This window comes from Eriocheir sinensis, unplaced genomic scaffold, assembly GCF_024679095.1.
Source record: "Eriocheir sinensis breed Jianghai 21 unplaced genomic scaffold, ASM2467909v1 Scaffold427, whole genome shotgun sequence".
Classification (NCBI taxonomy): domain Eukaryota; kingdom Metazoa; phylum Arthropoda; class Malacostraca; order Decapoda; family Varunidae; genus Eriocheir; species Eriocheir sinensis.
Genome location: NW_026111751.1, coordinates 248,967 through 320,000, shown reverse-complemented (window position 1 = coordinate 320,000; position 71,034 = coordinate 248,967). Strand labels below are relative to the sequence as shown.

General features: G+C 42.7%; 1 protein-coding gene and 1 long non-coding RNA gene across 3 annotated transcripts; one reads left to right on the top strand and one right to left on the bottom strand.

Moving 5' to 3' along the window:
* Positions 1–25,000: 25,000 nt before the first annotated feature.
* On the top strand, positions 25,001–52,573 carry LOC126992247 (polyamine deacetylase HDAC10-like). 2 transcript variants are annotated; one of them, XM_050850915.1, is made up of 9 exons: positions 25,001–25,106; positions 25,530–25,879; positions 26,671–26,758; positions 30,135–30,301; positions 30,771–30,904; positions 32,690–32,884; positions 36,152–36,271; positions 49,947–50,206; positions 51,289–52,573. In XM_050850915.1, the coding sequence occupies exons 4-8, from the start codon at positions 30,182–30,184 to the stop codon at positions 49,963–49,965; spliced, it is 588 nt and encodes a 195-aa protein (XP_050706872.1). In that variant the 5' UTR covers positions 25,001–25,106; positions 25,530–25,879; positions 26,671–26,758; positions 30,135–30,181; the 3' UTR covers positions 49,966–50,206; positions 51,289–52,573. The 2 variants fall into 2 exon arrangements, with proteins under 2 accessions (XP_050706872.1, XP_050706871.1); XM_050850914.1 differs by having other exon boundaries at positions 25,530–26,758.
* On the bottom strand, positions 51,373–59,363 carry LOC126992248 (uncharacterized). The gene is made up of 5 exons (XR_007746385.1): positions 59,144–59,363; positions 57,709–57,807; positions 55,995–56,126; positions 55,292–55,347; positions 51,373–51,508 (listed from the first exon to the last, which is right to left on the bottom strand). It is a non-coding gene; the product is annotated as an uncharacterized LOC126992248 (long non-coding RNA).
* Between the last annotated feature and the right edge of the window lie 11,671 nt (positions 59,364–71,034).

The following is a 71,034-nucleotide window of genomic DNA, read 5'->3' as shown; positions in this document are numbered from 1 at the left end:
ACGCGCTGGGTTAAAAGGAAAACGAAGCTCAATGGACAATGCGATTGCTATAAATTCTCATGCATGATTTTACAGATAAACTATATCTCATCAAAGGGGCCGAGGGGAGGCGGCGGCAGGTTCTCCTACATCAGGAGGACATATTGGGCATCCTTGCCCAGTATCATGATAATGCAGGCCACTGTGGTCAACATACCACAGAGGAAAACATTGCCTCTTATTATTACTGGCCAAGGATGAGGGATTATGTCAAAGACTATGTAAGTAATTAGACAGTACATCGTGTGTTCAATTTCACCATGTCAGTGATGCATACACATGTGAAATGTCCTATTGTAAAGAAGAGAAATATTGTCTCTGTGAAGTTAACAAGTTGCCTGTATCAGATTGCAGGGTGTGACTACTGCCAAAAATTTAGCAACCTAAAGACTCAGGCCCCTGCCCTGGTACCAATCAAAGTCAAGCAGCCACTGGAGTTGGTAGGAGTTGATTTAGTTGGTAAGAGACCTTGAACTTATTGTTTGGGGGGAATGCTTTTTCCCATGTAATGAATTGATTTGGAAGGTAATTTCATTTAACATGTGTTTTTATATTTCAAAAATTATTCATTTAATGCTATTCCTGCACAGGTCCTTTAAATATGACACAAAGGGGCCACAGATACATATGTGTTTTTGTGGACCACTATACCAAATATGTGGATTTTTTTCCCCTTGAGGATAAAACGGCTGCTGGGGTCCACCGTTGCATTAAGGAGTTCATCTCACGGTAATCATTTAACACCTGATCTTGTTGTCTTCATTCCATTACATATATGACATAACCTCCTTCTTGCGCATGCTATTCAATCAAGTAATGTTTGCATGGATGTACAATTACTAACCAGCATGCATGTGGAACATTAATATGGTTTATGACGAATGGAAAACTCCAACTGTCATGCAAAAATGGGTCAATATGGTATTTCTTCCTTATTTTTAGGTTTGGGCCACCTCAAAGACTCCTCACTGATCAGGGGAAGGAGTTCAATGCCAAGGTACAGTTTCTCCCCTTTCTCTGAAGCTGAACACTTTCCTCAAACCTTTGCTAACAACTCTTCTGTGGATGGTTCTGTGCATGTTCCTTCCTCCTTACTTCCCTCTGCGTATTTCATCCCTCAGATTGAATTTTTTCACAATGATGTTCTTCATACCATATCTGGGCTTAACCCTCAGAAGGCTTATGGTCCTGATGGAATACATCCTATCTTTCTAAAAAACTGTGCTTCCGTGCATGCACCTTGCCTGGTGAAACTTTTCCACCTCTTTCTTTCAATTTCCACCTCTCTTTCTTGCTGTAAGTATGCCTGCATTCAACTGGTTCCAAAGAAGAGTGACCACTCCAGTCCCTCAAACTACCATCCTATTGCTTGCGAGGTCAGCCATATAAAGGATGGAGAGATAGTATGAAGGAGGTCTTAAAGGGAAGAAGACTGACACTGGAGCATAGTAGAATGATTGTGCATGACAGAAGCAAATGGAAAGCAGTTGTGAGGGAGACACTACACAACAGTGGTCTCACACAATCAGGTGTGGTAGGAGGAGGTACTTGCTAATGAAGGGACCTTGTTCTGGAAAGAAACTGTCCAAGCTGTGGGACTGGTCCCCATAAAGTGAGGGTAGGAGTCCTGTCTCTTCTCTGTCAGTGGTGTGAATGGGTGTGAATGTAAAGTTGTGTCTTCCCTTGGCTACTCCCATTTTGGGGGAGACAGCCTTGGTAGATTGACAGATAGATGTATATAGATAGATAAATAGATATAGATCCATACATACATACATACATATTGTATTTAGATATTTATTATCTCTGTTTGTTTTCAGCTTATCGATGAACTCTGCCAAACTTACAGCATAAAACACTCTGTCACAAGTTCATATCACCCTCAAACAAATGGCCTGACTGAGAGGACAAACCAAACATTGAAATCAAGAATCAAGAAGATGGCTAATGATGCTCAAGATAACTGGGATGAGTTTTTGTCTGATATTGCCTTCACAATGCGCATATCAAAGCAAGCCTCCACAAAATTTTCACCATTATATCTCATGTTTGGGAGGCACCCCAACTGTGTGCAAAACGTGAGTGAGCCCACACTATTCTACATGACCTTAGAAACACACACACACACACACACACACACAGACACACTCTCTCTCTCTCTCTCTCTCTCTCTCTCTCTCTCTCTCAAATTATTTCAATCAAATTTTAAATATTTTAAATATGGGTAAGGTTAGCTGTATTCTTTGCAGGTATTATGAAGGCTGCAAAAACACACACACACAAACTACATACTGATATATCACTTTTTCCTTATATATGACCTCCATATACTGTTCCTATATCATCATCATGATTAATTTGTCCAATTACTCTACACAGATGCATGTGGGTCTCCCTCCATCTGATATACAAGAAGTGTCTGACAGTGAGAGGGAGGAATTCGTAAAACACCGCATGGCAGAAATGACCGTCATACATGAGAAGGTAAATAGGAACTTTTAAGTGTTAGATATTAGAATATGTTATATGATTAGAATATTAAAATTAGTTTATCGATATTAGATATTAGAGAAATCTATATTTTTTATTTTATACAAACAAAGTTGAAAATGTAAACCTAACATAACTCTCAATACATAGGTGCTGAAGAATGTGACAGTGGCCCAAAACAAGCAAAAGCAAACATATAAGAAGAGGCAAGAAAAAGGTATCAGAACCTTTGACTTCCATGCAGGGGATGTAGTCCTCAAGCGGAACATGCGAAATGTTGGACGCAGAGGTGGAAAACAAGATAAACTCTGGACAGGACCATATAGGTAAAGAAATAACACATTTTTAATAGAACATAATAATGTAAGGAGTCTGCAAGAGACCGGTTGGCCTATACAAGACAGCTCCTGTACACTCCACCCCACCTTACCTCACCATCTATGGCTTTATCTAACCTCTTCTTGAATGTATCTACGGTATTGGCATCCACAACATGGCCCCCAAGCCTGTTCCATTCGTCCACCACTCTATTGGTGAACCAATTCTTGCCTGTCTTTGTTAAATCTGAATTTGTCTAACTTGAAACCATTGCTAGGCATCCTACCTGGCTCTTTTAGTATCAAAATCTTATTGACATCCCCTTTATTAAATCCCTTCATCCATTTATAGACTTCGATCAAGTCTCCTCGCAACCTTCGCCTTTCTAGCGAGTGTAGATTTAAATGCTTCAGCCTGTCTTCATAAGGCAAGTTTCTCACCCCCTGAATCATCTTTGTCATCTTCCTCTGTACAGATTCTAACATCTTGATATCCATTCTATAGTAGGGGGACCAGAACTGAACTGCATAATCGAGATGAGGTCTAACTAGTGCTAAGTAAAGTTTGAGGATGACTTCAGCGCTCCTATTGCTTACGCTCCTTGAGATGAAACCAAGTACTCTGTTTGCCCGAATTTTAGCCTGAGTGCATTGAGCCCTAGGACGGAGGTCAGCGCTCACTAGGACTCCTAAGTCTCTCTCACGCCCAGACCTATTTAGAGAAGTGCCATTTAAGGAGTAATTGTGTGAGGGGTTATTCCTACCTACACTCAGAATGCTACACTTCCCGACATTGAATTCCATCTGCCACTTCCCCGCCCAATCATATAGTCTGTCAAGCTCATCCTGGAGAATGCTAGCGTCCCTGTCTGATAGGATTACTCTGCCGATCTTGGTATCATCTGCAAACTTGCTGACATCACTACTAATTCCTGCGTCCAAGTCATTGATGTAAATACGTAATAAAAAGCAGAGGACCCAGCACCGACCCCTGAGGGATGCCACTCGTAACACTGCCCCATTCAGATTTTTTACCATTGATTTGCACTCTCTGCTTCCTACCACTAAGCCACGCCCTGATCCAGTTCAAAACTTTCCCATCTATGCCGTGAGCCTGTAATTTTAGTAATAGCCGGTGATGGGGAACTTTGTCGAATGCTTTACTGAAATCTAGATACAATATGTCATAGTTTTCATGTCGGTCAACCGCCTCGATTACTTTAGTGTAGAAGGACAACAGGTTAGTAAGGCAAGACCTACCCTTTGTGAATCCATGCTGTGAATCATGAATTAAACTATGCTTTTCTAGATGATCCCGAATGCTCCCGGCTATAATTGATTCCAACATCTTTCCTACAACTGATGTTAAGCTAATTGGGCGATAATTTGAAGTGGGTGACTTGTCTCCGTTTTTGAAACTCGGCGTCACATTAGCTACTTTCCATTGATTGGGCACATACCCAGAATTTACCGACATCTTAAAGATATCAGTAAGTGGGGCACTGAGGACCTCCTTGCACTCTTTCAGCACCCTTAGGAATACTTCGTCCAGGCCCGGCGATTTGTTTTTCTTCAACCTACTAATCTCATCCTGGACTACTTGCCTAGTGATGATCACATCCCTCAACTTGTCGTTCCTTCGCCCTCATATACCTGAAATCTCTCCGGAATGGTTGTTAGATTTTCCTGCGTGAAAACTGAGAGGAAATAGTCATTCATCATTTGGCTCATATCCTCCATTCTCAACGAGCTCACCTGTGTTAGTTTTCAACGGTCCAATTATGTCCCTTGTTTTTGTTCTGTACAATTTGAAGAAGCCCTTGGGATCGCTCTGGGCCTCGTTGGTGACCCTAATCTCATAATTTCTTTTTGCTAGGCAGGTGTTCTTCTTCACCGACCTGGTTAGCTCAACATACCTACCCCTGTGGTGGGTTTCTCCGTTCTTTATTTTTCTATAAATACCTCTCTTCAAGCCAATCTCATGCTTGAGTCTGCGGGTCATCCATTTGGAGTCGTTATTTTCCTTCCTACGTGCTTGATAGGGAATATGTTGTCTCTGACCCTCTGCAATTACTCTAACTAAATTATTGTAGGTCATTTTTACATAATTCCCCTGTCTTTCCGGTTCCAGCCCTGAGATCTGGCCCTCATCCAGCCCTAAGGTTTCCCAATTTACCTCCTCAAGGTGTCTTCTAAGCCCCTCATAATCAGCTCTTCTAAAGTCGGGAACCATCACAGGGTTGAGTTCATGGGTCACCGCCCAGTCCAATTTAAACCTAATTTCCTTGTGATCACTGCCACCTAATTCTCCCCCAACATCTAGCTCGCTGATCATATTCTCGTTGTTTGTTAAGACCAAGTCTAGAGTGTTGTTACCCTTGGTGGGCTCAGTCACTGCCTGCTTGAGAAAATTATCATGTATTACTTTCAGAAAATCCTCAAATTCTAGATCACCCACCACGCCTCCCCAGTCTACATTCCTATAGTTAAAATCCCCTGCTCGCCCTACCTACCTCTTGCAGTAATATATCACTGTCCTGCCTGCTAAGGTTGGGTGACCTGTAAAGAACCCCTAGAATTAGTTTGTCTTTCCCTTTGTGGACGTCCACCCAAACTTATTCTGAGTCGCCATTTGTTTGAACAGAGTTGTTAGCGGAATATTTAAGTGTGTCTTGAACATAAAGTGCCACCCCCCTCCCCTTCTTCCCTTTCTATCTTTGTGAAACATCTGATAACCATCTATTTCATACTCCGACATAAAGTTTTTGTTGGCAGTATCCACCCATGTTTCCGTGATAGCTATAATGTCGAATTTCTCGACACATGCTTTCCCCCTCAGTAGATCTATCTTGTTCCTGAGACTCCTACTGTTAGTGTAATAAGCCGTTAGCCCATCCTTTCTTACATCCTTTCGATTACTCCTGCGCCCCCTAGTCCCAGTCTGTGATACATAGCTACTGATGACAGGTCTTAAGAAACATATCAAGAAGACCTTATACACACACACACAAAAAAAAAAACTATCATTTTGCAGTAAGTAATGTATTTTTTCTTCTTTCAGAATAACTGCTATTGATGACTACCAGCGTGTTACCTTGGAAGATGTGGATAAACCTGGCATTTCTCTGAAAAGTCGAGTTCCTTATGAACAACTTAGGCCCTTTACAGAAAGTCGTTTGTGCAAGAGGCCACTTTCATCTTTGTGTGTGCAGTCCATCCAGTCTGTGACACCAGCAGATGGAACAGACGTAGTAGCCACAGCTGAATCCTCTACCTCAGAGGTACTTGTCTCTATTGAAGCAAGTGAAGATGCCCTGACACCCAGAAAAGTCGCAAAATTAATACAACACGGTCTCCAAGGCACCGTAACCCAAACATGTTGAGGGAGCAGATTCTCAGACCCTCTTTGCAATTGTCTGATGAGCACATAGATCATGCTCAGGCTTTGTTGGCTGATGACTTCCCTAACATTGGTGGCCTGCAATCTACATGTATATATGCAGTAGAGTCATGCACCAATGCAATAAACAGGTCAGAATCTTTCATTCAAATTTTAAATGTTGGAGGGTGTCATTGGGTGACAGTCAGTAATATAAGATGTCCAATCGATACATTGAATGTATACGATTCCATGGATTTCAAATTGAATAGGCCTGATAGGGAAAAGTTCCTTGATCAACTTTCAGCCATGATAAAGACTCCAAATTCTTCTTTTACAGTAGTAAGACCACAAATACAGAAACAAGTTGGAGGAAGTGACTGTGGGCTATTTGCTGTAGCCATTGCGACCAGCCTCTGCTTTGGAGAGGAACCACAGGGTCACTTCTACTACCAGTACAAGATGAGAGACCATCTAGCTTCTTGCTATCTTACTGGAAAGATGGGACAGTTTCCTAGTTCCATAGTGGAGAGAGAGGGGACAATCTACAGCAAGGAATCCTTTCAAGTTTATTGTCACTGCAGGAAACCGCATAAAGAAGGAACCTTTATGGCTCGGTGCAATAGCTGCCATGAATGGTATCACCGCAGGTGTGAAAAGGTCCTCAAAATAGTCTCTCCTGAGACCATTTTCTTTTGTTCCAGCTGTGGTGAACAATCTTGAGCAGACAGCAGCTTAATGAGGCTAGGAACCCTCAGTGACACTTAAGAAGAAGAAGCTATGATGGTTCTTCATGCTTTCCTGTGTCATCTGTTTTTTTTTCTGCAGATGTTCATTCAGCTGAGGAACTGGTCAGATAAAGCCTGAGAGGAGGTGTCTTGTACAGTGATTTTCTTGTATGTCCTATCAGTTCAATGATTGACTTTTTTTTTCAGAGAAGTATTACCAGGTTTACCCATGGCTTCAAAGGTACATCACTGGTCAGATTTATCAGTTATTGTATGTAACATTTCCAGTGTATGGAAATGTGTCCTCATCTTTATTCCCTGTTATTCCACTCTGTGTCCAGTGTTTCAATGTTTTTTGGATGTGTGGAGAGTTAAGATTTTTTTCTCTAATTCTTGTCTCTTCATGGATTTTGCAGTTTGGGACATTGAACATTTTCCTTCACTAAGTCTGTATGATTTTTACACACACACACATACTCTACAATGTTGATAAAATGGTGAATTTTGTGGGTTGCTGCATTGATATTCGCATACAAAGGCAATATCATTCATAAATGTTTTTATTATTTTTTTATTTAGGGCATGATTATCATTGTATGGATTTTGTTTGTTCACTTGTTCCTCACTATTGCTAATTTTGAGGGTGATATGAATTAGTTTTGCAGACTTTTATGACTGTTCTTACATGATTCTGGTCTGATTTTTGTTTCACCTACAACAATTATTCATCTGTAGCATCCACAGGAATTGTATTGAATACTGTATACATATATAATGACAGGATTGAATCAAGCTCGTATTGTTCCGTTTTCAAAACAAAATATTCATATTTTTCTTTGAAATTATGTATATTATGGCACATACTACTTTCTCTGGTGATGCATGCCATTAATCTCTTGTTCTAATTGGGAAACTGTATTTTTGCACAACTTTATCTCCTTTTTTCTTTTTAAGTTTCTTCCATGTCACCATGGTTGTTCAATATTTATATGGATGGCGTTATTAGAGAAATGAAGGGCAATCTTGGGGAAGTTGGAGTAAGAATGTTTGCTGAGGGAAGGAAGTGGGTACTGAATTCGATAATGTTTGCTGATGACACAGTGCTCATTGCAGAAAATGAAAGTGACCTACAAAATTTGGTCAGTGTTTTTGATAGTGTATGTAAAAGGAGAAAGCTGAAAATAAATGTCACCAAAGTAAAGTGATGGTTTGTGAGCAAAGTAGAAGTGAGGTTGTAGATTTTGTATGCCCATATAGAGTGGGAATTGAATGTGAAAAAGAATGCAAAATAAATTTGAATGGTGAAGAAATGGAGGAGGTCAATGAGTTTAAGTACCTTGGATCAGTTATGTGTAGGCATGGTGGTATGGAGGGAGAGATAAGAGAAAGGGCATTGCAAGGAAGAAGGGTTGTAGGGTCTTTGGGATGAGTCATGAATGGCAGAAGTGTGAGCATGGATATGCATGGCATATGGAAGTGAAACGTGGGCCTGGAATGAAAGTCAGAGGTCTAGAGTGCAGGCAGTGGAAATGAGTTATTTGAGGAGTGCTTGTGGTGTGAGTAGAATGGATGGAATGAGTAATGAAAGTGTGTACGAGCATTTTGGAATGTGTCACGGGGGTGAAAGGAGGAAGTGTGGAGTGGTGGAAGAAGTGAAGCGACAAACTTTAAAGTGGTTTGGCCACATGGAGCGAATGGAGGAGAGTAAGATGACCAGAAGGGTGTATGTGAGTGAGATAGAGGGAGGTAATGCTAAAGGACGACCTCCAGTGAAATAGAGAGATAGGGTGCAAGAGTACGTTAGGGAGAGGGGGGAAAGATCCTTGAGAAGCTTTGAGAAGGCAAGGAGGGAGTGTCTGGATAGATAAAGTTGGAAGCTCTTCTGCCGTGGCCATCCCCTGGTGGGAGCTCCTAGGAGCAGGCGTCCACGTGCCCATATAGCCGGAGTTGCCGTTGACAGACTGTGCACAAAGTCATTCCAGTGATATCCCATGATCCTGCGTAGACACCCATTACCAAAGGCATCAATCCGCCTCTCCCATTCGCTATTCAATGTCCATGTCTGACAGCCATAGAGTAAGACTGGGAGCACTAGCGACTTGAAGATCCGGATCTTTGTCCTTCCGTACAGATATCGACAACGCCATATAATCTGGCTGAGTGAGTCCATAACGCTGTGGGCCTCGCCAATCCGTCATAAGACTTCCTACTGAGATACACCGTCATTATAAACTACACTACCAAGGGATGTGAAGTTTTCCAATATTCATATAAAAGTTCCTGTTATTTGTTATTCTTGCTACTAGATATTTAATTTTTCTTTTCTTTATTTTCATATCATTTGTTGATTCCAATTCTCAAACATCTTGATTATAGAGATACATTTTAGTCTTATCACTTGTATATTTTTGCAATAAAATCAATGAATTTCAGGTGTATTTTACTTTTCATCATTATTCTTATTAGCGCTTCTATGTTAAGACTCAAAAGCCATTTGGAATTCAATTCTTACAACTATTAATGTTTTTCTGGTCTCAAAACTCGTATGAACACAATAGTTTCATTTCAATGAATTATTTGCTGCTTTCCTATTTTCAGTGCAGGCTTTCTCTCTGGACCCTGGTCCTATGCTTGCTATTTTCTTTGGAAGATGATTTTATATTTCATTTCTTTCTGTTCCCAGTTATAGCTTATATGTTGTATCTGTTAGTGCTATTGGTCTTAAAAGTCCCTTATGCATGGTTGGCTTTGCTTCTATTTATTAAATGTTATTTGATACGTTCCAAGTGTCTTGAAATACAGGAATAATACCATTATTCCTTTATTCCTGTATTAAAACATTACTTAATGCATTCAATATATCTGTCTTAATTCCTTAGGAGGGTAGGCTCAGACTAGACATCACACCCTCACACCCTCTGGCTGTTTGTAAGGTATATACAAAAGAGTAAATGCAAGTCTACACATTTGTTTCCATAATACTGTTTGGTGATGCAGATATGGATATAATTTGGTGATGCAAGTATACATTTCATATCTAGAATACTGTGGTAGCTGTAAATTTGCACATTATGTTTATCTCACATTGTGCAGCACGTAGATGAAAGACTAGAAAAGTTTCATTGTCTTTGCAACATCAGAAATGGATTTCAAATACTTTTTTTTTCATCTACTGCATAAAATAACCCCCTCCTCATACACTACATATCATATTTTAAGGTTGCATCTTCTTGAATTAGTTGTTCACAGCACCACCCACAATATCGAGTCCTGAAACAATATGTTGTTGAATTGTTTCTACTCTCCTCATTAATTAGAGAGAGAGAGAGAGAGAGAGAGAGAGAGAGAGAGAGAGAGAGAGAGAGAGAGAGAGAGAGAGAGAGAGAGAGAGAGAGAGAGAGAGAGAGAGAGAGAGAGAGAGAATCATCTTTTTCAAGCTTAACTTCCCAACTTATGTAGGGCAGCCTGTTTTAGCTCTTTGATAAGTAATATTTGGTAAATTTCTTGGTTTCTCTATCATGATTTTCTCATGTATTGACTCGATCAGGCTGGTCATATTTCCTAGGCACAGCTAATGTAAGTACTTTATCATGATTTAATGTTTTGAAAAGCATTGGTGAGTATTTATTAACAGATTTGTGGTTTATCTATGTTAGGTTAGTTGCCCTGTCAAGTGTTGCCTAACATAACATCGCTCCTTAAAACCTTGTCACATAAATATGAAGAACGATACTTACGTATGATATTGTGTAGAGCCATTATATATCAATTCTGATAGCATGTTAACACCTATCCTCACCTTAATTAACATCAGCACTGTAAAAACACTCATATTTATGATTTAAACTACGTAATGTATACTGTATTCTGCAAAAAAAAAAAAAAAAAAAATTCAATATCAGATCGGAGGTACAATTACGGCATGTAATATTGCAATGATCATCTCAGCTGTCTTTGACATTTAAATTTTCTGTTATCGCCAGACGCCGGTCCTTGGCACCATCTCAGGCCATGTACGGTTTCATGGACGTCGGTAAATTAGAGACAAGGAAGGCCCCACATTTTTCCTTCCCTTGTCATTATTAATGAATCTCAGGTGTCGCAACTTGGTGTGAACATGCCCTAAGTATTCACCTGTGGAAATATGTCGATGCAAATGTGATTGGTATCCTATTTTTTGTGAAAAATGAATGTGCGGTCATGGGTGTCGGAGCGCTGCTGGAGGATGTCTTGGCGACGAGGAAAAGCTGCCGAACTTTATGTAAGTTTTGATTTACTAGGGCGAATTTTGCGTTTTCCTTCTATATGTAGATACAGAAAGCATCAATCTACCCATACATGTCAACAGAACGATCTTACAACATATAATAGCGAAGAAATCTGAGCATATAGATGCCCCGGCTCAATTCTGCCCGAGGCTCAATTTTGTCGATGACAGGGGCCTATATTTTTCCTTCCCCTGTCATTATTAATGAATCTCAGGCGTCGCAACTTGGTGTGAACATGCCCTAAGTATTCACCTGTGGAAATATATTGATGTATATGTGATTGGTATCCTATTTTCTGAGAAAAATGAATGTGCGATCATGGGTGTCGGAGCGCTGCTGGAGGATGTCTTGGCGACGAGGAAAAGCTGCCGAACTTTATGTAATTTCTTATTTAATGAGGCAAATTTTGACATGGTCTTTGTCATCATAATAAAGAATGATGATCATGCTAGCTCTAGACGCCATATCAGTCGAAAAGAAGCCCACATACACGAGCTTGAGCTAAGATAACAGAGGCATGTGGATGCCCGGGCTCAATTTTGCCCGAGGATCAATTTTGCCCGTGACACCGGTAAATAACCATGGCCATGTACAAGGGATTATTCCCAATTTTCCCAATTGGCTTTTAACTGGCTTCTGCGGTGTTGGTATGCCGGCAGGTACGTTACATTATGAATATAAATATAATTTTCTTCCTCCTTTGATGACCCTTAATTCACGTTTAAGATAAATATTTCAGTTTTTTTTTATTATTCCATGTGTGTGTGTGTGTGTGTGTGTGTGTGTGTTTGTGTGTGTGTGTGTGTGTGTGTGTGTGTAGGGAGGGCAAGGTAAGGTTTGGGGCGTATATAATTGTTCTGCGCGTTGCCTCGGTGCTCACCTCCGTCACGTTGGTCCCTGAGCCGGTGGTTGGTGAGAATCCAGTACCCACAAAAAGTGACGACACAAATCAGCAACAAATAAATAATAGGAGCAAAACAGTTTCATCCTCACACTACTCAGAAAAGAATATGAGCAGGTGTGGCACGATAAGCGTCCCGTTGAAAAAACACAAACATTGGCAGCAGCGACTCTGCAGGAACGACGAGTGTTGGGGACGCCAGCACCGCCGCGCGAGTACCCGGGGCAAGACTACTGTCCACTGTGTGCCGCGTGTGGCCTGGCGGGGGGACACGACAGGCAGTGTGTGTGTGTGTGTGTGTGTCATCTTCATGCAGGGTCGGGCGGCAGACTCACCGCCACACGCCCACAGCCTCCTGCCAGACACTCACCACCATGACAGCCTGAACAATGCCTAGCGGGGCATGCCTAAGCCTAGGTGAAGCTGATCCTACGAGGGGAAGGTAATGATGGAGTGTGTGACCGGCATGGCCAAGACGCCCCCCGGCCCTTGGTGTTCCTCCAGTATCACACCCGCCGCCCCGCGGGGCTGCTGGGCACCTTACTGAGGTGCCTTGTACTGCTGCTCAGCTTTTTACATGACCATTCCCTGCAGAAACAGTTAAATGGGTGCCTGCTGTTCCTGTTGAGTGGGTGGTGCATGACACACGCCAGGGGTCAAGGGGGAACAAAGGTAATGCTCGGGTCACTTAGGGAGTGCATGACCCAGATGTTTAACACTATCGCTAGTCTCAGCAACACAATGAGATCTATTGATCTAAGATTCAATAATATGGTAAATGATGGTGTCTTTTCAAGAGATAGTGGCAGGGTTGCGGGCCCTGATATTCGGACCATTATTAAAGAAGAAGTTTGTGAGTTGAGCGAGAGGGAAAAGAGGAAGGACAGTATCATCATCAAAGGGCTTGCATTTGGGGAAAATTTTCAGGACAAATTTAATCCACTTGTTTCCTATTTATGGCCGGAGCAAACTGAACCAATCACACTTGTAGATATTGTGCCTATCTCTGCTTCCTTGGTGAGAGCCAAGATATCAAATGTCAGGGTGAGGCAAGAGTTACTGTCTAGGTGCAGTAAACTTTCTGGGAGTCAGTTTTCCAACATTTTCATCTCTAGGGACCTCACCTACAATCAGCGGGAAGAGCTGCGGAAAAAACGGGCTTCTGCTCAGGCCATGAGGAACTCCCAGCCTGTTAGTTCTTCATACATTTCTAACAAAAGCTTAGCCTCTGTTGTTTTGCCCAGTCATGAGTCCCCACATACTCCTCCCACGTCTCACTTAGTTGCGTCCTCTGCCTCTAACCTTGAAGTATGTTCAAAAGATGGGAACCCTCAAAAAAACATCACATAGAACTTTCTTCTCGGCAAAATCTGGGTAACTCTTCTGTAGATAACCTCTTCATTACTTTTGTTCTTTTGAATCTCAACTGTTTGATCAATAAAATTAACTTTTTGGCAGAGTTAATTTCTAGTCACAGTATTGGGGTATGTTGTGTTTGTGAAACTTGGCTAACTTGCAATGTTTCTGATCCAGTTATCAGTATATCGGATTATAAATTTTTCCGAAATGACTCTCCCTTAAATCTAAGAATTCACGGTGCTGGGATTTACATTCGAGATGATATTAAAGTGGGGAAAACTTATTCAGATCATCCGAATACTGTTGGGGTATTTTTGCCTGATTTTGGCGTTACTATATTAGTAGTTTACAGGCCCCAAGTAATTCTTTGGAAGATAATATTGCTCTTGTTTCATACCTGGAATCTTTCTGTGTTGGAAAAGAATTAATACTGGTTGGTGACTTTAATCTCCCTACTGTTGTCTGGTCCACTGAGGTTCCTTATTGCACTTCCTCTATTGATATTAGATTTCTAGATTTGTTTTCATCTTTGGGTCTCATACAGTGGATTACGCAAAGTACTTATGTCTGGTCTAATAATATACTTGACTTGGTCTTTACATCTGAAGATGATAGAATTTCCCATGTAGATCTAATAGACCCCTTTCGAGGTTGTGACCATTTTCCGGTTTTGTTTGAGTATTTATTTAGTTCTAATCCAAACATTGATAATGTACATAACAACTTTGACTTTTATAATGGCAACTACACCTTGTTAAATCATCACATTTTGAATTTTGATTGGGATAAAGAATTCCTTGGCTTAGATATTGAACAATCATATTTAAGATTAAACAGTTTAATGCTTAATGCCATTCAGCTATTTATTCCAATTAAGAAGGCAACAGGAATCAGGAAACCTCCTTGGGCAAAATCTATACCTCCTCCTTTAAAACGGCATAAACGACAAGTATGGTTGGAGTATAAGGATGCTCGGACAGAGTTTGGCAGATCTTCCCCAATAGCCTTGAGGTTGTGGCATTTTTTTAAGACAATATCTGTTCAATACAAAGATGCTGTCCATCAATCTGTAATTAAATATGAAAGATCTTTAGTTTCTTCCGGAAATCCTGATGTTAAACGTTTTCACTCCTATCTTCATAGCAAGAAGGTTCAGCGTCCTACTATTGGACCGCTGTATGGAGATAATGGCTGGTGCGCTGACACAACTGACATGTCAGATCTTTTTGTTGATGCATTCTCTGGTGTATTTTCTTCTGCTGACTTATTGAATCCTTATCCTGTTCAGCATTGTGACAATTCATTTATACTATTTAATATATTTAGTTTTGATATTTTTAAAATTGAGATTATCCTTTCTAAGCTGAAATCTTCTGCTTGTTGTGGCCCTGATGGTATACCTTCAGTATTTTTAAAGAGATGTGCCCCCTCCATTAGTTATCCTTTGCTCTTGTTGTTCAGAAAATCTCTTTTATCAATGCAAGTCCCATCTGACTGGAAAGATGCTAATGTTATGCCACTGTTCAAAGGTGGAATCCATTCTGATCCCCTCAACTATAGACCAATCAGTTTGACATCAGTGTGCTGTAAATCTTTTGAAAGAATAATTGTGTCTCAACTTACTTCTTATTTGGAAGATAATAACTTACTTTCACAGCATCAGTATGGTTTTAGATCGGGTAGATCAGTTTTCGAGCAATTGTTGTTTACTTATGACTATGTGACTCATTTCTATGATAGTGGTATGTCAGTGGATGTGATATTTTTTGATTTCAAGAAAGCTTTTGATGTTGTTAATCATAGATTATTACTCACAATGCTGTCTAGTATTGGCTTTGGGGGGTGTTTGCTGGGATGGCTGAAAGACTATTTGAGTGGGAGAAAGATGCAAGTAGTTGTCCATGGAAGTAAGAGTTATAGAGTGGGTGTAAGCAGTGGTGTTCCCCAAGGGTCTGTAATTGGTCCCTTGCTTTTTCTCATTTACATTAATCATGTTGTTTCAGAACTAAATTGTAAGTTTTGTTTATTTGCTGATGATCTTAAATTATACCTAGCTACTGAAATTTATAAGTCTAACCAGTTAATTTCTCACAGTATTTTGCAGAGAGACATCAATACTCTTTACAACACAAGCAGCTCTTGGGGTTTATCTTTCTCAGTTGGCAAATGTGCCAGAATGAAGTTATGTAGGAATTTCCTTTATGCTCCTGCTCCTTTACCATATTTTATTGGAAACCAACCCATACAAGATGTAAATAACTATAAGGATCTTGGGGTCAGGGTGGATTCCTCCCTAAAGTTTCATTTGCATGTGAGAGAAATCACTGGCAAGGCTGGAGGCATTGGTTACAGTATGCTAAAGGGTACCCTTTGCAGATCTCCTGATCTCATGAAGGCAGTTTTTATCTCGCATATTTGCCCTGTCTTGGACTTTGCCTCTGTGGTTTGGTTCACTGGTTATACAGGAGACATAAGGCTTTTAGAAAATGTTCAGAGGAGGTGGACCAAGAAAATTACCGGTCTCCATGATCTGCCATACAGTGAACATCTCGCTAGATTGAGTCTTTATTCCATTAAAGGAAGATTGATCAGAGCTGATCTCATTATGGTGTTCAACATTCTGAAAGGGTTTTGTCCGAATCTAGGTCACCTCTTTGTTAGAAATTTCAAGAGACACAAGAGGCCACTCCTTTAAGCTTTTTGTTCCTTGTTACAACACTGATATTCAAGCTCGTTTCTTCTCAGTGCGGGTCATTAGCATTTGGAATAATTTACCAGAATCAGTTGTTGTGGTGAATTCTGTTAATGCTTTCAAAACACATCTCCACACTTCTCTCGGTCAAATTTTGTATGATTTTGATTGACTTTGGGTTGTTGAGTATCTCTTTAACTTGTAAACTTGTGTCCTGTGCTGTGCTGTGTCTCCACTCGGGATTGCCAACCTGACTATATTGTCTTGGCACTTACTCAAGAGTATTATGGCAGTGTTTGTGTGGTCTTGGTGATGCCACATTAGCCAACCATCAGAACATCTAAAGGACAATCTACTTGCTGTCTTGGTTGGAGGCGTCACCTGATTCTAGATGGGGTTCTCCCCATCTAGGTAAGAAATAAGGAGGTGGTGTGTCAGATTTGGATATTTCAAACTAACTCACCTGGTTTACTCACCTGGTGAGCTTCCCGACCCCACAGTCCACATGATGACGAGGGGAAGCCAGCACTCTGCTGATGCGCCAGCTCTCAATATATAATTACATAAACAAAAACAAATACTAATGAAAGAGCTGGATAGTCCATCATATGCAGTCAATTTATAATGTAATTTATATGATTAGATGTAGAGCTACAGTCCATTTAATGATATTCCAAAAGTTTGTCCCAAAGATGATGAGCTAGTGCTGATTTAAATAGAGGTAGAGACTGGAGGGTGACCAGGGATTCAGGAAGGGAATTCCACAAAGGAATGCCTCTGACACTGAAGGACCTCTTCCTTAGTTCATGCTGGGTCCTAACATGTATTATTTAGTGCTGGTGGCCTCTAGTGGGTAGATCAGGAGTTAGAACAAAAAGGTCTGAAGGGGAGATTGCACATTTGTTATGAAGGTCTGCCAGTAGGGTTGACGGGGACAAAGCCCCACCCAGCAGGTGATGTTAAATTTGAATAGATCTGTTAAGTTTAGTGGTGGGGCGCTGTGCAATAACCTGCACAGTGTTGTTGTTCGGTAAATAACAGCAGTGCAGTGCTCAGTCTTGTGTAATACTGCACTCATGCCGGTGCACAAGTGCAAAATTACTAGTTACACCTGCACAGCTAAATTACCTTGATCTTGATTTATAATATGCAGGGCACCCATTCAGGTGCATAACATGCATATTTGTGTTGGCTGTTGGGGGACGGGGGAGCCGGGTGTGTGGGGGAGGGAAGTGAATCAAGTGTAATTGTTAGTGTTGGTGTGTTGTGGTGACAAGTGAGTGTGTAGTTGTTTTCTGAATGAGTCTATTGTACCGCAGTCTAAAATCTGTTGAGGGAGGCTGTTCCAGTCATGTATGGTGCATGGAAAGTATGAGTGCTTGTATGCATCAGTGTTAGTGTGATATGTTTGGTATTTATGGGTGTGTGTGTTACGAGTACGTTGACTGTTTGCATTGTGTAAGTATGTGTGTGGGTCAGTGTCAATGTGAGTGTTTGTGATCTTGTATATCGGTGTAAGTCTGTGTGCTTGTCTGCGTAAGTGAAGAGGGTCCATGCTTATCTGTTGTTTGATCTGTGTTGTGATGCCAGGCGTTTGAGTGTAATTGTTTGTAATGAACCTTGCCGCCTTGGTGTTGATTTGTTCTAGCCTATCAATGTTTCTGTGTGTGTAAGGATCCCACTCCGTGGAGCAGTATTCCAGTGTTGGTCTCACAAGTGTGTCATAAGCTACCTAGTGCTTGTGCAAGGTCCTTTCTTGGTTGCAATGCCTACCACTGATTATTGTATAATATTTTTGATAAATTTTTGATATGCTTTACAAGGGTATAGCTATTGGTTATCATGTCAGGCTTTGATGGGTTTGTACTCACCCTAGAAAACATGGAGTGGCAGCACACGGGGTAATTTTTGATAAATCCCTGTGATCCACTTTGCAATGGTTATAGATATTGGTTATTACCTATCTGTTAGGCATTTATCCCCACAATAATGTGTCCTCAAGGCTCTGTGTTGTGACAGTTGAATTTCTACATTTAAAATTATTGAAAATCACCCCATATCAAAAACCTTGGGCAAATATTGCCACTGAAATAAATCTTAACCAGTTGATGAAGGTGAACTTTTGTGTTGCAGGAGGATGGAAGACACGCCCCAGAGGAAGACGTCAGCCAGGAATCCCCGCGCGGTCAGCCTCTTGCTGGGGGTGCGGCAGCGGCAGCAACCGATGGCAAGTCTGGAGAAGCAGGTGAGGCAGAGGTTGAGGCTGGGCAGCTCTGGTCTTTGTTAGTAGGTCAGGAAAAGGCAGAGGCCAAGGGAGTGAGAAGCTCTTTTTCTTTTTTTCCTTTGTCCAGTAAATGAAGCAGCTCAAGGGGAAAAAAGCCCATTATGCATTGCTCCTGTAAAAGTAGATAGAAGTGAGTGGTCTGGAGAGAGCCAGTTACAGGTGGAGAGGTGTCTTGATATTCCCCTCATGAAAGAGTTCAAGTCATGGGCAGGAGGAAACACAGACAAAGGAAGCTTGTTTGTTCCAGAGTGTACCAGCGAAAGGGATAAAGGAATGCAGACGGTGGTTTACTCCTGCATAAGGGATTTGTATAGCACAGGAATGAGACAGTAGAAAGTTGTGTGCAGCTTAGTGTGAATTTTTTCCCCTTCATTACTAGGTGGCATTAGATGTCCAGGCTTGAGGGACAGGAGAAGCAAGATCCCTACAATGCAGTGCAGTTTGTGTGGCATACCGTATTGAAATTGCTACATTTGACACATTTTGTCAGTAAGATACAATCTGATTGACCGATTAGGACCCCAACACACACACACACACACACACACACACACACACACACACACACACACACACACACACACACTAATAACATCGATGATACGTCCAAGACTAGAATATGCAGCATTAGTGTGGTCACCTAGATTGAAGAAAGAAATTAGAAAGTTGGAAAGAATACAAAGAGTAGCGACTAAATTACCGGAAACTCTGAGAGAACATACTTATGAAGAAAGACTGGAGAAATTGGGATTAACAACACTGGAGAGAAGAAGAGAGAGAGGGGACCTAATAGCATTGTACAGGATACAAGAGGGATTGGAGAAATTGGACAGGGAAGACCTAGTGGTACGTGACAGAAGTGTGACAAGAGGCAATGGTAAGAAATTGAAGAAGAGCGACTGTAGGAGAGACATCAAGAAATACAGTTTTCCATACAGAAGCACAACAACATGGAACGGACTGACAAGGAGACTGTGTGTGCAAAAACGATTCATGAATTTAAAGCCAAACTGGATAATAAGCGTTATGGAGACGGGACAGCACGAGCCTAGTACAGCTCTTTTCCTGTATTTCACAACTAGGTAAATACACACACACACACGCAGGCAAAGGATAATCATTTTGCATATCTGACGTGTGAGACAGAGAGAGAGAGAGAGAGAGAGAGAGAGAGAGAGAGAGAGAGAGAGAGAGAGAGAGAGAGAGAGAGAGAGAGATTATAGGCTGGGGAGAGGGATGATGCGATTATGATGGATAAGAGAGAGAGAGAGAGAGAGAGAGAGAGAGAGAGAGAGAGAGAGAGAGAGAGAGAGAGAGAGAGAGAGAGAGTGTTTGTTTCTCTCCATAGGTCATATTGGTGATTGAATGGAGAGTTGTATATGTAGGTTAGGTAGATTTCAGGAAGAATGGCAGGAAGGGAGCAGCACACTGGACCTGGTGGATGCTGTGGCTGCCAGGAGACTTCAGAACAGCTTTGCTATTGTCAGGTGTGTGTGTTAGTCCTTCACCTCCACCTGGGAACGCAGGTAAAAGTCTGCTGTCATTAATGTTAGCACCATTGTGGGTAGACTTTACATGTCTCTTGTCGGCAGTCAGTGATATACTTCCACCTATTTCTGTCCCTTGCCTCAGCCTCTTCAGTGGCCAGTGTTGCCAAGTCCTTTTCAACACACTGCCTCCATGCTCTCCTTGGCCTGCCTGGTGGGTGGCAGCCTGGAATTTCCACCCCAACAGCTCTCCCCAATGCCTCACCCTCCTCCCTCCTCTTCACATGTTTAAACCACCTCAGTCTCCTTACTTTCATCCCTGTACTCAGCTCCTTCACACCCAACAAGAGCTGCCAGCAAGTTCTCTCTTTGTGCCTCAGACCCCCCAGACAGCTCTCCTTAATGCCTCACCCTCCTCCCTCCTCTTCATGTGCCCAAACCACCTCAGTCTCCTCACTCTCACTCAGCCTTGTACTTGGCCTCCATGCATCTAACAAGGGAAGAGAAGGGAAGGGAAAGGAAGAGAAGAGAAGGGAAGGAGAGGAGAGGAGAGGAAGACACATTATCATCATCTTCATTTACTGTTTAACATCAAGACTAACACACACCTCTGTAACTCCATCCTGCAGACCGCCCGGCCACCACGGCATGGAGAGTGAGTTCTGCGGCTACTGCCTCGTCAACAACGTGGCGCTGGCTGCCCGACACGCCCTCAACACACACCGCCTCAGCCGCACCGTCGTAGTGGACTGGGATGTGCACCACGTTCAGGCCACACAGCAGCCCTGAGGTGAGGTAGGAGGGGATGGGGGGAGGGGGGAGGGAAGAGGAAGGGATGGAAAGGGGAGAAGGGAAGGGAAGGGAGGGATGGAAAACAAAGGAAAGGGATAGGAAAAGAAAAGGAAGGGAAGGGAAAGGAAGGGAAGGGAGGGAAGGGAAGGAAAGAGGAGAAGCAGAGAGAGAAAGAAGAAAGAAACAGAGAGAGAAGCATTACTGGCCACTGGTACATACACAAAAAATGATGAGATAATGACATTACTTCCCCGTATTCCACGTTAATCACTTGTAGGAGTCACCCTTACTCCCTCCTCCTTCGTGTCATACTTAACACGCAACCAAAATTCTTTTTTTTTTTTTCTCTCCATTAACACAGACACGAGGAGAGAGTAGGGTTGTCAGAGTAATTTAACGTTTTCTTGATTGTCTTAGACTCCATTCCACACCGCGAATTGGTTTCGTGGTTATTTTTTTTATTATGGTTTTTAGTTTTGTTTTCTTGTGAACCCCCACACACTCAGTGGTGCCTTAAATGAAGAGCAGGAGAGCCGAGGGCACCACAACAGTGTGACAGGTTTGTACATCTGAGAGTGATGATGCATAATTTCTTTCAATACGTCAAGTCATTAGTGTAAGTAATGTTGGTATCTCGCCGGTCTTTGCCCTCTACAGTTCAGTCCTGAGTTGGTGATTGTGTAATATTTTTGTCCTCAACTGTACATATGATGGTGTAATATTTTTTTTCAATACCTGGTCATTAGTATTATATTATCAGTGTTATTCTCTCACCAAACTTTGTGCCAAAAACTGAAAATGGCTTGATTTACCAGCCATAAACCGTCCAGCCGCTCATGAAGAGTGAAAACGGACACTAAACAAAATGATGATGATGATGAAACTTTGCCCTCCACAGTTCAGTCCTGAGTTGGTGATCATATAACATTTTTGTCCTCAACCATACATCTTTTAGTGATAATATATTTTTTTCAATACCTGAAGTCATTAGTGTAATAGTTATTATCTCAGCAAGCTTTGCTCTCTACAGTAAAGCCTTGAGTTGGTGATAGTGTGGGCTGGCTATAAGGCTGCCCTGGGATGTCCTGAGGTCAGAGCCAGTTGTGTGTGTTGATGTGTAGCCTCTGAGGTCAGGTGCTGAGTTGCATGCTGCTGCCAGGCTGTCTGATGCTACCATACACCATGTCCAACCAATGCAGCTTCCTCAGTCCCTTCACCACATGGCTTCGTGCTATCCAAATCTCTTATGCAAGAGTTCCTGGCATCTCCATTCTTTCATCTCCTCCTCTGGAACAGCCTCAAGACCTTTGTGTGTATTTCCTCCTGCCTATGACTTGAACACTTTCAGGAGGGAAGTATCACGACACTCTCTCTCTGAAAGTGACACTCTCTTCTTGCCACTCAGCTCTGCACACTTTTACAGGAGCAACTCTTAGCATGTCTGATGATTTTTTAATATATTTATTTACTCTTTTTCTATTTACTCATAATGTTTATAACCTGAGTCTCAGGGCCGTAGTACTAGACATTTCGCCGCCCAAGTTCACATATTTGACAAGGCTTTCATAGGAGTTGTGGGGATTTCCTGGAGTAGTTTTATGACCCTGGTGGTAGTTTGGCCCTTCTTCTGTTCCTTGTGTAGTGCGGCGACTAGGCCTGATGAGGGAGCCTCCCATAACCCACTTGGCCAGTGAGGTACCTCTTTGGCCGACTCAGTAAGGAGTGGCTCTCCCGTCACGCTGGTCGCGGGTTCAATCCCAGGCAGCCAGCGAATACCCTCTCCTTGTCTTGATTAATTTCCCTTGTGTTTCAATACACACAGAGGACGTTTGGGATCATTGAGGCGTAGGAAAGATAAAATCAAAATCTTGGGGCATGACACTTGAACCTAAAGAAACACTCCTTAGAACCCGACTGGTCCCCTCTTTGACCTTTAGAAATACCTAGTTGATGTGAGAGGTGAAAATGTCTCATATTACTGACCTCAGAGTTGAATGGTTGTGAATTGGTCTGAGAAAATGCATTGGATGGTCTTTTCTTGTCCTGCCAACCTTTCATAGCTGCAAGCACTACTGTCCCTCAGAGCACACACACACACACACACACACCTATGCACAAACCTCAGCATGTGATTGGAGGAGGCTAGACTGAAGCTGGTGTGCCATTGAATCCTAAGCACGACTATTTTCTCTTCTAGTTTGGTCCTGAGTTAGTTATAGTGTTGTGTCTGCTGGTTATGACTTGGCAGTGGGGGGTGAAAAGGCAAGTCCTGCTCTCTCAGTCTCTCTCTCTCTTGGCCTAAAGCCCTACTAAAGTCTGTTCTCTTAAGTCCGACCCAAGCTGATAACATAAACCTGAGCGTGTTTGCAAGCTGAGTGCTGACTGGCTGCTGCTGTGGCTTCCAAGTTTTCTTTAACCTGTTTGTGTTTATCTCACGCAGCACTTTCTGCTAATCTGCACTGTGCTTATGACCACACTTAGGTTTATGTTGTCAGCTTGGGTCAGAATTAAGTGAACAGACTTTAGTTGTGATATATAGGAATTGAGCTACACTTGTGGGCTCTTGTGTATGTGTTAGGGTGGAGGTTGTATGTGTATGTGTGTGTGTATTTACCTAGTGATATACAGGATGCTTTACACTGGTCCTGTCTCCAAATTTCAGTTTATAAAGTTTAACTTTAAATTCATGAATATTTTTAGCTTGAACTCAATTTTCTCTATTTCCAAGGTCATTTTAGGTCACAATGTATCTGTGGGGATCTGTGTGTGTGTGTGTGTGTGTGTGTGTCTGCCTGCTTGTCTGTTTGTCTGTTATTTGTGTGCATTTACTTAGTCATAGTATAGAGGATTTTACCTAAGCTTGTGTTGACCTGCCTCCATATCTGCTTTCATACAACTGTACTTACTTTTATAAATTCATGGATGTTCTCAGCTCTGTCTCCTCATCCAGACACTAGCCAGTGTGAATCACTCCAGCAGGGAAGTCAAACCTCATAATAATGATGATAATAATAATAATAGTAATAATAATAATAATAATAATAATAATAATAATAATAATAATAATAATAATAATAATAGACGGTATATGTATATTTTATTTTACTCAACTATATCACAAACCTCCCATTATGGACCACTCTTAACCCGTAAGCTGCGGGACTGAGATTCTGAGTGCGTTGCCTAGTGCGGCTATATCAGCGAGAGATTGACCTTCAATAAATGATATCTAAGTTACATAAACGTGTCATAAATATTACAATACACATATCTGTAGCTCGAAATGTGTTGTATCCTGCATATTTCTTAGATTTTTCTATCACAAAAATGTTTTTCTGGCAGTATCTGAAACTTTTGGCGCCTGTTTGAAAAGCCCGCTTCCAGAAGGCTTACAGCAGCTTACCGCTCAGCCGCCCAGAAGGCGTACAGCAGTTTGCGGGTTAACAGGGAAGCCAAACACAATAATAATAATAATAATAATAATAATAATAATAATAATAATAATAATAATAATAATACAGTATATTTATTATACTTTATTTTACCATCTGGTGTTTCAGGGTGAGATGGAGGTGTGGCCAGACCTGTACACACACCTCACCTCCCAGCTGATGGCCCTGGTGCAGGGCAAGGTGGTGCTGGTGCTGGAGGTGTGGCCAGGCCTGTACACACACCTCACCTCCCAGCTGATGGCCCTGGCACGGGGCAAGGTGGTGCTGGTGCTGGAGGTGTGGCCAGGCCTGTACACACACCTCACCTCCCAGCTGATGGCCCTGGTGCTGGGCAAGGTGGCGCTGGTGCTGGAGGTGTGGCCAGGCCTGTACACACACCTCACCTCCCAGCTGATGGCCCTGGCGCAGGGCAAGGTGGTGCTGGTGCTGGAGGTGTGGCCAGGCCTGTACACACACCTCACCTCCCAGCTGATGGCCCTGGCGCAGGGCAAGGTGGTGCTGGTGCTGGAGGTGACCAGTCTGACCTCACCCAAACATTGTGGCAGGAACTGAGCACCACACATCCACACACTGGTATGCATTCTACCTCCCTATAGAATTCAATTGGGAAAAAAAAAATTGACACATCACTGAAAACTTGAAAAAAAATATTGCACAGAAATCTAAAAAATAGCTTAGACAATTATTATTACATAGTAGGATGATAGTAATATTGATAATAATAATAGTAGTAATAACAACAATAATAATAATAATAATAATAATAATAATAATAATTAGAATGGTAATAAGCAATCCCTGTTGTGTGTGCAGGGTGGGAGCTGCCTGCTGTTCAGGCCAAGAGTGCTGCCCACACCCTCAGTGCCTTGCTGGGCCACCACTGCCCCCCTGCTGGACCCCCCTGCAGCCATCACCAAGGTGGCTGATAGCTGTCTGTCTGTCTATATCTTTCTGTATCAATCTGTCCATCTCTATGCCTGTCTATCTATCTCTGCTTATATCTGTCTTTATCTATCTATCTATCTCAGTCTGTCTATATCCATTTATCTATCTCTCTGTCTGCCTTATCTCTGATGCAGGATTTATTGAACTGTTTTGTTTTAATATTGTTTTTGTCCCTCTTTTTTATTATTATTATTATTCTCCTTACTTTACTGTCACTGTCTATTTTAATTTCCCTATCCATGTCTGCTCATTAAGAGGAAGCTGTTTGGGCCTATAGCATTGTTTTATTTTTCCTTGATGCCCCTTCTTGGATCTCAGAAACAATGTCTTTTTCCTGTAGTTAACCTGCTCTTTTTCTCAACATTGACCTTCCTCTCCCTTCCCTGTCCTCCCCAGCCTTCAGGAGATACTGCTGAGCCTGGTGTATGTCCAACGGGCACACTGGCGCTGCTTCCACTACCAGGGGTCCTTATGCCTGCAGGAGGTGCGGGGCGAGGCTGACCCCAGCACCTTCACCCCAAGCCTCTCCTTCCAAGGCCTGGTGGGTGTCCGGCCCTTACGCCTCAAGACCAGAGACACCATGCAGCTCCTGACACCACAGACCAGCAGCTCAGGGAGAGGATTGGTGAGAAACTGCTGCAGCTGAGGAGGGAAGGTATGTAGGGAGGAAGGGAAGCTGAGTGAGTCTCTGAGGCTGTGTCTGGTGTGTGACGAGCAGGTGGAGCAACACGCAGCCTTACGGAAGGGTAAGTGCACTACACACTAAGGTGTTTTTTCCATTCACAGACAGAACATAATAAAGATAGTCTAAGTACTCTGATGTACCCGAGGCAGCTCTTGGTACCTGCCAGAGTTTTTACCTCAAGAAGACCAAGTTTCCCTCACATATATATCTACTTGGACCAAATTTCTTGTCCACACCAAACCCACTGAGGCAGCACATGGCATCTTTTTACCAGAGCTTTTACCTCAAAAAGACTCAGAGTTTCCCTCACACATACCATTTATAGAGGACTTTGTGGTGCAGTGGTTAGCACACTCGGCTCACAACCGAGAGAGCCCGGGTTCGATTCCTGGGCGGAGTGGAAAAATTTGGGCGGCTTTTCCGATACCCTATGCCCCTGTCCAGCCAGCAGTGAATGGGTACCAGGTATTAATCGGGGGTTGTGTCCCGTCTCCTGGGATCTGTTCCCTTCTATAAAATCCTTCCTCTTCTGTCTCTCTCCAGCATATGACCACAGATGTTGCGCCGACTAAACCAAACTTTCCAACTTTCTGCATACCATTTATTTCACCCAATTCCTTGTTACATATGTCACCCATTCAGGCAGCTTTAATACTCTTTACCAGAGCTAGAAGACAAAGCTTTCCTCACTTATCTAACCAACACTTAACCACCATAACTTTGACCACACATAACCCCTTGAGGCAGCTTTCTACCCTCGTACTAGAGCAACCTTTTTTACCAGACAAGTTTCCCTCACACCACAACACACAGAGGTACACACTAATTCACCCTCTCCCCCCCCCCACACAGGGAACATCCAGAGCGGCCAGAGCGCATCCAGCGGGTGTGGGAGATGCTGGGGCGTGCCGGGGTGCTGGGGCGAGGCCAGCGGCTGCAGGTGGGTGGTGGAGGCACTGTCTATGATGTGTGTGTTCATGTTTATGTCACTGCTCCGCCGTTCACTGTTCCGTTGTTTACTTCTCCTTGTTCGCCTTGCTTAGTATGAGTCTCCCTTCACACCTGCACTGGCTAACACCTGTATAGCCACCCATAGTAAAGCATAGAGGGTATGCAGCTCTCTCTATTCCTTGGACCTGCTTTATAAACTTGATGCAGTGTCAGCCAGTAGGATCAGTTGGGTTGAGTTGAGGCAAAGAAGTTGTTCTCATTGTTGGAATTAGAATTGAGGAGAGAGAGAGAGAGAGAGAGAGAGAGAGAGAGAGAGAGAGAGAGAGAGAGAGAGAGAGAGAGAGAGAGAGAGAGAGAGAGAGAGAGAGAGATATTGATTGATTGATTGATATCTTTATTGGCCATTGATATAATATAATATGTTATAAACATAAACAGTAATAGTACAGCCCAGGTCCATTAAGCAAGAAGCTTTTGTATGGACCAGTTTTAATGAACAAAGAAATATATAAAACATGCAAATGTTTTGGCCTAGTTGGAGACAGTATCTATCATGTATAAGACATAAATACAGCACATTTTAGTTTATTGCCTACTCACACAAATACATGTACATGCAGACCCACATATGTACATACATAATCACATACATACATACATACATACATATACACATACATATACATACATACACATATATATGCAGCCTAGCATACATATACAAATACATACATAAAGAAATGCACATATACGTTCATACAAACAATACACATACACCATATACATACATATGGACATACATACAAACATATATACATACATACATACATACAAATACATACACATATACACATACATATACATATACACACATATGTACACATACACATTCATACGCATCCACATACATACACACACATACATACACAAATACATACACACACACATACATATATACACATACATACACACATACATACATATACATATACATACACACACATATGCTGCATACATAAACACATATACACATACACATACATACATACATACATACATACACATATACATTCACATACACGCACACATACATACACATACATACATGTATATATAGTATTGTAAATAATAATAGTAGAAAATAAAAAGTAATAATAATAATAGTAATAATAATATTAACATGTCTGATTAATGTTCATAACTTTGCAATAAAAATGATTTAATTTTGCCTTTAAATGTATTAATAGAAGTGAGTGATTTGATATCCTGTGGGAGGTTGTTCCAGTGTGTGACGCCCCGCACACTCACACTGTGCTGAGCCTGGACAGTGCGACAGTACGGTACTCTTAGGTCATGTGGTCGTCTTGTGTTGATGTTATGAGACAGTGGCTGGAATATGTTGGTGGGATACACATGTAATGCTTTGAACACAAATAAACAAGTCTGAAGTAATATAAGATCTGGTAATTTGAGAAGCTTGTAGTCACAAAAGAGAGGGTTGGTATGTTCATATTTTGATTTATATGACATTACCTTAATAACTTTTTTCTGTGCAACAAATAGTTGGTCTATAAGTGTTTTGAATGCTCCTCCCCAAAGTGCTAAACAATACAATAACACTGGATATACAGTAGAATAATATATTAGTTTTAGGGAATCTTTAGTTACATTATTTCTAATTCTATATATTACACCTGTGACTTGAGATATTCTAATACAAACTTGCTGTAGGTGAGCTTTCCACGTTAGGTTTTCGTCAATTGTTACACCTAGGAATTTTATGTTGTTGACTCGACTCAATGATTTATTATTTAATTGTACATCAATATTGTCTTGAATTGAATGTATGGAACTAGATAGCATATAGAATGTCTTTGAAATATTTAGTGTTAATTTATTAGCAGTAATCCAATTTGATACATTTATTAGTTCTTTATTTAGAATTGCTATAATATCTTTAATGTTGTGACCCTGTACATATATTGTGGCATCATCTGCAAACAACAAAAAATTTAATTTAGTACTTGTGTATATTATATCATTGACATATATTAAAAAGAGAATTGGTCCCAGAATAGACCCTTGTGGAACACCGCACCTGACCGTACTGTAGGAAGAAGATTTGTTATTGTATACTGTAAATTGTGTTCTGGAGGACAAATAGCTTTTTAAAAAAATTTGAGCTTTTCCACGTATGCCATATATACTTAATTTATGCAGCAAAATGTGATGGGATATGGTATCAAAAGCCTTACTTAGGTCACAAAATACTGTAATTTGATTACTTTTATGATCTAATGTATCATGAATACTTTGGCAAAGTTGGTGAATAGCTAGTTCAGTGGAGTAATTGGATCTAAAGCCATACTGACAGTCGGTTAAAAGTGAAAATTTTGTGAAGTAGTCAATCAATCTAATGGCAATTAATTTTTCAAATATTTTGCTAATGCTTGGAAGGATAGAAACCGGCCTGTAATTATTATAATTAGATTTTTCACCTTTCTTAAATATTGGTATCACTTTTGCTACTTGCAATTGTTTAGGAAAGTAACCCTCTGTAAAACATTTATTTATAATGAACTTTAAAAATGGAGAAATTTCAGTAGTACATTCCTTAAGTACTTTTATATTGATGCCATCAAACCCCGGAGACGTAACTTTTAGATTATTTATAACATCCTTAATTTCTTGCTCTGTTGTGGGTTTAAGAAAGAATGAGAAAGGGACTGGCTCTGGAAGAAAGGACTCAAATGAAACTGAAGGTGGACCGATATCTGAAGCTATTTTGCTACCAATATTCGTGAAGTAGTTATTAAATTCGTCTGCAATATCGCTGTCATTAGATACAGTTTTATCTTGAAAATTCATTGAAGTTGGCAATTTAGATCTATTTATCCCCATTAAATAATGTAAAGTTTTCCATGTTTTTTTAGAGTCACCTGATTGTTCACTAAATTTTTCTTTAAAGTAATTCTCTTTGGCTGTCCTTATAATTGATGTCAACGTATTCCTATATCGTTTAAATATTGTTTCATAGGTTAGTGGCCATTTTGCGTATAACTTTTGTAACTTGTTACGATGTTTTATTGACTTTATTAAACCTGGAGTTATGTATTGCTTGCCAAAATAGAGAGAGAGAGAGAGAGAGAGAGAGAGAGAGAGAGAGAGAGAGAGAGAGAGAGAGAGAGAGAGAGAGAGAGAGAGAGAGAGATATGCAAAACAGATTCTGGATAAAGGAAGGAGATATGGGAGAGAGTAAATGAGAAATAGAGAGATTTATAGATGATGCCAAAGAGATATTAATAAAGAAAGAGTCTAATCCTAATGTAGCCCTTTTCTGCCTCCCTCTCTCCATCCTTGCACAGCCTCCAGGCCCAGCGTGAGGAGGTGGAGCTCCCACACAGCCAGGAACATGTGGCCTTCATGTTCGGGGGGAGGAGGAGCTGCAGACCCTTCAGGAGAACTACAAGTCTGTCTACCTCCACCCGCCACCTACGCCTGTGCCCTGCTCTCGGCCGGCTCACTGCTGCGGGTACGAGGGGGAGAAAGAAGTACCATAAATGCATGTAGGAGAGAGTAATGTTGTGTTCACGATGATAGAGAAAGGAGGAGGAGGAGGAGGAGGTGTGTGAGACAGGAGATGAAAAGGAATGGCATTGAGTCACTCTTCTCTGCTCATGGTTGGGTCTTTATATTGGAGGAGGAGGAGGAGGAAGGAAAAGGAGGAGGAGAAAAAATAGTAAAAGCCTGTAATAGGAAATAATGCTGTATTCAGATTGGAGGAAGAAGAGGATAAGGAGGAGGAGGAGAAGGAGAAGGAAAGAAAATTATAGAAAAAGCCTGTAATCTTTTTTCATTCTGCATTCTATACTTTTTATACACACACTTATATGTACTCTTTTTCTAGTCATAATACACTACCCTCAAGAATGCATTTGGAATTGACAGTAATGAAAGAGGAGGAAAACAATGTAGGAATGATACAATCTCTTTCCTTGAAGGTCGTGGACGAGGTGTTTGCAGGGCTGGCGTGGGCATCATCCGTCCCCCGGCCACCACACCGAGCCGGACCGCCCCCACGGCCTCTGCTTCTACAACAACGTGGCTGTCGCCACCAACAGGCTGGGATGCCAAGGTGGGCGCTGCTTGGCCCTGGCACCACATTAACTCTGCCTTTTATTATCATCATTATCACTCCTTTGTCAAATATTTCCTTCACATCGCCTATTTCTCTTATTCTCCTTCCTTTATCTTGAATCTGTTTTGCATCACCTGTCTCTCTTATTCCTCCTTCTCTTCCATCTCTCCTTCCCTCTTTTATCTGTTATCTCTTTGGTCTTATCTATCTCTCTATTCTTCATTCCCTCTCTCCCATCTCCTTCCTTTATCGTCGTCTTCCTTTTATCTATCTGGCATCATCTATCTCTATTCCTTCTTTCCTTTATCCCATCTCCTTCCTTTATCGTCTTCTTCCTTTTATCTATCTGGCATCATCTATCTCTATTCCTTCTTTCCTTTATCCCATCTCCTTCCTTTATCGTCTTCTTCCTTTTATCTATCTGGCATCATCTATTTATAGTCCTTCTTTCCTTTATCCCATCTCTCCTTCCTTTATCAAAAATCTCTCATCTCCTTTTATCATTTTCCTCCTTCTCTCTCCCTTTCTTTATTGTTCAAGTTCGTTCCATGTTGTTGTGCTTCTGTATGGAAAACTGTATTTCCTGATGTCTCTCCTACAGTCGCTCTTCTTCAATTTCTTACTATTCCCTCTTGTCACACTTCTGTCATGTACTACTAGGTCTTCCCTGTCCAATTTCTCCAATCCCTCTTGTATCCTGTACAATGCTATTAGGTCCCCTCTCTCTTCTTCTCTCCAGTGTTGTTAGTCCCAATTTCTCCAGCCTTTCTTCATAAGTATGTTCTCTCAGAGTTTCTGGTAGTTTGGTCGCTGCTCTTTGTATTCTTTCCAACTTTATAATTTCTTTCTTCAATCTAGGTGACCACACTAATGCTGCATATTCCAGTCTTGGACGTATCATCGATGTTATTAGTTTCTTCACCATTTCTTCATCTAAATATGTAAATGCTGCTTTTATGTTTCTAAGAAGATTGTATGTTTCCCCAGTTATCTGGTCTATATGCTTTCCAAAGGATAGCCTGTTTGTTATGATCACTCCCAGATCTTTTTCTTCAGTTTTTTTCATGATTCTTTCATTACTCAGAGAGCAGTTCCCTGATATTCGTCTGCTGCTCTTACCAAACTCCATCACACTACACTTCTCTGTATTGAATGTCATTTCCCATTTTCGTGACCATTTGTTTATTCTGTCGAGAGCTTGGCTCAGGGCTACACAGTCTTCCTCATTAGCCACCCTCCTCATTATTTTAGCATCATCAGCAAACATATTCATATAGCTTGTCACCCCTTCTGTCATGTCATTTATATATATTGCAAACATAATCAGAGCCAGCACCGATCCTTGGGGAATTCCACTAGTTTCTTCCGTCCAGCTTGATTTATTGTTATGTGTGTGTGTGTATGAGTGTGTGCATGTGGGTGTGTGGTGTGAATGTGTGGGTGTATTTACCTAGTTGTAGTTTTACAGGGCCTGGGCTTTATGCTCGTTTGGCCCCGTCTGTGTGTGTGTGTGTGTGTGTGTGTGTGTGTGTGTGTGTGCATGTGGGTGTGTGGTGTGAATGTGTGGGTGTATTTACCCAGTTGTAGTTTTACAGGGCCTGGGCTTTATGCTCGTGTGGTCCCGTCTGTGTGTGTGGGTGTGGGTGTGTGGTGTGAATGTGTGGGTGTATTTACCTAGTTGTAGTTTTACAGGGCCTGGGCTTTATGCTCGTGTGGTCCCGTCTGTGTGTGTGTGTGTGTGCATTCTACTGTACTCTCAACACCCATCTCTGTGGCCTGCAGGGTGCTGGTTGTGGTCTGGGATGTGCACCACGGCAGCGGCATCCAGCACGTGTTTGTGGCCGAGGCGAGGGTGCTGTACGTGTCCCTCCACCGCCACGACCACGGCCTCTTCTTGCCATCCTCTGAGGACCCAAACTACGACGAGTGGGGACGGGACCTGGCCAAGGCTACAACATTAACATTACCTGGAACAAGGTGAGGGCCATATCTCTGCTGACGAGACACACACACACACACACACACACACACACACACACACACACAAATAAATAAAAAATAAAAAAAATCTGTCAATAAATACCTAAATCAATGAAACATCACATAAATCAAAAAAGTGTTCCGAGGACATTTTTTTTTCATTGCTCTTCTCTGTACCAATAAAAGTATAGCAGGAATTGACTTTTTGCCGCATGCGTGAAGACATAACTTACTAACTCCCAAATGCATGAGTCTCGCCAAAGTGGGTCATTCTGTCTCCTCTTCTCAGGGGAAAGGATGGTGGTGAGCAGGACCTTTTTTAGTGTGTGTGCCTGTGTCAACGCTAGATTTTTTTAGCACACTCGGTCAGCTTTAGTCTCCACCAGTGTCGGTATTCTCAACGCTTCCACCTCCCACCACGTCAACTATTCCCAAAGGCCGAAAAAGACTAGCCCGTCCGCTGCGATTGGCACGGATTTGGCCTTCACTGGTAGCCTGGTTTCCCATGCGGTACTGATGTGGTGGATATTCTCTCCCAAGGTGCAGGACTTTACAGTTTTCTTCATTGAATTGTAGCAGCCACCTTTTGTTCCACTCCTGTAGCTTGGTGAGGTCTTCTGGTTGGAAATCCTCAGTCAGGGGGTTAATTGAGTTTTCATGAGGATTTTTTCATATTCATGGTACAGAAGAAGGGCCACACTACCACCAGGTACAGTACACTACCTCTAGTAATGCCCACAATGCCTATGGAAGCCCTGTTAAATATGTGTACTTGGGTGCCCAAAGGTTTGAGAATACAGGGCCAGTGTAGGTGTGTAGTAGATGCAGACACTTTGTTATTTTACCTTTGAAGTAGATGATGAAAATGTTCTTGTTTCTTTCCTCTTGTGCATGATCAGTGTATTTATTTTACCCCTGGTCACCCTCTACCAGTCTAGGGGTCACATTCTTAAACATTTCCGCACCCAAGGTCACCTGTTTGACAAGGCGTTCATGATAGTTGTGGGCATTTCCAGGAGTAGTTTTATGGCCCTGGTGGTGGTTTGACCCTTCCTCTGTACTGTGAACCTAAAAAAACATGCATCAGAACCCGACTGGTCTCCTTTTTGCCCTCTGGAAATAGTTGATGTGAAGGGCGGAGGCATTTGACAGTTCCAACCTAGGTGTGTAGTAGAGGCAGAGACTTTTTCTACCTTTCATGTAGATGACTACGTTCTAGTTTCCTTTCTCTCGTGCATGTTTGATATTTTTTGCCCCTGGTCACACTTTACCCTTCCAGATGTTGAGTAATGGTCACAAAATGGTTTGCTCGTAGAATCTTTCCAGTAGGGAGGGAGAGGTCAAAATTTTCTGGTTTTCCCTGTGTTAGAATGTTCAGTCTACTAAATTTTCATAAGCAGAATGGGTCTTTTTACATATCACTGCATTCCTTTGACTCTGTGTCCTATTTATTTGTTGAACATTTCACATATTAGCCCGTCCGCTGCAACTGGCATGGATTTGGCTTTCACTGTTAGCCTGGTTACATACACTCCCATGTCTTTCTCTGCCTGTGGTGGATAGTGGAGTGTTTCCCATGTGGTATTAGTGTGCTGGATATCCCTTCACTGGTAGCCTGGTAACATACACTCCCAGGACTTTCTCTGCCTCTGTGGTGGATAGTGGAGTGTTTCCCATGTGGTATTAGTGTGCTGGATATCCCTTCACTGTTAGCCTGGTAACATACACTCCCAGGTCTTTCTCTGCCTCTGTGGTGGATAGTGGAGTGTTTCCCATGTGGTATTGGTGTGCTGGATATCCCCTCCCAGGGTGCAGGACTTTACATTTTTCTTCATTGCATTGTAGCAGACATTTTCGTTCCACTCCTGTAGCTTGGTGAGGTCTGTCTTCTGGCTGGAAATCTGCAGCCAAGGGGTTAACAAGTGTGCTGCACCTTCATGGGACCAAGTTTCCCTTGACCCTTTTTTGGAATTACTTTTACACAGACATTGTTGCAGTTTGAGAATGCTGCTCACTGGTCGCTTGCTTCATGTCCTACTCTCTGACCCTCACCGGACCTGCCTTTGACCTGAGAGCTCTTCATGTCCAAATACTATGCCTAGATAGATAGATAGATAGTGTGATAGGTAGGTACTCCCAGTTATCTCCTGACATTTGCTGTATTACCTTTCATGAATTGATAAGTTTATCTGTACTGTGTTCATTGACCTGGTAGTGAAGACGTCAGATGGAGTCTTTCAATGCTGCATCTTTTAAGGTTAATCAGATGATGACAACTATGAGCCAGGTGCCCAGAGTTTGTTTTTTCCCAAATAAATGAACAGCTATTTTGAGAGAGGTTGTTTCCCTCAAGAGACAGGAACCATTCAGGAAAAGGGAGAGAAGGAAGAGGGAGAGGAAAGAAATGCAATGCAGTTTGCTTACTGTGAGACAAACAGAATAAATGGACATAACAACAGCATCACCAAGGTTGTATTAAAGGGAGGTAAAGTAGATAGAGTCTGTCCTTTCTCTCCCCAAAAAATACATAGACACATCACATGGACCAGGAACAATTTTGGCACAATATTTTACTCATCCATAATTGCCTAAGTGGCCAAAAGAGAGATCAGTTTCAGGTGTCTTGATTGTTCTAAATACCTATTCAAACACATGTTAACCAACTTGAAATAGTGCTCCAGCCCTCACCTGGAAAGAAAGAAAGGAAGGAAGGAAAAGGAGGCCTGGAAAGATGGTAGGAAGGAGGAGGAGAAAGAGGAATAATTAAATGGAGAAAGAAGGGAAGAGTCCAAGGAAATTTAGGGAAAGAAGGAATGATAAAAAGGAAACTAGGCTGGCTGGGAGAGAGAGAGAGAGAGAGAGAGAGAGAGAGAGAGAGAGAGAGAGAGAGAGAGAGACACTTGATTCATCTCTTTCACCACCCCGTGTCTTTCCTCCCAGCTACAAATCAGAAAATTGACCCTCGAGTACTAAGTCCTGTGAGCATTTTTCTCCCTACACTGGTGCTGAAGTATTGCATTTTCATTCAGTCACAATTACCTGACACTTTTTTTCCTGTTATGATTCCCAGTGATCAATGTCTAGATCCACACAGCCCTGTCCAGCACATGAAGGTTCACCCTGCTATCCAAGCTCCCAATGCAAGAATCAGTTATGGTCCTCAGCTCTGGTATTTCATCGTCCACTGTCCTTCCTCCCAGCCACAGTTCAGGAGGAAGAAGTCGTGTTTACTAAAGCCACAGTGTTTTTCTTGTGTTGTTTCAGAGTGGCATGGGTGACGCAGAGGCTCTCACTCAGGTGGTGCTGCCCGTGGCCTTCCAGTTCAACCCACAGCTGGTCCTGGTCACTGCCAGCCTTGATGTTGGTGCGGGGACCCACTTGGAGGTTGGTGGATGGTGTCACTATCTGTATGACTACCTGCTGCTGCCTCTTTCTCTTTTTCTGTCACTATCTGTTCAGTTCAGTTCTCTCTCCATAATTATATTTTCAGTTCATGGTCGGGAGTTTTGGCTTCATAACAGCACTCCCTGGTGCACTCCTTCACTGTTTGGGTTTCTTGTTTTCCTCTCTTTATTCCTTTAGTGTTCTTTCTTATCCAAAATTTCTGTATTGTTCTTTTTGCTTTTTTTATTTATTTATTTATTTATTTTTATCTGCCTTAATAACACATCTTCAGGGGCTGCCATGTGTATGCAATGAAGCATTTTGTAGTCTCCTTATATTGTATCCTGGTGTATTGTCATCTCAGACCATTGCATTCCATAGTGAAGAACTCCCTTCCTCTTCCTCACCCCCATTCCTCCCTTCATGCATCTTTTGGACCCTTCTTTTCTTGTATTAAATCAACTCTTTTATCACTCATTAATTACTCCATAAATGATCTCACCGTCTCGTATCCCTGGTAGCGTGATCCGGCTTAAGTTGTTATTGGAGACTGGTGTTCGGGGATAAACAAGGGAAAAAGAAAATATACATTTATTTAAAATTAAATTAAAGTAATTGCCTTACGCAATATTCTATGCTCAGACGATCATAACACTGGCATACTCAGCAATGGATGCAACATATGACAAACGACATGTCTTAAACATAATACTACAATATGTGCTCAGTTGTTGCCAATAATAATAACATTCGTCGTTCCACAAGCAGTGGTTTGTATCTCTCTGCTTACATCACAATCATTATGTACTCTCTTCACAAAATCCTACTACACATTCCTATAGTATAATCTACTACAAGTCACGGAAGCACCAAATACCACACCCAGTGGTTTTACCTTTGCTTTACATCGCAAACAAATAATCACAATCCTGTCCCACTCGCAATCCTACTTCACATCTCCTACATTATAATCTCCAGGACAATACAGTCGGTTTCCCTTAGATTCTCGAATTTCTACTCACGACTAAGATCACAACAGCCATTCTCGGCTGAGTGAGTAGCAGGTCTGCTTGAGGCGAGAACCAAGCTCGGTCTACCCATACCACTGATTTCTAGGCCACATTTTTCTTTGCTTGAGGCGGACTTACATCCTTGACACGCCCTTAATTTTCTACATAACCAATGGCCAATACTTCCTGTCACACCCATCTGCTCGCTCATTATGTTGTATTGTTTTACTTTTCCTGCTATTCGTGAGTCAGTCTTAAGACTCCCACAGCGATTTTTCTGTTAAATTATTGGCTCATAACATGTCGCCACGACTGACGTCACGGGTCAGAGTCTTTTTCAATGGTTGTTCACACTTTCTGACCACGCCCACTGGGTATCTGTTTTATGTATCTGAGTCTGGGTATCTGTTTTCCTTTACCCTCGTTGTTTCCCCTCTTTTGTACTTGAGATGTTTACAGTTATACATGTCACCCTTCTTGTTAGTGTTTGTCCTGTCAGATGTTTACACAGTTGTATATCTCTCATTCCTCTCTGGGTATCTGTTTTCCTTTATCCTCGTTGTTTCCCTCTTTGTTAGTGTATGTCCTATGAGATGTTTACTCTGTACTGTTATGGCTCTTGTTTGTTCGTTTTCTGGTTCCCGACATACTTCCCCTTCCGGAAGATCTCACAGGTGTTGGTGGAGAAGATACGCCTTGCAATGTCTGCAGTTGGCTTGAGTCTGAAGTAGGCAGCGTCGTGCGTAGCGCAGGACATAGGAATACCCCACGGCAGACGTCACCAGCAGTAGAACCAGGATCACGACATGGCGAAGACAATCCACCAATGGATTACGGGTTGAAAGGGCTGATCCGGCTCGACCACATAATTTCGGGGCTGCAAGCCAGCTGTTAGCTCCTGTAGGGGGATGGACTCAGCACTGCGAAGAGAACCTTGCCGAAGCGTCAATATACCACTACCTGTCAAGCTGACAGTATGTCTGTTTACAGGATTGGTAGGGCATGTGAGTGTCAGAGTGATGGGGGAGGCTAGTGAACAGGTCCAGTAGCCAGGACATTTTATAAACATAGGGGGAAATGTTTTCAAGACTATTGTGTGGCAGAGGTTGATCACTGACTCATGATTCAAGAAAACAGCTGATTCACAAGAGGCTGCGTGACTAGCCTCATGGACGGGGCCTGTGGGAGGACAAACTAACATATGGTTATTCTTGTTACAGTGTTTTATACTAGAAAGCATAAAATATATTTTCCTATTCTCACTGAAGGCAATACATCTTGAAGCAACACTATACATAAGAAAGTAAGTGCTATTCTGCACAGAAAATGGAAGGGAGTCGATTCGAAAGACATCAAAGGTGTCAATCGGATCTCCTCGCAAAGGTTTGGTGAAATAGAAATTACGAGAATCGTGCAAAGCCGTTGTCCTGGAGGACAGTTATTACATCCCTATATAAAGCTAAGAAATCAGGAACTGCAAGGCACAAAAGACCTGGAGGCCGAACCTAGGCTTCCTTTAATGTGCTGAACAACTGTTTGTCTCACATAATGGTTGGAGTTATGTATGTTTGCAGGGGAGCCTGCAGACTCAACTTTAAATCTTGTATACCTGGTCTTATGTGTCTCAATGCTAAGTCAAAATACAACAATGCTTGTAGGAGCTTTTTTCTCTTCCTAATGCCATAGTCTATATTAAAATGGCGCACAACTTGGTTCAATACATCTACAGCTGAATATAGCCTATTAAAGGCAGATTGCATGACATGCATATTACTTAATGATGTTGAGTTTTCCATAATAAACATTTAACTATATAAAATTTTCTCAGTTAATGACTCTAGTACTCTACTTTTCCATGAATAGCATCAACTTGAGCCTGGGTCGCGGTACCAAATAGGGTATTAGACAAGGATCCTCAAAAAAAAGTTATTTCCTGTTTTTTTTTTTTTTTTTTCTATAATTCATAAAAGCATGCAGCTTGTTTTGAATAGTGGTCATCACATAGCCTAAAACTTTTCTTAGATGATGCGACAATGAACTGAATTCGTTTTCAAAATTAAAGAGTGTGTATTTTATTGCTTTTACAGCTGGATACTCAGGTGACATTTGAATAACATTTCAAGTAACGAAGCAGTTAAAATCCGTGCTTTATATAATGCAGCTAAAACATCTTCTGTGAGGCTAAACGGTACTATAGTCTCTGTCTGGGAGGACTATAATATAGATATGTTGGTGTGAAACTTTGGCCAGCACGTGTTGGGGACTCCTGTTGTGTCATTGAGTCATACACCGAAAGAGTCAAATCAATCTGTGGTTTATTTCGTCATATTTCCGCTCAATTATTGCATTTTCATCCTTATACATTATTCCTGTTTTATATTGTATTAGTTTTGACACTACATTAGGCAACTCTTGTACCGTGCAAGAGCGAAGGCTTTATCTATGCCGAGGTGGCTCTGAAAGTTTGGGAGTAACCTGAGAAGGTAGGGCCTGTGCATCAGCTGTTTATTGCTGTTGTAGAACGAACATTATTTAATGTGTCATGAGTAGCAGTCACCTCTCCGCTACGAGTTATTATTTTCGGTAGAATTTTTCTCAGCGATTTCAAGGTTGAGCAATGCAAAGAATAGTCAGTGTCTGTCTCTGGATTTAAAGGGTATGCTCGCCTAATCGTTGGACATTGCTGCACGTCGATGCAATCTTCATGAAGGACTTTTACTGTATCGGTGGGGACCGTTGAAACCTTACTAGTCCTGAGGTTCCTAATTTCTACCATTATATCACTGATCTTCTCTATTACCCAGTAGGGTCCATCAAAAATAGGTTACAACTTTTTATTTACTTTTTTCTGTGGTCTCGTTTTAGGAACACTGTCTCCAACGTTGATAGTTTTGATTTTGAAGCTTTGTATTTCTTTTCTATTTCTTCTTTACCTTTTTCAATGTAATCCTGGCATCTATCATAAACTTTATTTGCAATTGCAGCCATTTCCTTTTCATAGGAGTCAATATCACAAACTTTCCTTGCATTACATCTATTTCCTCTTCATAGGAGTCAATATCACAAACTTTCCTTGCATTACATCTATTTCCTCTTCATAGGAGTAAATATCATAAACTTTCCTTGCATTACATCTATTTCCTCTTCATAGGAGTAAATATCATAAACTTTCCTTGCATTACATCTATTTCCTCTTCATAGGAGTAAATATCATAAACTTTCCTTGCATTACATCCATTTCCTCTTTATAGGAGTAAATATCATAAACTTTCCTTGTAATTACAACCATTTCCTCTTTATAGGAGTCAATATCATAAACTTTCCTTGCAATTGCAACCATTTTCTCTTTATAGGAGTAAATATCATAAACTTTCCTTGCAATTACAACCATTTCCTCTTTATAGGAGTAAATATCATAAACGTTCCTTGCAATTACATCCATTTTTTCTTTATAGGAGTCAATATCATACCAGGGCTGTTGAATTTTTTTTTTTTTTCTAACATAGTGTTGGGTACAGGAGGATCTCTAAAAATCCTCTCTCTGTCTCTCTCGATAAAATGGGGACACCTTTATGGTGCGATAATACGCAGCATTATAGGCCAAGATGTCTATAAGTAGCATTATATCCCAAACGGACACATTTCCTAGAACATTCTCCTCAAAATGTTAACAACAGTATAATTTGCGCGCTTTATTATTCCATTTCCATTTGTATGGTAAGCCGTTATTCGCGTGTCGCACAGGTAGCTTCTAATTTATCTCCTGCATCACGGAATTAACGAACTCTGAACCTTGATCTGTAACAACTGTCTGAGGAACACCGTGTACACAAACAACATCCACGTACAACGCCCTTGCCATTTCGCGGGCTTCCTTACTCCGTAAGGGTACTGTAATCAAATACCTTTTAAAAACATCAACTATGGGCATTACGTATCGAACCCCATTGTCCGATACACCCATGGGACCCACAAGGTCCATGTGTATATTCTCAAAAGGAGCGGTGACGTCTGGATAATGCCGCCAGGGAGCAGGGTGCAAGTTCCCAACTCACTTTTAAAACGACTACCATGACGCACTTCCTTACATAATTCTCTACATCCCGTTTCATTCCAGGCCAGAAAGCGAACTTTCTACACCGACATAACGTAACTTTGGTTCCTCCGTGCCCTGCAGTGGCAACGAATGAGCCTTGGAAATACTTGGGGGGTAAAATCACCACCTTAGTGGCTTCTCCGTACGGATTCACTAAAACACATCATTTATTTCCACCTGTAACTCTGACAGGGGCGGCATCTCACATTATGCCCATCTTCAACACAATATAACACATTTTCCACCTGTACCTCTAACAGGGGCGTCTTCAACACAATATAACACATTTTCCACCTGTACCTCTAACAGGGGCGTCTTCAACACAATATAACACATTTTCCACCTGTGCCTCTAACAGGGGCGTCTTCAACACAATATAACACATTTTCCACCTGTACCTCTAACAGGGGCGTCTTCAACACAATATAACACATTTTCCACCTGTACCTCTAACAGGGGCGGCATCTCACATTATGCCTTTTTTCTCTGAGTCTTTGCTCAATTTTCATTCATGGGGCTTCCTTCTTTTAGCAAACTTATATGCTGGCTGCTCATCATGCAGCTCACTAATCTCCTGAATACTCCAGTTAAGTGTGTGGCCAATACACTCACTATTCAGGTCCATACATATCATATATTTTATTTTCTCATCTTTCGGCGCCTGTTTCTTTTTCTACACTAGTGCCCCTCATTATCCACGTGTTCCACGGTTTTTGTTGTTCCCCATCTACAAACATTATCGCGCGTGTCCTTCTAATTCAATCTCAGTGTCCTGTTGAGCCTTCATCCTTGATAAAAAAATCTGCTACTATATTTTCCTTGCCAGGCAAATGATTGATTGTGAAACCATACTCACTCATGAGAGTCTGCCATCTAGCTACCCTGCCGTTGGGACTAGCTACCTGTAACAACCATACTAAAGGTCTGTGACCCGTGTGGATCTCAACAGGGTAACCCAGTAATAATGGGCGGTTTACGTGTAACCCATGAATTACAGTTAAAGCCTCTCGTTCAACTATACTGTACCACTGTTCTGCCGTATTCAATTTCTCACAAAAAAAAGATACAGGTCTTAGTTTATCATCATTATCCTGTTATTGCAATACTCCACCAGTATTGTAGTAGGACGCATAGAGTGACTGTACCAAGCATTCTATCCTTAAGGGTTGAGAACGCAATTTTTGCTTCATCTGTCCATATGAGTGGAGTTTTATCTTCTTCTTGAGTGTACCTTTCTTCCCTTTATAAATCTTTAGAAAAGGAGCAACAATTTATGAATAATTTGCAATAAATTTGCGATAATAATTAGTCAATCCAAGAAATGACTGTAAACCATGAACAGTTTGGGGGGCCGGGACGTTTTGTATGGCCTCCAGCTTTGCTAGATTGAGGTCTTATTCCCTCTGAGCGGATGGCATGGCCCAGGTAATCTACTTTGTCCTTAAAAAAGTTACACTTCTCCATCTTAAGAGTCAGTTTGGCTTCTTTTAAGCGATCCAGAATTTGTTCTAAGTTATCTGCGTGATTAGAAAATATATCGCCCAGGATAATTATGTCATCAAGGTACACCTGAACCTTGTTACCTAATAGTCCTGTAAGGACAGTGTTATTATTTTCTTGAAGCAGGACGGGGCTGTTTTAAGGCCAAAGGGGAGGGAAGTAAATTCCCAATGTCCTGCTGGAGAAGAAAATGCCGTCTTCTCTCTGCTGATTTCATCTAGGGAGATTTGATAGTAACCCTGTTTCAAGTCTAGGCATGAAAAAAGATTACTATCTCCCAATTGATTGAGTATGGTAGTTATATTAGGGAGTGGGTACCGGTCGTCCCGTAGTGTTTTATTGAGGCCCGGAAGTCCAGACAAAGTCGTAGTACTCCATCTTTTTTTGGCACTGGGATAAGTGGGGCATTATAGGGTGATCGCGAACGGCGAATCACACCCTGTTGCTGGAGCGATATAAGTTGTTTATTTACTCTGTCATGATAACTGATAGGAATGTTATATGGACGCCTGTACACTACTTCATCAGTGTTTTGCTTGATGGTGCTTAAAAAAATAGGGCGTTACTGTTAATGGTTCTTGTTCTGTGGAAAACACTGTTATATATTTATCTATTAAGGACTTTAAAACCTGATTCTCTCTCTTCACTTGGGAATTTAGCGTCAGCAATTTGATAGAGGCTTTTCTTCCTTGCTTCAAGCTCTGCGGGCTTCAAGTCTGTCTTAACTGTGTCAGCAGTCTGTACACTAGATACTTGTGGCAGATCAGCGTATAGCTCATGAGTGACAGGCTTCACAAATCCTAACATTGTATTATCATCTATCTTTACACTCACTTTCAATATTCAAATACGGCACAGTGACATAAGATCTTTGATTGTCAGATGAAGGGGTTAACTTAACTATCCCTGAGCACAAGACTCTAGCCTGAGGAGTACTAACACAAGGCTCAAATAAAGCTTCACTTGCCTGTAGTTGCGTCACTAGCGTTATGTAACCTGCCACCGATGCATGCAGTTGCAAAGGTTCAGCGGCTTGGCAACGTACGGCCTTATTTTCAGTGAGACTTTCTTCATTTCCATCTACATTTAGCTAAGATCCTTCACCTCTAGATATAAGACATATTTTTCCTGGCATAATTGTATGGTTTCCCCTTCTATTATCAGTTTTAAGCTTCGTTCTTTTGTTCCTCATTTAGTTTCAATGTTTTTTTTTAAATAATCTCGTGCTACACGACAAATCAGTACTCAACATAATATGAGTCGCCAAATCTACATCGCGTGTTATCAATAAGTCTTGGAAACTACTTTTTCCTTCCATATTAACTTGGCTTTTACCGTCATTTTCAATATGGTATCTTTGCACAGAGACAATATTCACGGGTTTCGCTTCACAGTTATTTACTGCGAGCCTTAATTCTTTAATAAATTCATCCGTTAAAAACTCACACACGCTCCTGTTTCTAGGAGTGCTGCCACTTTTGCATATGTATTATCATGAGTAGTGCGATCTGCCTACCAAAGTTACGCTTGAGTTATGTTGATTATAGCCTTCTTTTCATTATTTTTAAGGTCACTCCCTTGTTCGTTATAGCCTTCATCTTATTATATTAAAGGTTACTCCCTTGTTCGTTATAGCTTTCATCTTATTATATTAAAGGTTACTCCCTTGTTCGTTATAGCCTTCATCTTATTATATTAAAGGTTACTCCCTTGTTCGTTATAGCTTTCATCTTATTATATTAAAGGTTACTCCCTTGTTCGTTATAGCCTTCATCTTATTATATTAAAGGTTTTTTTTTTTTTTTTTTTTTTTTTACAGCAAAGGAGACAGCTCAAGGGCACAAAAAATTAAACATTAATAAAAAAAAGCCCGCTACTCGCTGCTCCTAAAAAGAATCCAAAGAGGTGGCCGAAAGATAAGTCAGTTACGGGAGGAGAGGTGTCCTGATACCCTCCTCTTGAAAGAGTTCAAGTCGTAGGCAGGAGGAAATACAGATGAAGGAAGATTGTTCCAGAGTTTACCAGCGTGAGGGATGAAAGAGTGAAGATGCTGGTTAACTCTTGCATAAGGGGTTTGGACAGTATAGGGATGAGCATGAGTAGAAAGTCGAGTGCAGCGGGGCCGGGTGGGGAGGCATGCAGTTAGCAAGTTCAGAAGAGCAGTCAGCGTGGAAATATCGATAGAAGATAGAAAGAGAGGCAACATTGCGGCGGAATTTAAGAGGTAGAAGACTATCAGTATGAGGAGGAGAGCTGATGAGACGAAGAGCCTTTGCCTCCACTCTGTCCAGAAGAGCTGTGTGAGTGGAGCCCCCCCACACATGAGATGCATACTCCATACGAGGGCGGACAAGGCTCCTGTATATGGACAGCAACTGTGCAGGGGAGAAGAACTGGCGGAGACGGTACAGAACGCCCAGCCTCGAGGAAGCTGATTTAGTAAGAGATGAGATATGAAGTTTCCAGTTGAGATTTTGAGTTAAGGATAGACCGAGGATGTTTAGTGTTGAGGAAGGTGATAGCTGGGTGTTGTCAAAGAATAGGGGATAGTTGTTTGGAAGATTGTGTCGAGTGGATAGGTGGAGAAACTGTGTTTTTGAGGCGTTGAAGGTCACCAGGTTCTTCTTGCCCCAATCGGAAATAATAGTAAGGTCTGAGGCTAAGCGTTCTGCAGCCTCCAGCCTCCAGCCTTGAGTCGTTAAGTTCCTGAAGGGTGGGTCTTCTATTAAAAGAAGTTGAATAATGCAGAGTGGAATCATCGGCGTAGGAATGGATAGGACAGTTCGTTTTGGAAAGAAGATCATCAATGAACAACAGAAAAAGAGTGGGAGATAGGACAGAACCCTGTGGGACACCACTGTTAATAGATTTAGGGGAAGAACAGTGACCGTCTACCACGGCAGAAATAGAACGGTCAGAAAGGAAACAGGAGATAAAGGTACAGAGAGAAGGATAGAAACCGTAGGAGGGTAGTTTAGAAAGCAAAGATTTGTGCCAGACCCTATCAAAAGCTTTTGATATGTCCAGCGCAATAGCAAAAGTTTCACCGAAACGGCTAAGAGAGGATGACCAAGAGTCAGTTAAGAAGGCTAGATCACCAGTAGAACGCCCCTTGCGGAACCCATACTGGCGATCAGATAGAAGGTCAGAAGTGGAAAGGTGCTTTTGAATCTTACGGTTAAGGATTGATTCAAAAGCTTTAGATAGACAAGAAAGTAAAGCAATAGGACGGTAGTTTGAGGGATTGGAGCGGTCACCCTTCTTAGGTACAGGCTGTGTGAAGGCATACTTCCAGCAAGAAGGAAAGGTAGATGTTGACAGGCAGAGGCGAAAGAGTTTGACCAGGCAGGGTGACAGCACGGAGGCACAGTTACTCCCTTGTTCGTTATAGCCTTCATCTTATTATATTAAAGGTTACTCCCTTGTTCGTTATAGCCTTCATCTTATTATATTAAAGGTTACTCCCTGTTTTGTTCTTTGCTCATTTTCCGTTTCTTCCACTGCAAGTGTGCATATTTATTTATTTATTTTCATTTATTTATTTAATGTTATTTGTAGTAGATAACTGAGGGGGGTACCTACCCTGGCCTCCTCTTCCTCTGATTCTCTTACTTCACACATTTATCTTAATACTTCACACTATTGTCCATATGCTTCATTTTTTTTTTTTCTTGACTTTTTATCCATAGCTCACACTTTTCTTAGTATTTCACATTTTTTCTAGATCATACTCTACACTTCCTACCTGGGGGACGCGGGTTAGGCCTTTATAAAGTCACTCTATGGCTGCATGCCCGCCGCGGCACACCACCACCCTGTGAGGTGCAGAGCCCCGTGTTCCCCTCCATCCTGGGGTAACAATCCTAAAACAAACAAACCTGGGAGGCGGGACGCTGCCGCTGCCTGTCACCTGACACCCTCTCACTGATGAGTGGATCACGGCGCGGGTGGAGAGAGACTGCCCATCCCTCTCCACTCCGCCCGGGAAGGGACTCATGAATTCTCGGTTGAGTCGCGTGTGCTACCCATTGCACTACAGAACAACAGTGGTTGGCCAGAGTTTCCATTACCATATCGTCAAAGTCCATGTCCTCCGGAAGAACCATTAATTATATAATTAAATCGTCACTATTATTTCCGCCACTTAAAACGAGCAAAGCTTAGTAAAAATAAGAGGCATTTTCTCGTCAGAGTAAATTAAACAAAAGCACTGTAAGCATATGTCCCTATTTATCCCTATACCGCTGCCGCCAGTTTTGGACCCTTCTTTTCTTGTATTAAATCAACTCTTTTATCACTCATTAATTACTCCATAAATGATCTCACCGTCTCGTATCCCTGGTAGCGTGATCCGGCTTAAGTTGTTATTGGAGACTGGTGTTCGGGGATAAACAAGGGAAAAAGAAAATATACATTTATTTAAAATTAAATGAAAGTAATTGCCTTACGCAATATTCTATGCTCAGACGATCATAGCACTGGCATATTCAGCAATGGATGCAACATATGAGGCGTGCCGCGCCAGAACCTCGTAACCGAAAAATCGTAGTTTTGAGAAAATCGCGCATAAAGTTAAACACTGACAATGCACCTAAGAATGGTCAGAATATGTAATAACTATACATCAAATGAAAGGTTTTGAAGAGTTCTGTTTTGTTAATTAGGTTCTGATAGGAAATCGGAAAATTTTTGGTTTATTGAAATAAATTAATGAAACCCCTACTCAGTGGCGGAAAAAAAAAAATTTGCTGGAATTTTTTTACAATTTTATTATAAAAGTACTTGTTTTTATTAGGAATATGTGAAGGTTTCATGATGATAGCTGTGAAAATGAAAATGTTATGATTTTTTTACCGAGCGAAATTTTTTTTTTAATCCATACCGGAACTTTAATACTCCTATCCATTACATTGACTTCCTCCTATGTTCAAAATTATTAAGTATGTGTTGTAAAATGGAATATGTGAAGATTTCATGATGATAGCTGTAAAAATAAATTTGTTATGAATTTCTTTCGAGTGAAATTAAATCCCTTCCGCTGCTCTTTAAACCACCACCTTTTAAACCCAGTTTATGGTTTTATCTCCTGCCTCTGTTGCATTTTTGTTTATTCTTTCCTCCCTCCCTTCAACCAGTATCAGTAACACAACACTCTTCTGTCCCCTCATTATCAGTAAGATAAGATTAGCGCAGTAGTTTACTGCTCTCTCTTCGTCCTGTGAAAATGAAAATGTTAAGACAGGGTTGACTGAGGTTTTATTAATTTTTACAACAAAATTTACGGGTTGGTGGCCACAGCATGACACTGTGACACTTGCAGACTTCTCAGTTGAAGTCCAGGAAGTCATCCTCCTGAACCTCGGGGTCGTCCGGGTCGTCATCTTTACCTTCCGCAGCCAACAGCGGTGGTTTTGGCCCACGCCTCAGGGAGTTAGTCGCGACTTTTTTTTGCGTGTCGAGACCAGACTAACTGTCTTAGCACCCTGTTATAGGTGGCTGGAAGGTCGGATTTCCTCTGTCCGACCACGGTATATGGCAATTCCACCTCTCTGCTCTCTGGGGCAGCCATTATCTCAATTTCTCAAATTTCAGGGTTACGAGGTTCTGGCGCGGCACGCCTCATATGACAAACGACATGTCTTAAACATACTACAGTATGTGCTCAGTTGTTGCCAATAATAATAACACTCGTCGTTCCACAAGCAGTGGTTTTACCTTTGCTTTACATCGCAAACAAATAATCATAATCCTGTCCCACTCACAATCCTACTTCACATCTCCTACATTATAATCTCCAGGACAATACAGTCGGTTTCCCTTAGATTCTCGAATTTCTACTCACGATTAAGATCACAACAGCCATTCTCGGCTGAGTGAGTAGCAGGTCTGCTTGAGGCGAGAACCAAGCTCGGTCTACCCATACCACTGATTTCTAGGCCACATTTTTCTTTGCTTGAGGCGGACTTACATCCTTGACACGCCCTTAATTTTCTACATAACCAATGGCCAATACTTCCTGTCACACCCATCTGCTCGCTCATTATGTTGTATTGTTTTACTTTTCCTGCTATTCGTGAGTCAGTCTTAAGACACTCCCACAGTGATTTTTCTGTTAAATTATTGGCTCATAACATGTCGCCACGACTGACGTCACGGGTCAGAGTCTTTTTCAATGGTTGTTCACACTTTCTGACCACGCCCACTGGGTATCTGTTTTCTGTATCTGAGTCTGGGTATCTGTTTTCCTTTACCCTCGTTGTTTCCCCTCTTTTGTACTTGAGATGTTTACAGTTATATATGTCACCCTTCTTGTTAGTGTTTGTCCTGTCAGATGTTTACACAGTTGTATATCTCTCATTCCTCTCTGGGTATCTGTTTTCCTTTATCCTCGTTGTTTCCCTCTTTGTTAGTGTTTGTCCTATGAGATGTTTACTCTGTACTGTTATGGCTATTCCTCTTGTTTGTTCGTTTTCTGGTTCCCGACACATCTCATACCTAAAGTAACACACCCTAGCCATTGCATTCCATAGTGAATAACTCCCTTCCTCTTCCTCACCCCCATTCCTCCCTTCATGCATCTCATACCTAAAGTAACACAGCCTAACCATTGCATTCCATAGTGAAGAACTTCCTTCCTCTTCCTCCTCCCTTATTCCTCCCTTCATGCATCTCATACCTAAAGTAACACAGCCTAACCATTGCATTCCATATTAAAGAACTCCCTTCCTCTTCCTCCTCCCTTATTCCTCCCTTCATGCATCTCATACCTAAAGTAACACAGCCTAACCATTGCATTCCATAGTGAATAACTCCCTTCCTCTTCCTCACCCCCATTCCTCCCTTCATGCATCTCATTCCTAAAGTAACACAGCCTAACCATTGCATTCCATATTGCAGGACTCCCTTTCTCTTCCTCCTCCCTTATTCCTCCCTTCATGCATCTCATACCTAAAGTAACACAACCTAGCCATTGCATTCCATATTAAAGGACTCCCTTCCTCTTCCTCCTCCCTTATTCCTCCCTTCATGCATCTCATACCTAAAGTAACAGCCTCACACACACTCCCAGGTTGCCGCGTGAGTCCTGATTGCTGTGGACATATGATGGCCCTTCTGTCTGGCCTGGCCGAGGGCCGCATAGTTCTGGCACTGGAGGGCGGCTTCAACCTCACCACCATCAGCTACTGCATGACGCTGTGTGCCAAGGCCTTGCTGGGGGATCCGCTGCCCCCCCTTGAGCCCCAGCTGGTGCCCAACAAGAGTGCCGTGCAGACCATCAGTGACGTCATCCGTACCCACAGCCGCTACTGGCCGGCGCTCTGCTTCAAGGTGAGTGTGGGGGTCTTTAATCCGACCACTGCAATTGGCACGGATTTGGCCTACACTGGTAGCCTGGTAACATACAGTCCCAGGTCTTTCTCTGCCTCTTTGGTGATAGTGGAGTGTTTCCCATGTGGTATTGGTTTGCTGGATATCCCCTCCCAAGGTGCAGGACTTTACATTTTTCTTCAGTGAATTGTAGCAGACACTTTTTGTTTCATTGCTGTAGCTTGGTGAGGTCTTCTTGTAAGAAATCCACAGTCAAGGGGTTAAGGGGCAGGACTGGTGAAAGTTATCCCTCATGTCCTGCTGGCGTGTTCTGTGCCTGGTAGTGTTGTCAGTACATAATATAGAAAGCTGCCTCATTTCCAGAACTATATATTGGACATGTATTAGTTAGATCTCTCAAAACATTTTTTCAGTTCTCAGTGGCAATAGATATTGTTGTTGTCAGACAGTAAGAAGTAAATCATGTTTTGCAGTCTTTTCTTGTAGTTTGAGTCCTTGTGGTGCCTGACCCTGGGCAAGGTTACTTTCTTTACTGCCCTCACACTGCTCCTTGCCTCCCTGGAGCAGTCAGGGAGAGGTTGTCTACATCTAGCATCAGTATAATAGCCTTGGTGATTAGTAGAAGGAGATAATAGAAGGAATAGAAGGTTTATTTTGATTTATATTAGTTTTTTTTTCATAATATCTCTTCTTCCTTCTCCTCCTCCTCTCTCTCATTCTTCCTCCCTCTCTCTTCCTTTCCCTCTCCTCTCTTCCTTCATTACATTCTTCACCCATTCCTCCTCCTCCTCTCCTCTCCCCTCCAGGATTTATACCTCCTCCTCCAAATCGGTTCTCTTTCCTTCCCTCCCTCCTCTCCTCCTTCTCCCACTCTCTTTCTCTCCCTCCCACTCTCCCTTCTTTATCCACCTTTTCCCTTCTCTTTCTCTCCACCACTCTTTACTTCTCTTTCTCTTCTCTCTCCTCCCTCACTCTATCTCCCTTGGTCCACTCTGTTCTCTCTCTCTCCTTCCCTCCATGTCTCCCTCTTCTTCCTCCTCCTCTTCTAGATTTGGATAGTAATATGTTTTAATGTATTGCAGAAAGAAGAAAAGAAGAGAAGGAAGAGGAGGAGAGGGTATATGTGTGTGTGTGTGTGTGTGTTATATGGACAGAATTCAAACTGATTTATTTCAACATATATTTTATTATTATTATTATTGACAGACAGACTTCCCTTCTTCCTTCCTTCTCTTCTTCACTTCCTCCTTCTTCTTCTTCTCTTTCATCTTCTTCATCTTTTGCTTCTTCTCTGTTGGGGTTCTGATAGGAAGAGAAATAATAAAAATAATGAGAAAGAATTAGCTCTAGAGAGAGAGAAAGAGGAGGGGGGGGGGACCCATATATGTGTCTGTGGAGGCATGTGTCTGTGGGGGTCATCCTGTGGATCCTGAGAGAGAGAGAGAGAGAGAGAGAGAGAGAGAGAGAGAGAGAGAGAGAGAGAGAGAGAGAGAGAGAGAGAGAGAGAGAGAGAGAGCACAGCCTTCTGTCTCTTTCTCTTCCTTCTTATTCTTTCTCTCTTTCTACTACTACTACTACTACTACATTTCCTCAGTAGTTAGTCAGTGTGTGTGTGTCTCAATCTCAGAAGTGCCTCCATCTGTCCCTGTTCTGGCACTCTCGCTCTTCAATTTCTCTTCTTCTATCTCTTTAAATCTTCACTTCTATACCCATGCAGTCTTCTACTCCTCCTCCTCCTCTTCCTTCTTCTTCTCACTTTCCCTCATACACTCTCTTCACAAACCCATTCTCATCACGTGTCCAAACCATATCGGCGCAGCACACTCCACTCCTTTTGCTGCCACACCCACACCAAACCGCCACACCCACACCAAACCACTCATACACGCTTCACTCTGCCTTGTCCTGACACACCACACACACCTCTTGTATAACACCTTTCCACTGCACGTATTCCCCCTTGCTCTGCTGCGTGTCATGTACAGTACTTGGCTAAAGCTGTTTCTTGATCCCCTCTTGGCCTCCATGCTCACACTTCTTCCCTTTCTAACTCTGCCCTTCGCTGCTCTCTTCCTGACCTCACCTCCCTGTGGATCTGGCCGCCCTAAACTCATCTATATTCCTGCACTATTCACTTCTGCTCTCCCTCCCACGTTCCCATTCATTACAGTTTATTTATCTCCTCTTTCCCTCTCACTAACATTCCATCTCTTGCTACAATTGTCACTTTTCTCCCCTATTTCTCTCCCATTTATCCTGGTGTGTGTGTGTGTGTGTGTGTGTGTGTGTGTGTGTGTGTGTGTGTGTGTGTTCCTCCTGTAATATTAAAATAATGTAAGAATGCTCAATAAAAATAAATTACAAATATATATTACTATTATTATTACCATTGTTACTATCATTAGACCCAAGAAGGAGGAAAAGGGTTAGAGAGAAGGGAAAGGAAGGAAGAGGAGGAGGGAGGGAGGCAAGGGAAAGGGAGGGGGAGAAGAGAAGAAAGGAAGGATGGAGAAGGAAGAATATTGTGAGAGGAAGGAAGAGAAGAGAAAGAAAGGAAGGGAAGAAGATATGAGAAAGGAGGAGAGATGGAGGAGGAGGAGGTCATAATCTATCTTCTTCTGCACCGTGACAAACTTGACACGAACAAGTCAACGGGACCCGACAGTTTGTCCCCGCGGTTATTAAAAGAGCTTAAACAACAAATACTTCAACCACTCACTACCATATTCAACCGGTCAGTTCAACTAAACAAGGTCCCGGAAGACTGGAAGATGGCGAACGTAACACCGATTTTCAAAAAAGGAGACAAAAGCGTTGCATTAAACTACAGGCCCATAAGTTTGACATCAGTGGCAGGAAAAATACTCGAAAAGATTATTAGAGATAAACTTGTTAAGTTTCTAGAAAACAATAATATAATCTCCGACACCCAGCATGGCTTCAGAAACAAGCGCTCCTGCCTAACGAATTTATTAGACTTCTTCCAAGGTATATATAAGAACTGGGATGCCCACATCCCCAGTGATGTTATATACCTGGACTTTCAGAAAGCCTTCGACAAGGTACTGCATGAGCGACTCCTTAAGAAACTGCACTCGGCGGGCATCAGAGCCAATCTGATCGCGTGGATAAGAGATTGGCTCACCGACAGAAAACAACGAGTACTACTCAACGGACAGCCTTCCGATTGGCTTCCAGTCACTAGTGGAGTGCCTCAAGGGTCAGTGCTGGGACCCATCCTCTTTATCATATATATCAATGACCTAGAATCAGGACTGAAATCCACAATATTGAAATTTGCAGATGACACCAAGGTGGGTGGAGATGCCCTCACAAAGACCGACTGCGAAATCATTCAGAAAGACCTCAATCACATTATCGAATGGTCGGAAAAATGGCAAATGTCTTTTAATGTTGACAAATGCAAAGTCATGCACATTGGGTCCCAAAATAGTAACCACACATACATCATGAATGGGAGACCTCTGCAAGCGATGCAGGAGGAAAAGGATCTTGGAGTCACTATCAGCAGTGACCTGAAACACGCGAATCACTGTAAAAAAGCATACAACAAGGCCAACATTATGCTCGGGTTCATAGCGAGGAACTTCGAGTGTAAAACACCAGACGTGATGCTATCCTTGTATAATTCCATGGTAAGACCGCACCTCGAGTATGCAGTGCAGTTCTGGTCTCCCAATTACAGAAAGGACATTGCTTTACTGGAAAGGATTCAACGATGCGCCACAAAGATGATTCCAACCTTCAGGGCTCAACCGTATGAGGAACGACTCAAGTGACTCAATCTCTTTACATTGGAGAAAAGACGCCTACGAGGGGATATGATTCAAGTCTTCAAGTATCTAAAAAAGTTCAATAACGTCGATTACTCCAAATTCTTTGAACTGCAAACCAACTCAAGAACTAGAAATAACGGTTTACCCATTCAGTCGAGTCGATGTAACACAGACATTGGAAGGAGTTTCTTTTCAAACCGAGTCATCCACCACTGGAACAATCTTCCCTCAGAAGTAGTAAATGCGAATACCATCAACTCCTTCAAATATAGAATCGACCGTCATTTCGCTGCGTCGGGAGTAAACTGAATAACGAGGGGCTTCCATCTGCTCCTCAATATCGAGGTGCTTTCATCTGCTCACCAAGCCCCAAGTGGCGGTCGAGCAGATTAAATCACCCAAGCGGGTGACCTCGTAATGAGCCAATAGGCTTTCTGTTGCCTGCATTTCCATGTTTCCATGTTTCCATGTGAACCTAAAAGAACACTCCTTATGACCCGACTGACCTCCTTTTTGGCCTTTGGGAACAACTGATGTGAAGGGCAAATGCTTCCGACCTTAGGAGGGAGGTGAAAGGGAGGAGAAGAACTGGAGAGGAGGAGATAAAATGGAGAAGTGGAGGAGAAAGGGGAAGACCAGCAGCAAGAAGACATGAAATAAGGACAAGAAATATTAAGGAAAGAGAAAAACAAAAGTAAAGAGGAAAAATAACAGGTTAGGGAAAGAAAACAAGGAAAGTAACAAATAAAAATGTTAAGGAAAGAAAAACAGTAAAAAAACAAGAATATTAAGTAAAGGAAATAAAGAAAAGGACACTGGCCGAATCACTCCCCCAGCCGCCCCTGAGGCCTTAACACACACACACACACACACACACACACACACACACACACACACACACAGTAATTCCCTAAACAGACCCCACATTTACAGGGCCAATGCGACATGTTTTCAGCCGCAAAACAGCCCCTTCCAAGCCCTCTAGTGTGCCCAGACCTTCCAGTAGAGGCCAGGGCAGCTCAACAGATTAGCCCCAGCCCAGGGACGGGTTTTAATAACACTAACAGACGTATTTTGACAACAATGAGAGTCACCAAAAACCTGTAGAGTGGACAGGAGGAGGAGGAGGAGGAGAGAGGAGGGAAGGAAGGGAGAAGAGGAGGAGGAGCAGAGAAAGAAAGAATGAAAGAGGAGGAGAAGGAAGAAATGATGATGAAAAGATGAAAGAAATGAAAGCAAATAAAAGGATAAAAAATGAATAAAAAAGAAATTATGTGCTATTTTTTACCTTTGTTCCTAAGTCTTCCTCTTCTTCTTCTTCTTCTTCTTCTTCTTCTTCTTCATCTCATTCCATGGAAGAAGTTAAGTTGAATTAGTATTCGTATACTTAAAAATAAGAAAACTGTGTGTCCCTGCCTCCCTGATACGTTCCCTGCCTTCTAGCACTATAGTCCTGCCGCCTCGTCCTGCCTCCCTGTTATATGTTTAAGGCCGAGATTTTTCTCTCTTTTTCTTCTACACCCGGTCCCACATGTCCTCTGCGTGTATTGAAACACACGATACATTAATCAAGACAAGGAGAGGGTTTTGTTGGCTGCCCGGGATTGAACCCGTGATCAGCGTGACGGGAGAGCCACTGCCTTACCAGTCGGCCAAAGAGGTACCCCGCTGGCTGAGTGGGTTATGGGAGGCTTGCCCGTCAGGCCTAGTCGCTGCACTACATATGCATTAAAACAACACTGAAAACAATTACAATTATGAAGAAAAGAATGGAATTGACGGCATTCCCTCATCACATCTTAATTCTCCCTTTCAATGCCTCCCTCATGTATTCCCTCCCTCTCCACACTGTAACAGGCAAGTGACAAGGGCCAGGAGGAGGAGGAATTAGTGATAAGGGAAGGCATGCCTGACACCACAAAACCTCAAAACTGCCAACTCTCTGAATAAGCTGAAAAATTAAAATACTGGAGCCTACATTATTCCCTCACCTCCTCTCCATCTCCTGGTTCCTTCCGTCCAGGAGAGAGCAGCGGAGTTCCTTGAGCAGGCCCTTCCACTTGTAAACCTGGGACTTCTTGGACGTGAGGCATCTTGGACAGCTCTGTGGTGAGGTGCTCAGGCTGGGGAGGAGGAGAAATGTGTAGGGAATGTGTTGGGGGAGGGAGGGGAGAGGGGAAGGGAGGAGGGGAAGGAGGAGAGAAGAGAAGTTAGCAAGATTTTACTGTATATTAACCAGACATGGAGCAATTACTTATGTTATGTAATCGATTACGATTATGATTACTTCATATTTTCACAATTACGATTACAATTACAATAAAATTAGGTGTAATCAAGTACTATTACGATTACATGATGTATTAATCGTGGTTACAATCATGATCACAAGAAGGACTGAAAGGTGAACTTGCAAATTTCACACATGTACCATACTGAATATTCAATTGATTGAATTACTACAGATATCTAGAGCACACACTTGCTGTATGAGAAACCATTAACTAAACTTTGATAATGTAATCACAAAAGTAATCACGATTACAGTTGTACTTTTATAATGTATTTGATTATGATTACGATTACTTAAAAAAATAAGAGGGTAATCGATTACGATTACTTGAAAAACTGTAATCGATTGTAATTGATTACGATTACAGATTACGATTACCCCATGTCTGATATTAACATGATTCATAACGCAGCATGACTAAGGTAAAGAAGAAGAAGATATATTAATTAACATGATTCATAACGCAGCATGACTAAGGTAAAGAAGAAGAGGATATATTAATTAACATGATTCATAATGCAGCATGACTAAGGTAAAGAAGAAGAGGATATATTAATTAACATGATTCATAATGCAGCATGACTAAGGTAAAGAAGAAGAAGATATATTAATTAACATGATTCATAATGCAGCATGACTAAGGTAAAGAAGAAGAGGATATATTAATTAACATGATTCATAACGCAGCATGACTAAGGTAAAGAAGAAGAGGATATATTAATTAACATGATTCATAACGCAGCATGACTAAGGTAAAGAGGAAGAAGAAGAAGAACAAGAAGAGGAACAAGACCAAGAGCATTATCCAGGGTCTGTGTAAAGCCTTTCTCTAAGCCCGCCCTGCACGATGAGTTGTTGGTTGTGGCGCCAGGAGTTGTGGAGGGAGGCAGCTATTAGCAAGTTCAGAACAGCAGTGACTATGAAATTAAGGCAATGAAGATAGGAATTAAAGAAGAATGAGTGTGATGGCAGTGACTTAGAGAGGACTGAGTGAAGCAAATGGCAGTCAGGACAAAATGCAGAAATAAGGAAGGACAAGTATTTCAGAGTTAACCAGGGAAAGGGATGGAAAAAAGTGATGATTTTGGTTAACTCAGGCATTAGGAAGTTAAATAACAGAGGAATGAGCTTGAGCAGAAAGCCTCGGGCACTGCAGAAGGCAGGAAGGAAGCAGCTGTTAGCAAGTTCAGAACAGCAGTGACTATGAAATGAAGGCACAGAAGACAGCACAGGAAGGGAAGAATTTGAGTGTGGTGACAGGGACTTAGGAAGATGATTTAGGACAGATTGTAAATGCTTCATGTGCAAGAGTGCAGCAGCTGAGTATTGTAAAGGATGGGGAAAAGTTGCGTGAAAGGCTGCGTCAAGTTGGCAGATGATGAAGTTAAGGTCCATATTGTCAAACTCCTCACAGGCTTGCTCCATCTATTTCAAAAGGCTCTCGCAGAGGTTGTCGGGGTTTCCATGGGCGGTTTCCTGAGCCTGGCGGTAGTTTTGCATGGCTTCTGTGCCTTGAAGGAGAAAACACAAGACAACCCAGTTACTCTTCCTGTGGGCTTGGGAAATAGGCGCAGTGGGAGCCTGATACATTTAGGAAGACAGGGACACAGAGATACAGACAAACAGAGATGCAGGGTGGTGCTGCTGATAGTTTGACACAGCTTCTGCACCCTGAACGGGAAAACACCACCCAGGAAAACATGATTAGCCTTCTCTGTGGCCTTGGGGAATAGTAACAGAGGGAGCCTGATATGCTTAGGACCATAGGCTGACTTACAGCGCCTCATTTTGGGTGTTGATGACATAGAATATCTCTCTCTCTCTCTTTCTCTCTCTCTCTCTCACACACACACACACACACACACACACACACACACACACAATTACACTGGAGTGAAAAACCGTATGCACATGGAGGAGGAGGTGGAGGAAGAAGAGGAGGAAGAAGAGGAGGAGAAAGAGAAGTTGAAAAACTGATAATATGAACTCCAAAAATATATCATCCATGTAAAAGTTAACCTAAATTCAGCCTTTAAAAATTGCAACAATTCTGCCATACATCAAAGCACTCATGTTATATCAAGTGTTCTCTTCACAGTGTACTCATGATATCAGGCTGTGTGGTGGACCGTCCCTTCCTGAGTGGACAATAGTCGTGTGGCAGGCTGGGCCAAGGTGCCAGAAGAAGACATTAAGTTTTTGAGAGATGGGATGAGAAGTTTTCAGGTAAGAACTTGAGATAAGGACAGAGCAAGGGTGTTTGCTGTAGAGGAGAGGGCACAGCTGCATGTCACCAAAGAATAAACTTGATAGGGGAATGCTTTGCCTGGGATTCTTACACACTACTGACCCTCACACACCAGCTATTTCTTAAGGCAAAGAGAGAGGTAAAATGCATTCTCAGGAGTGGTTATTAGAGTTCATGGCACAGAAGCCTTGTCAAACTACCACCAGGGTCACAAAACTACCCACGGGAAGGCCCACAACTCCTATAAAAGTCACGTCACGTGTGTGTTTGGGCGCTGGAATCTCTAAATAACGTGGCCCATTGCCTGCTCAGAATAGATGGCATCACTGTAAACACTCGCCTGCCCTGCGCCATGACGTGCTCAGGCCGACCACCAGGCCCCTAAAGAAAGCCTACCAGCTGTGGGCCAGGATGTAAAAAAAAAAAAGAAAAATAAATAAATAAATAAATAAAATAATAATAATAATGATAATAGCAATAATAATAATAATAATAATAATGATAATGATAATGATAATAATAATAATAATAATAATAATAAAAATACAAAATAAATAGATAAATTGATAAATTAATAAATAAATTCCAGCAGCACTGACCTGCGGTGGAGTGCCACATGTTGAAGCAGTGGGAGCACACGTGGCCCGTCCAGTGGCCCCCGTAGTGGTCCGTCCAGTGGCCCCCGTAGTGGTCCGTCCAGTGGCCCCCGTAGTGGTCCGTCCAGTGGCCCCCGTAGTGGTCCGTCCAGTGGCCCCCGTAGTGGTCCGTCCAGTGGCCACCGTAGTGGTCCGTCCAGTGGCACCCGTAGTGGTCCGTCCAGTGGCCCCTGTAGTGGTCCGTCCAGTGGCCCCTGTAGTGGTCTGTCCAGTGGCCCCTGTAGTGGTCTGTCCAGTGGCACCCGTAGTGGTCCGTTCAGTGGGACCCGTAGTTGTCGGTCCAGTGGCCCCCGGAGTGGTCCGTCCAGTGGGCCCCGTAGTGGTCCGTCCAGTGGCCCCCGTAGTGGTCCGTCCAGTGGCCCCCGTAGTGGTCCGTCCAGTGGCCCCCGTAGTGGTCCGTCCAGTGGCCCCCGTAGTGGTCTGTCCAGTGGCCCCCGTAGTGGTCTGTCCAGTGGCCCCCGTAGTGGTCTGTCCAGTGTCCCCCGTAGTGGTCCGTCCAGTGGCCCCCGTAGTGGTCTGTCCAGTGACCCCGTAGTGGTCCGTCCAGTGGCCCCTGTAGTGGTCTGTCCAGTGGCCCCCGTAGTGGTCTGTCCAGTGGCCCCCGTAGTGGTCTGTCCAGTGGCCCCCGTAGTGGTCTGTCCAGTGACCCCCGTAGTGGCCCGTCCAGTGGCCCCCGTAGTGGTCTGTCCAGTGACCCCCGTAGTGGTCTGTCCAGTGGCCCCCGTAGTGGTCTGTCCAGTGACCCCCGTAGTGGTCTGTCCAGTGGCCCCCGTAGTGGTCTGTCCAGAGAGCGCCGTAGAGGTCTGTCGAGTGGCCCCTGTAGTGGTCTGTCCAGTGACCCCGTAGTGGTCTGTCCAGTGACCCCGTAGTGGTCTGTCCAGTGGCCCCGTAGTGGTCTGTCCAGTGACCCCTGTAGTGGTCTGTCCAGTGGCCCCGTAGTGGTCTGTCCAGTGGCCCCTGTAGTGGTCTGTCCAGTGGCCCCCGTAGTGGTCTGTCCAGTGGCCCCCGTAGTGGTCTGTCCAGTGGCCCCCGTAGTGGTCTGTCCAGTGGCCCCCGTAGTGGTCTGTCCAGTGGCCCCCGTAGTGGTCTGTCCAGTGGCCCCCGTAGTGGTCTGTCCAGTGACCCCCGTAGTGGTCTGTCCAGTGGCCCCCGTAGTGGTCTGTCCAGTGGCCCCCGTAGTGGTCTGTCCAGTGGCCCCCGTAGTGGTCTGTCCAGTGGCCCCCGTAGTGGTCTGTCCAGTGGCCCCCGTAGTGGTCTGTCCAGTGGCCCCCGTAGTGGTCTGTCCAGTGGCCCCCGTAGTGGTCTGTCCAGTGGCCCTGCAGTGGTAAGACCAGTGGCCCCCGTAGTGGTCGGTCCAGTGGCCCCAGTAGTGGTCTGTCCAGTGGCCCCAGTAGTGGTCTGTCCAGTGGCCCCCGTAGTGGTCTGTCCAGTGGCCCCCGTAGTGGTCTGTCCAGTGGCCCCCGTAGTGGTCTGTCCAGTGGCCCTCATAGTGGTCTGTCCAGTGGCCCCCGTAGTGGTCTGTCCAGTGGCCCCCGTAGTGGTCTGTCCAGTGGCCCCCGTAGTGGTCTGTCCAGTGGCCCCCGTAGTGGTCTGTCCAGTGGCCCCCGTAGTGGTCTGTCCAGTGGCCCTCATAGTGGCCCTGGCCTGGGAGGGACGAGCGGGAAGTGATGAACGGCCGCCTGGCTCCCACACCCTGCAGGGCTCTGGCAACAAGTAATGGCCATATTGATAGTAATAATAAACAAGTATTGGTATGTTATAAGAAAGAGGACTGGCAGGCACTCCTGAACTTGGTAGCTGCATGCCTCAACCCCTACCATCCATAATTTCAAACACTGGCTCATCCCTATGCTGCCCTAATCCCTTATGCAAGAGTCAGCCAGCCAGCATCTTCATTCTTTCATCCCTTTGGCTGGTAAATTTCTACTTTGGCTCACCCTTATCCCTTATGCAAGAGTCAACAAGGCAGCATCTTTATTCTTTCATGCCTTTTAAAAGCAAGTGACCCAGTCCAGTCCAGTGACCCCCGTAGTGGTCTGTCCAGTGGCCCCCGTAGTGGTCTGTCCAGTGACCCCCGTAGTGGCCCGTCCAGTGACCCCCGTAGTGGTCTGTCCAGTGACCCCCGTAGTGGCCTGTCCAGTGGCCCCCGTAGTGGTCTGTCCAGTGACCCCCGTAGTGGTCTGTCCAGTGGCCCCCGTAGTGGTCTGTCCAGTGACCCCCGTAGTGGTCTGTCCAGTGACCCCCGTAGTGGCCCGTCCAGTGACCCCCGTAGTAGTCTGTCCAGTGACCCCCGTAGTGGTCTGTCCAGTGACCCCCGTAGTGGTCTGTCCAGTGACCCCCGTAGTGGTCTGTCCAGTGGCCCCCGTAGTGGTCTGTCCAGTGACCCCCGTAGCGGTCTGTCCAGTGGCCCCCGTAGTGGTCTGTCCAGTGACCCCCGTAGCGGTCTGTCCAGTGACCCCCGTAGTGGCCCGTCCAGTGGCCCCCGTAGTGGTCTGTCCAGTGACCCCCGTAGTGGTCTGTCCAGTGGCCCCCGTAGTGGTCTGTCCAGTGGCCCCCATAGTGGTCTGTCCAGTGACCCCCGTAGCGGTCTGTCCAGTGGCCCCCGTAGTGGTCTGTCCAGTGACCTCCGTAGTGGTCTGTCCAGTGGCCCCCATAGTGGTCTGTCCAGTGACCCCCGTAGAGGTCTGTCCAGTGGCCCCGTAGTGGTCTGTCCAGTGACCTCCGTAGTGGTCTGTCCAGTGGCCCCTGTAGTGGTCTGTCCAGTGGCCCCGTAGTGGTCTGTCCAGTGGCCCCTGTAGTGGTCTGTCCAGTGGCCCCTGTAGTGGTCTGTCCAGTGGCCCTGTAGTGGTCTGTCCAGTGGCCCCGAAGGGGTCGGTCCAGTGGCCCCCGTAGTGGTCTGTCCAGTGGCCCCCGTAGTGGTCTGTCCAGTGGCCCCCGTAGTGGTCTGTCCAGTGGCCCCCGTAGTGGTCTGTCCAGTGGCCCTCATAGTGGTCTGTCCAGTGGCCCCCGTAGTGGTCTGTCCAGTGGCCCTCATAGTGGTCTGTCCAGTGGCCCCCGTAGTGGTCTGTCCAGTGGCCCTCATAGTGGTCCGTCCAGTGGCCCTGTAGTGGTCTGTCCAGTGGCCCCGTAGTGGTCTGTCCAGTGGCCCCTGTAGTGGTCTGTCCAGTGGCCCCGTAGTGGTCTGTCCAGTGGCCCCTAGTGGTCTGTCCAGTGGCCCCATAGTGGCCCGTCCAGTGGCCCCCGTAGTGGTCTGTCCAGTGGCCCTCATAGTGGTCTGTCCAGTGGCCCCAGTAGTGGTCTGTCCAGTGGCCCCGTAGTGGTCTGTCCAGTGGCCCCCCAGTGGTCTGTCCAGTGACCCCGTAGTGGTCCGTCCAGTGGCCCCAGGAGTGGTCTGTCCAGTGGCCCCCGGAGTGGTCGGTCCAGTGGCCCCAGTGGTCTGTCCAGTGGCCCCATAGTGGTCTGTCCAGTGACCCCGTAGTGGTCTGTCCAGTGGCCCCTGTAGTGGTCTGTCCAGTGACCCCGTAGTGGTCTGTCCAGTGGCCCCATAGTGGTCTGTCCAGTGACCCCCGTAGAGGTCTGTCCAGTGGCCCACGTAGTGGTCTGTCCAGTGGCCCTGTAGTGGTCTGTCCAGTGGCCCCAGTAGTGGTCCGTCCAGTGGCCCCAGTAGTGGTCCGTCCAGTGGCCCCAGTAGTGGTCCGTCCAGTGGCCCCAGTAGTGGTCCGTCCAGTGGCCCCAGTAGTGGTCCGTCCAGTGGCCCCCGTAGTGGTCCGTCCAGTGGCCCCAGTAGTGGTCTGTCCAGTGGCCCCCGTAGTGGGCCGTCCACTGGCCCCGTAGTGGTCTGTCCAGTGGCCCCGTAGTGGTCTGTCCAGTGGCCCTCATAGTGGTCTGTCCAGTGGCCCCCGTAGTGGTCTGTCCAGTGGCCCTCATAGTGGTCTGTCCAGTGGCCCCCGTAGTGGTCTGTCCAGTGGCCCTCATAGTGGTCTGTCCAGTGGCCCCCGTAGTGGTCTGTCCAGTGGCCCCCGTAGTGGTCTGTCCAGTGGCCCCCGTAGTGGTCCGTCCAGTGGCCCCCGTAGTGGTCCGTCCAGTGGCCCCAGTAGTGGTCTGTCCAGTGGCCCCCATAGTGGGCCTGGTCAGGGAAGGACGAGCGGGAAGTGATGAACGGCCGCCTGGCTCCCACACCCTGCAGGGCTCTGGCAACAAGTAATGGCCATATTGATAGTAATAATAAATAAGTATTGATATCTTATAAATAAGAGGACTGGCAGGCACTCCTGAACTTGGTAGCTGCATGCCTCAACCCCTACCATCCATAATTTCAAACACTGGCTCATCCCTATGCTGCCCTAATCCCTTATGCAAGAGTCAGCCAGCCAGCATCTTCATTCTTTCATCCCTTTGGCTGGTAAATTTCTACTTTGGCTCACCCTTATCCCTTATGCAAGAGTCAACAAGGCAGCATCTTTATTCTTTCATGCCTTTTAAAAGCATGTAAACTCTGAAAAAACAGCCTTGCCTTCCTTCATCTGTATCTGTACAAGATCTTCAACTCTGGCTCATCCCTATGCTATCCTAATCCCTTATGCAAGGGTCAACCAGCATCTTCATTCTTTCATCCCTTTGGCTGGTAAACTCTGAAAGAAAAACAGCCTTCCTTCATCTGTATTTCCTCTTGCCTATGACTTGGGTATATCACTAATACACTGTAACGATAATAAATGCACACCACAAACTTACTGCAAGCACATCACTAATGTACTGTGCCCATACTGAATGCATACCACAAACCTACTGTGAGCATATCCCTCCCTGCACCTAAAACTGTGAGCATCATAGACTTACGCATTGGTGGCACTCGTCTCTGACTGTCCGTAGAGGTTGTGGAGGCTGTAGTGGAGTCCGATGTAGTGCCTTGCCGACATGCAGACCGTGTGGCAGAAGAGAGAGTCTCTGACCACTGGCGGCAGGAATGGCGGACGCTCCAAGCTGTTCTGCTGACAGGCGCGGCGACTCCTGGACCAGAGGTTTGAGGGTTCATTCATGTCCTGAGAGAGAGAGGAAACACTTGAAACACTTTAATATGCCTAAACACATCATTGAAAAGTTTTGTATTAATTATTTACATAAGCATCCCATAGGAAGCAAAGCTTTTGGGGCAAAACAGGATATGTAGATAAGGTAGGTAATGTAAAACGAGTAAATACTAAAGGAAAGCCAGCAGCTCCCCAACCAACCTAGTGCCTAGTGCCTAGGCATGTGAAAATCATGTATGAAGGAGTTATTGTATATATATATATATATATATATATATATATATATATATATATATATATATATATATATATATATATATATATATATATATATATATATATATATATATATATATATATATATATATAAAACATAGGTTTTATAAAACATTTTCACCAGACAAAATAATAATAATGGCAATGATAATAATAATAATAATAATAATAATAATAATAATAATAATAATAATAATAATAATAATAATAATAATAATAATAATAATAATAATAAAAATATTAATAATAATATTTTATAATAATAATAATAATAATAATAATAATAATAATAATAATAATAATAATAATAATAATAATAATAATAATAATAATAATAATAATAATAATAATAATAATAATAATAATAATAATAATAATAATAATCTGGAGTATTTATATATGGTTAATAAAAAGAAGGGAATAAAGGAGGAAAAAGTAAGGACAAAATGTAAGTACATATAGTATTCAGTACTGTTCTATTATGTGCTTTTTTAATTGTTTTTTAAATGAGCTTCGTGTGGGTAATGTTTTCATGTGGTCAGGAACTGAATTCCAAAGTGTCGGTCCAGAGTGGCACAATGAGTGTTGAAAGAGTGACGGATTATGTAGAGGTGTGCGGAGGTTTCCTCGTGTGTGGGTGGGATAGTTGTGTTGTGGATGAGAGGTTACATTGCCACTATGAATTAATTTGTACATGTAGATTGCAATATGAATCTTATCTATGTCAAATATTTTTAATATGCTTTCCTCTTTAAATTAAAAATTCCTTGGGTGTGATCCAAAAAGCCACTGTTCGTAAAAATTCTTACGATCTTCTTTTGTAATCTGAATAAGGGCAGTTATAAGGTATGTGGGGCATGTGTTACACCAGACTGGGGTGCAGAAAAAAGATGAGGAAGGACATGAGCAGTTTAAAAAAAAATATATATATATTACATCGCAGCCTATTGCACTGTTAGGCTTGCTCACTGGTGGGTCCTGATGGTCGGCCCAGCCCGTTGTGGCGCAGGTGGGTGTTTATAGTGGCGCTATCTCGCATTGGCTCATACTGCCCCCCAGAGCTCATCTTAGAGCCTCATGGAGTGGTTATCTAGAGTCCGGGTTGATAGGTGGTCTTCAGGGCAGCATGTGGGTAGTCTTAGGCCACTCGGCGGTGACTGAAAAATCCCAGCTGTGTACCAGCCAGGATTCGAAACGACGCCCCTCCTGGATCTCCCAAACGTGACGCCGGCACACTACCACTCAGCCACATGCTTGGGCATAAGATCTTTCATTTGATATAAGAGATATACTATTCTTGATATTTTGATGCAGAGCTCTGATATATGTGATTTAAATGTTAGTGATTCATCTCTTATACCTAGAAGTTTATGTTGTGACTTTTTGAATTAGGTTATTTTGATAAATTAAAGGTGGTAATGTTTTTATAGTCTTGTTGGTAAAGAGCATGTAAAATATCTTGCTTAGATTAACTGTCAGTCTGTTGCTTAGAACCATTCATCAAAGTTATCCAGGTCATTGTTTACGGTGTGAATCATATCAGGAGGGTCAGAGCCAGTGATGTACAAGGTGGAGTCATCAGCAAATAAAATTGTTCTGATATTGGAAAATGTGTTGGTTAGATCATTTATATAAAGAAGGAATAATATTGGACCTAACACACTGCCTTGTGGAACCCCATAGTTGATAGTTAAAGGTTCAGAACTTTGATGAATAAATTTAGTAGATTAGGTTCTATTGGTTAGGTAATCTTTGAACCAGTGAAGTATAATACCACCTATCCCATAATAATTAAATTTTTGTAACGATATCATGTCTGACGGTATCAAAGGCCTGCGAAAAATCAACGTAAATGCTTAACAGAGAGTAATGTGAATCCAAACTATAGTAAATTTTCTCAGTAAATGTGTTCAAGGCATCAAAGGTCCTTAAGCCTAGATGGAAACCGAATTGTTCACCTTAAGGATAGATTTAGCTTCAAGAAAATTTGTTAAGTACTTTTTCATTAATTTTTCAAAATTTTTTGAAAATATATTTAGCAATGAAATTGGTCTGTAATTACCAATATCAAATTTAGAGCCTTTTTTTGTATATGGGTATAATAATAGCATTTACAACATTGTGGGAATTTACCAGTGGCAATAGATTGGTTAAAAAGAATTGATATTGGAATTGCCATTTGCTCTTTGTTGGATTAAATGAGTGATACAGGAATTTCAAACAAGTTGCATTTTTTGTCTTTCAAAGAGTTTATGACATTAATGGCATCTTGTGGGTATACAGTGGGAGCCATCACAGGTGATGGATAGTTGCCTTGTAAATAATTTAAGGGGTCAGTAGTGGATGGAGGTATCTTAAGGTCTAGCCTTTTTTTTTTTTCTTTTACAACAAAGGAGGCAGCTCAAGGGCACACAAAAAAAGAAAACAATAATAAAAAAAAAAGCCCGCTACTCGCTGCTCCTAAAAAAGAAACAAAAGAGGTGGCCGAAAGCAAGATCAAATACGGGAGGAGAGACGTCCTGATACCCTCCTCTTGAAAGAGTTCAAGTCGTAGGCAGGAGGAAATACAGATGAAGGAAGATTGTTCCAGAGTTTACCAGCGTGAGGGATGAAAGAGTGAAGATGCTGGTTAACTCTTGCATAAGGGGTTTGGACAGTATAGGGATGAGCATGAGTAGAAAGTCGAGTGCAGCAGGGCCGCGCGAGGGGGGGAGGCATGCAGTTAGCAAGTTCAGAAGAGCAGTCAGCGTGGAAATATCGATAGAAGATAGAAAGAGAGGCAACATTGCGGTGGAATTTAAGAGGTAGAAGATTATCAGTATGAGGAGGAGAGTTGATGAGACGAAGAGCCTTAGCTTCCACTCTGTCCAGAAGAGCTGTGTGAGTGGAGCCCCCCCACACATGAGATGCATACTCCATACGAGGGTGGACAAGGCCCCTGTATATGGACAGCAACTGTGCAGGGGAGAAGAACTGGCGGAGACGGTACAGAACGCCCAGCCTCGAGGAAGCTGATTTAGTAAGAGATGAGATATGAAGTTTCCAGTTGAGGTTTTGAGTTAAGGATAGACCGAGGATGTTTAGTGTTGAGGAAGGTGATAGCTGGGTGTTGTCAAAGAATAGGGGATAGTTGTTTGGAAGATTGTGTCGAGTGGATAGGTGGAGAAACTGTGTTTTTGAGGCGTTGAAGGACACAAGGTTCTTCTTGCCCCAATCGGAAATAATAGTAGTGTCTGAGGCTAGGCGTTCTACAGCCTCCAGCCTTGAGTCGTAAAGTTCCTGTAGGGTGGGTCTGGGAGCAATGTTTGTATAATATTCATTAAATGCTTCTGAAATTTCTAGTGGATTTGATAACAATTTGTTTTTGTAGTTAATTGGATTTTGGAAGGTGTTCTTATAGATGTTTTTAAGTTTGTTTAAAGCATTCCATATTATTCTTGTGTTGCTTTTAAAGTGTGTGAAAATATTCATATAATATGATTGTTCAGCTTTTTTTATTACTCTATTTAAAATATTGTGATATTCTTTGTTGTAAGTTTCCGTAACAGCTCCAATTTTAAAGTCTGTATATAAGTTATTTTTGTGTCTGATAGAGTTAACTACAGCTTGAGAAATCCAAGGATTATGATGTCTTTTTTTCAGATACATACTTTGTTTTTAATGGGAAACATGCATCGTAGATTTCTTGTGATCTCTTGATAAAAATACTACAGTTTATATTAATATCTTGAGAAGGAAAAAGTTCATTCCAGTTAATATTGCTCAGTTTATATGTAAAATCTACTTTACTTTCCTGAGTTATGTAATGGAATTCAATTTTATGGAGCTTATGATTTATTGTAGGAATAGATATGTTCAAAAAGATTGGGAGGTGATCTGAGATTGGGTAATGTAAAATACCTGTGCTAACATGGTTAATAAAGTCTGTGTAAATATGGTCAAGAAGCGATGGTTCCCCTAGATCAATACTGTCTGGAAACCTTGTAGGCCTGGCTATGTGAGGAGCGAGGTTGATAGTTTGCATGTTGGCAAGAAATTGTTTGTCGGCGTGTGTGTTATGTTCTAACAAATTTATATTGAAGTCCCCAATCAGTACTATTTTGTTGTGATTTGTGTTGTTTTTTGTAAGATTGCATTTAATATGTGAGTAAATTCCTCGACTGCAATATGTTTACTATTAGGTCGATAGATTGCACATATTAGAAAGCAAAATGTTTTAGTGAATATTTTAACAGTGTTAACTTCAATATTTTTGGTTAGTACTGTTGTCATGTCATGGATTTCTATCGATTGAATTATGTCAGAAACAAAGACTGAGACTCCTCCCTGTGCTCGCGTGTGTCTTCACAGGTGGTGTGAATGGTATCCTGGAATTTCATACAGGTGTTTGTTAGTAGCTGTAAGCCAGGTTTCAGTAATGGCCAAGATATCAGGGGGTTTGTTAAGGGATTTGAGGAAGGCGTGTATGTGGTCAGAGTTCTTGGGTAAGGATCTGGAGTTCATGTGCATTATATTTAGTATGGCAATGTCTTGGGATGAAACTAATTTGTTATAATTGGGAATGTCATAATATTGTGATGAAGCGTCAAAATTCATGTGTCCGTACAGCTGGTTGATGATTTCCATAATGATTCGTCTGTATTGTTATCGTTGTTTGCAGGTTCATGTTCATCAAAGAGAGCATGGTAAAGACTGGACTTGGTGGTGAAAGAATTAATAAATGATGAGGGATGAAAGAATGTACAGAGGTGGGCAAGTGCGGTACTTAGTGCGGTAGTACTGCATCACAAAAAAGTACCGCACTACCGCAGACTTTCTGAAAATACTGCACCAAAAAATCCTGCGGTACTTAGAAAACCATCGAAGACATTTGCAGCACGGCATGCTCACAGAAATATCTTTTTTTTTTATAGTGAATCGGACTCAATCAGTCAATCGGTATCAGTCTTCAGAATCAGTGATTCAATCATTCTGACTTCTCAGTTATTGTTCAAAATTAAATACTAAATGAGTAAATCTGTTCGTCACTCAACCCAAGGCGGCGCGCCATGACTGCCTCTGACGATGACTGTACATGGCAGTGTACAACAGTACAAGCAAGCACTAACATGATCGACGCTCAATCTCATGTCCCGTACAATTTTTTCTTTGATGCATAACATTAACATAGACCACAGTACATATTATATCTGTTTTTTAACTTCATTGTAACTTCTCTATTTCATCATTCTCTCTCTCTCTCTCTCTCTCTCTCTCTCTCTCTCTCTCTCTCTCTCTCTCTCTCTCTCTCTCTCTCTCTCTCTCTCTCTCTCTCTCTCTCTCTCTCTCTCTCTCTCCAATGTAGCCAAGATCAATATTGTTTGATTATAATAATAATAATAATAATAATAATAATAATTTATTATTATTATTATTATTATTATTATTATAAATCTTCTCGTTGAAATTTCCACATGGTGTCTTCGCTGAGGCCTGAGACGCCAGGGATTACAGCTTTCCCATGGGAGCCGCTGCTAACAGTTGCAGTTGATGTGTTTTGTCTTAATATGTTGGACAGTTTGAATAATGTTTCGCTCTCCCTGCCATGACTTTCCTATATTAGTAATCTTTCGTTTCCGCTCAAACGCTGGAGAATATTCCTCCCCTTCCCCTTCACTCCCCCATAACCCTGCAGCTGCACCACCCTTCCTTCCTTCCCAGAGAGAGAGAGAGAGAGAGAGAGAGAGAGAATTAACCCTTTAGTTCCAGCCCTCATCCATCAGTCCAAGCCCTTAAAAGTACAAAAAAGTTGTCATTCTTCAAATGACTGAAGATATGGTGGTGGTTGCTATAACTTCTCTCTCTCTCTCTCTCTCTCTCTCTCTCTCTCTCTCTCTCTCTCTCTCTCTCTCTCTCTCTATATATATATATATATATATATATATATATATATATATTTTGTGTGTGTGTGTGTGTGTGTGTGTGTATTATCTAGTTGTATTTACCTAGTTGTAGCTTTACAGGGCCTGAGCTTACGCTCGTGTGGTCCCGTCTCCGTATCTGTATTTGTCCAACCTTTCCTTAAAGCCTTCCACACTCTCCACCAATACTACATCCTCACTTAGTCTGTTCCAAACCTCTATATTTCTTTGCAGGAAGCTATATTTCTTTATGTCTGTAAAGCATCTTCCTTTCCTCAATTTTTTACTGTGTCCTCTTGTGTTCCTGGTGTTTATTCCTTCTTTAAGTAGTAACTCCTTGTTATCTACTTCTTCCATTTTGCTCAATAATTTATAATTTGTATTGGGTCTTCCCTTTCTCTTCTTTGTTCTAGTGTTGGTAGGTCCATTTCCTTTAGTCTTTCCTCATATGTCAATCCCTCCAGCTCTGGAACCATTTTTGTTGCCATCCTTTGTATTCTTTCTAGTTTATTTGTGTTTCTTTTTATGGGGAGACCACACCGCCTCCACATATTCCAACTTTGGTATGGTCATGGTGGTAATTAACTTTTTCACCATATCCAGGTAGTGGAATGCTTTTCCTGTATTT

Excerpts from the sequence above, each read along its gene's own strand:
- LOC126992247 (XM_050850914.1), top strand. The coding sequence starts at position 26,365 with ATGACCACAGATGTTGCGCCGACTAAACCAAACTTTCCAACTTTCTGC. Across the intron at positions 30,302-30,770 it reads CGGCCGGCTCACTGCTGCGG|GTCGTGGACGAGGTGTTTGC; the intron begins GTACGAGGGGGA and ends CTTTCCTTGAAG. Across the intron at positions 30,905-32,689 it reads CAACAGGCTGGGATGCCAAG|GGTGCTGGTTGTGGTCTGGG; the intron begins GTGGGCGCTGCT and ends TGTGGCCTGCAG.